The following is a 71,202-nucleotide window of genomic DNA, read 5'->3' as shown; positions in this document are numbered from 1 at the left end:
AATCCTGGGTAATATACCGTCATGCTGCACACCTGCTGTGATAAATCTCACCTGTAATGGCCTGACCCTGGGGACCCAGGGACGCCAGGGCAGCTGGCAGGGGCTGTCAGAGAGGACGGAGAGACACCTGTGATCCCTGAGGTCCTCCTGACTCATCTCTGGGTTTTGTATGCTGGGAGGGAACATAGCTAGAACCTCCAAATTCTTCAGTCCGCATCTCAGACTTACCACCCCAATCACCACCCCAGGACCCCAGTTTAGACCCTTCCTGTCTTACTCCCAGACTCTTCTCAGAGCACTGCACCCCCATCTCTGCAAAGGTAGCCTGACAATGCCCACAGAGACCTCTCTGAGGAGACAGTGAAATCTTCATTTTGGAATGGATGCGTCATTGGCCATCTATGGACTCACCAGAGCTTTTTCAAATGTCTCCCTCGCTAGATCTCAGATCAGGGACCATGATGACAGCCACTATAGGGCTCTGTCCTAGGTCACTCACAAGTCTGGCTTCACTTGTCACGAGCTGTTACATCCCTAGCGTGTGGTTTTGTTTTAGATAGAGGATCATCACAATTCAGAGCACAACTCTCCTTATGGGTCTTTATAAGGGCTGGGTCCTGCAGAGTCACCCTCCACCTTTCTAGGAGCTGGGCTTGACCGGATCTTTCTCAGCTCTGGCTCTTTGCCTCTTAGCTCATTCCCAGTTCCTGGGAGGCCCTACAGGGATGAGGTGCCTGTTGTATATTTGGTGACCCCCTGAGCCCCACCTACCCCTGACTCTGCTTCACAATCCCTTACTGTCCCTGAGCACATTCTGTGTGTACCATTATGTGGGAACACATAGAGGACACATTTGGGGACCTCTGGGTTGGTAATGGAATGGTTGTCATGGCTACCACGTGTCAAGCACTCCCTAAGTGTCAAGCACTGGTCACACCTGCCTCTGTCTTACCCCATTACAGTTCTAGGAGGGTGAGAACTCTCTTCTTTCTAGTTTATGTAAGCTTGAGGCAGAGCTAGAACTCAAGATCCTCTTGCCAGGAGCTGAGAGGATGAGATGACTCAGAGGTACACAGGCATGAGGACATGGAGTTCGGGTCTCCAGAACCGACAGAAATGCCGGGTGGGTGTGGCAACCTGCCTGTCAAAGTCCGGCAATGGGAAGTTGAGACCCAACGCAAGCTGGCTCACGAAACCACCTTATCAGTGGGCTCTGAGCTTCACAGATCCTACCTCAACGAATAAGACGGAGATGCAATGTTTCCTAATTTCAGCTCTAGGTTTTCAAGACCTCTTCCCATTTTCTCATATGTGCATGCATGTTTCCTCTCACACATGTGTGTGACCGCTGCATGCAAACATGCATGCACATATGAGAAAATGGGAAGAGAAAAATCCTTCTGCTTCCATCTCCTAAGCACAGCATCATGCTAAGTTTCACGCTGACTTCTGTGGTCAGCACAGGGCTGTGTGGGGGCTGCCTCCTCAGCTTCTCCTGTGCTGGGCAGCTTCTCCTCACCCCTGCCTCTGTAAGCATTTCTCATGCTCGCAGCTGGCCAGCTGTCTCCAGCATCTTTCCTCACACCCACCTGTTGCCAGGTCTGAGAGGTCCTCTGAGTTCTACATCTCTCACCGTGGATTCCTCCCTCTTGTTCCCTATTTCCCCCCAGAGACAGAAACCACAATGGTTGGATAAACCACCCATCCATTTACTTCATTCAGTCATGAATCTTGGGAGGGCAGACAGATGAGCTTACGCAGTAGTTTTAAAACCAGAACACATTTAAAATTATTTATTTTTATGTGTTGTGTGCTGTGTGTTGTGTGTGTGTGTGTTGTGTGCTGTGTGTTGTGTGTGTGAGCATGTGCTGTGTGAGGTGGCTGTATGTGTGTGTTTGTGCTGTGTGAGGTGGCTATGTGTATACCATGTCCATTCATGGACCCGTGGAGCAAAAGAGGCTGTTCAGACTCCTGGAACTGGATTACAGATGGTTGTGAGCCACCATGTGGTGCTGGAAACTGAATTGAAATCCTCTGCAAGAGCAGTAAGTGTTCTAAACCCCAGAGAACTAAAGTGTGTACATGTATGTGTACATGTGTGTGTACATGTGTGTACGTGTGTGTGTGTGTGTGATGTTCTGGAATAAGAAGAGCCACCTCGGGGGCTGGAGAGATGGCTCAGTGGTTAAGAGCACTGACTGCTCTTCCAGAGGTCCTGAGTTCAATTCCCAGCACCCACATGGTGGCTCACAACCATCTGTAATGGGATCTGATGCCCTCTTCTGGTGTGTCTGAAGATAGCTACAGTGTACTCACATATATAAAATAACTACATTTTAAAAATAAAAGATTGGGCAAGTCACCCTCATAAGCCCTACATGGGAATAACAAATCTCTGGGTTTGGGATTCCTATTGCCCAGACCTGAGTGAAGGGGTACACACAATATGCCTAGCATGGTGAAAGCAAGACAGGGCCATCAAAGCTCAAGGTTATCCTCGACTACATAGTGAATTTGATCCCAGCCTGGGCTACATGAGACCCTGCCCCATCCCTCCCTCTTACAAAAGAAAAAAAAATCCTACCCAAAACAGATTTCAAAATTCTACTCTCTTGAATCCTCTTGTCCTGGGCATGACTGGCTTGGCTGGGAGGTTCCTCTCCGGTTCCTCTTTTGCTGTTTCCAGGCAGAAGATGAAGTGGTCTTGTGTACGACTGACTGAGATGCTGGCCTGGCTTGGCTTCCTGTTTTCTGGGCATCCCCGAGGCCCTCTGCTCTCTTCATTGTCTTTAGGCACCGTAGCCTGTGTGACCTTGAGCAAGAAAAGGACAGGATCCTTTTGATCTTCCGCCTGTGTTCTCATCCATGACGGATAGAAGCAGCAGGGACGGAGGAACCAGTTCATCTGAAGAGTGCACGAGGCCCTGGTTTCCTCCTCTAACACTCCCTACACCACATGGGGTGGCTCATGAGTGCTCCTCAGGCAGAGCCACAAGGATCAGCAGGGTCATCCTCTGCTACTCAGTAAGTGTGTAGCCACAGGCTATTGGGGACCCTGTCTCAAGAAACTAACTAGCAAGAAACTAACTAGCTCGATAACTATCTTTCTTGGGCAGTAATCACAATGTAACTCCATGTAGCAAGTATCCTCATGTTACCTGGTGTCATTTTACTTCCTACTTTTATGTCAGGTAACTGGTGGGGACGGGGGTGGGGTGACTAGTGGCAAACACCCTTTGTACTCCTGATAATAAATAACACGGTTCTGGAGATAAAATAAACACAGGCAGGGAACAAACTCAAGGCATTGGGCAATCAGGGAGTCCAGGCGAAATGCTGATAGTGGGTCCTTGAGGAAGTTGGAGGGCAAGGAGCCTGGATGCGGGGGCAGGGGCCAGAGAATGGAGAGGGCGCCCTCAAGCAGCAGGGCATACAATGGTCAAAGCAGGGTCGGTCGCAGGAGAGGTTTCAGACCCTAACTCTGCCTGATTTCTGTGTTCCCAGTGAGTTGGCCTGTCTTTGCCTTGGTTTGTGTTCATAAGGCTCAAATAATGAAACGCAGAAAGGAGATGGCAAGACAGGCTATTGCAACACTGAAGGCTTGAACTGGGGATGTCGCCAACTATTGATGAGGAAGAAGGCAAGGGCAGGCGGGGAAGGTGGACATTTCTCCAGGATTTCCAGCATTTCAATGTATCATTGTCATGAACAAAATGTATTGCTTGGGAACAGTGCAATCGATCTATAGAAAGGAAAGAAAAAATAACCACAGCAAAAATCTCGCAGTGTTTTAAGTAAGTTTACGTGTTTTATTTTTTGTTTTTTGTTTTTTTGTTTTTTTGTTTTTGTTTTTTTTTTGTTTTTTGGTGGTTTTTTTTGTTTTTGTTTTTTTTTTTTTTTTGGAGCTGGGGACCAAACCCAGGGCCTTGCACTCTACCACTGAGCTAAATCCCCAACCCCAAGTTTACGGTTTTATATCAAGCTGTATACTTATTCAAAGCTGTCCTATGAACCACAGGGTAGCGTGCTTGAGGACCTGTAGAAGAACAGTGCCTTGGGTCCCTTCCACCTATCACAGTTGGCAGGGTCTGCCCTGGTTCCCTCTCTCTGGGGCAGGCTTGAAAGCCGTGTTCAGGGAGGAACAGAGAAAGCAAGCCAGGAAGGACGCAGCCTGCATCACCTAGGGAGTGGGCTGGAGTCCACGTGGTCTCTCCTGGGCCAGAAGAGCCAATTTTGGGAATTTGGCTGTGACCAAAGCAGGCTTCAGGCCCAGAGTGGCAGACTGGGAATAGGACACTAAAGCTTCCTACATCTGTGTGCATGCATACGTGTGTGTGTGTGTGTGTGTGTGTGTGTGTGTGTGTGTGTGTGTGAGAGAGAGAGAGAGAGAGAGAGAGAGAGAGAGAGAGAGAGAGAGAGAGGAGGGGGGATATGTGAGACAGAGCTTGCTGAATGAGTATGAATGTGTGAGTGTGTGTGAGTGTGCGTGTGTGTGACAGAGTCTGTGATGAAGAGGAAAGAGGGTGGACCATCTGTCTGTTTTCCCCAGGGAACGGCTGTCTCCTTGAGCATGTCAGCAAGAGAAAGGAACAAGATAAACGATTGGCTCGCACACAGTGGCCTGTGGGTGTCAAGTTTTCTTGGTTTTTCAATTTTGTTGCTCTCCTTGTCTCTCCATCTCTCACTCTCTCCCTCATCTTTTCCCTTAATTTCTCATCTCACCTTAATTCGGAATTGTTGATTTTACATATATGGGTGTTTGCTCTGCATGTATGCAGTGTACCATGGTCTGCATGTATGCAGTGTACTATGGTCTGCATGTATTAGTGTACCATGGTCTGCATGTATGCAGTGTACCATGGTCTGCATGTATGCAGTGTACCATGGTCTGCATGTATGCAGTGTACTATGGTCTGCATGTATGCAGTGTACCATGGTCTGCATGTATGCAGTGTACTATGGTCTGCATGTATGCAGTGTACTATGGTCTGCATGTATGCAGTGTACTATGGTCTGCATGTATGCAGTGTACTATGGTCTGCATGTATGTCAGTGTGCCCTGTGCTGCATGTATGCCGGTGTGCCCTGTGCTGCATGTATGCCGGTGTGCCCTGTGCTGCATGTATGCCAGTGTGCCCTGTGCTGCATGTATGCCAGTGTGCCCTGTGCTGCATGTATGCCAGTGTGCCATGCATGTCTAGCTCTGGCGGAGGCCTGAAGAGGGAGACAAATCCCTTGGGACTGGACGTATAGATGGTTGTGAGGTGCTCTGTGGGTGTTGGGATTTGAATCTTGGTCCTCTGGAAAAGCAGATGGTGATTTTGACTCCTGAACTCTCTCTCCAGCCTCCTCTGCCTTTCATCTTTCCTGAGACAGGCTGGCCTCTAACTAGTCTTCCTTCTGATTCAGCCTCACAAGCGTGGGATGACAGATGTGTGGTCATGTGTCTGGCTTTATGCTGTGTTTTTCTGTCTCCTCCAAATAGAAAACATAAAAACATATATATGTATATGTACATATTTGTATGTATAATTTATAGGTGTATATATAACATACATTAAAAAGAAGTATACAATATGAAATATGTGCATATGTTTATATATTCTTTAAAATAGATATGTACACATATTTGTTTATTTTGGTTTGTGTATATGAGCCTTTGCCTGCATGCCTGTGTGCGTGCCTCCCCTGCTTGCCATGCCCAGAGAGGTCAGAAGAGGGCATCGGATGTCCTGGAAATGGAGGTATGGATGGTGTGAACCATCATGTGGGTGTGGGAACTAAACCCAGGTCCTCTGTGAGAACAGAAAGTACTCTTAATGCTGAACTAACTCTCCAGCTCTAATATTCATTCATTCATTCATTCATTCATTCATTCATTCATTCTTCACTGTGTGTGTGGAGGCCAGAGGACAACCTTTGGGAGTCAGATTTATCCTTATGAAACAGCCACCAGCTAGTGTTCTGTGTGGGGCTTCTGGCATGGGGATACTCCCTCCCTGCCCCAGAAAGCCCTGAATCTATGGCCCCACTAGGAGATGGTTACAGACCAATTAGCTATCTATCCCCATTCAACCCTGGGTCCTACCCTTCCCAAATTCCCCCCTTTAATATATGCTTGGGCTGGTGGAGCTCAGTGGTAAGATGTTTATCTGCGTACACATGGCCCTGGCACCTATGGGTGGGTGTGGGGAAGCATCAGACACTTAAGTGTCAGTCATTGGTCTGGACCCAAGATCTAGGCTCTGTGATCCCCAAGTTCTCCTCATTGGTGCCCTTGCTTCTAAAGAGTTGGAAAGACAAGGAAACCCCTTTTCTTCAAGAGGCAAAAGAAGGCTGAGGAAGCACACCCCAGAGAGGTCTTCCTGCTCCCCTTCTCTGGGCTTCTGCCTCCCAGAGAAGATGCTCAGGGAAATCTGAACAGGAGAGAAACTAGTTCAAGTCATCTCCACTGCAGAGATGCTGAAGGCAGACCAGTCTATCTTCCTGGTTGAGATTCTGATGGTATCCACTGCTGGGTTGTTGGGACAAGTAATGGGGAAAATGATCTCCTGCCTAGTGAAATATTATCTCTCCTCTCTTCTTATCTCCTTTCTCCATCCATCCCCCTCTCCTCTCCTCTTCTTTCCTCTCTCTCTCTCTCTCTCTCTCTCTCTCTCTCCTTTTTCTTTTCCTCCTCTTTCCCCCTCTCTCTTCTGTCTCTCGTCTTTGGCCCTCTCTTTGTCTCTCCACTCTTTCTCCTCTCCTCTCTCCTCTCTCCATTTCTCCCATTTTTTCTCTTATCCTTTTTTCTATATTCATCTATGAATGACTTGCTAAGTGTCCCTGCTCTGGAGCCACAGGGAAGGAAAGGGACTGGAGCCCTGCCTGCTCCCTGTCTCCCCAGGGAATGAGCCAAAGCCTCCAATCCTGCTCCCTGGCCTCTGCTTTCTTCCGGACCCATCTTCTTATTTTGGGGAATTGGGAAGACACTGAAGACATCTAATCAGATGAGTGTCATGATTAGAACCTGTGATTTGAGGGCACTGTGTGTGTGTGTGTGTGTGTGTGTGTGTGTGTGTGAGAGAGAGAGAGAGAGAGAGAAACTGGGGCAGTGGAGTCTCTCTCTTCCTCCTTTCTTTTCCTTCACCTTCCCTCTCTGTCACCACAATACAGCGCGCTCTCTCTCTCTCTCTCTCTCTCTCTCTCTCTCTCTCTCTCTCTCCACCTCTTCCCTCTATCTTCCCTCAGCTCCCCCTGCGGCTTGCCAGCTGCCAGGAGATGACATCTCCTTTCATGTTTGGGGCTGAGCACGGCTTTGAATGTTCGTTTGATTCCGTTAAGATAATAGCTGGTTCACTGTCAGATGCAGACTGATCAGTTAAAACCTTAATCACTGCCTGTCTCCTCACACGGCACTTATTTTTTAAGAGATTAATCCCCTCAGCCCTGCTCCGGCTCACATTCAGCCTGGAAGAAAAAAAGGCAGCGTTTGTGTTAGCTGTGTTATTGTTATCATTGGCGCTCTCATTATTCCGTGGGTGACCTCCCTCCCTCCGTCCCTTCAGCTACTCGGGTCTCTTTTGCTTCTGTGCTCTCAGTCTTCCCCAGATGACTTGTGTGTTCTCTCTCTTCCTTGTACACACACATGCACTTGTACATGTGCACACACTGACACACACATGCGCATGTGCGCGCGCGCACACACACACACACACACACACACACACACTCAGATATGGCTTTCTATAGTGTGAGTTTTATCTCTCTGTGTATTTATGTGAGCCTGACATTCTCGTGTGCCATTACCTGTTCTCCACACCATATAGGACAGGACGTGGTTTCCAGCACACAGAAAGGAAGACAGCTCAGAGAGGTGGCTGTGTGTCTTGGACAGAGTCATTTTTCCAGTTGCTCATCTTGTCCCACCGGTCCTCAGATAACCACATCATGTGGCTTCAAGAGAAACCCCGCTTCTTTCATCACCACAGTGTCTTGAGAGGGTCTTGGACCCCTTCAGCGACTGAGGGGTCCATCTCCGTTGTCTATGCTGGCTCCAGCACCTGTGCTCTGGTGATCCCCTTACCCCTCCCCAGTAGCTGGGACTTCAGGAGCATGCCAATCCATAACTGGCTTCTTTGAGCTGTTTTACGACCATGTCTCTTCTTGTTTCCTCTTTTTTTTTTTCTTTTTTTCGGAGCTGGGGACCGAACCCAGGGCCTTGCGCTTGCTAGGCAAGTGCTCTACCACTGAGCTAAATCCCCAACCTCGTTTCCTCTTTTTTTTTTTTAAATTCTTTTTTAAAGATGTATTTATTTATTCCATATGCATGTGAGTATTCTGTAATTCCCTTCAGACACACCAGAAGAGAGCATCAGATCCCATTACGGATGGTTGTGAGCCACCATGTGGTTGCTGGGAATTGAACTCAGGACCTCTGGAAGAACAGTCAATGCTCTTAACTGCTGAGCCCTCTCTCCAGCCTTTGTTTCCTCTTTTAGTAGACAAACCCTAGCCAGGTTGGGAAAGGAGAGTACCTGAGGCTAACCCCCAAAAGGCCTGCTTTTGACATTTGTAACCGAACAGATTTACAGAGAAAAGGGCCTACAATCCACTTAGCCTAACCATTCAAAGTACCCAAAGAGAGGCAGGCTCACACAAGACAAGGCTGACTTGTCCCTAGTATCACAGCAAGTTGCAGTACTGCTGGAGTATAGTTGGCTCCACCTATGTCGCCCAACAAAGCACCGTGTACTGAGAACTCCAGTCCTAGGGGAGCCACACAGGGAGTTCCTGGGTAGCAAACACTGCCCTACTACAATGGTACTATATACCTAGGAAAGCTTTCAGGGGGTATGTGTGGAAGGGTGGGACTCGGAGTTGCAGGACCATAAAAAGAGAGCCAGAGGCAAACAGTTGGGAATCCCTGAGGATGTAGAGCCTTCTTCTGGGCTGCAGCATCAGGGCCAGGGGAGAAGCCTGTCTAGAGGTAAGGAGCTGTGTGGGCAGCCCATGTTCTGGAAAGGAACAGACACACGTGCACAATGGGGTTTGTAGTTGCTGGTGTTGGCATCAGGTAGAAGGAAAGGAAAGATTCTGCTTCTGAAGCAGGGGGGCAGGTGACTCAGAAGTCTACCTAGCATTCTCACTGGCAATGTTTGCCCCTTGCTTAACAGGGCCGAGTGGAGAGCTGGGGTGGTGTGTGTGTGTGTGTGTGTGTGTGTGTGTGTGTGTGTGTGTGTTGCGATCTGACTGCGTCGGCATCACTAGCAGGTTGGAAATCTTGGAGGATTCGCCATTCGGTCTGTCTAGGACTCATTCTCCTTCTCAAAAATAAGAGTGCCGAGCAGAGCAATGGCTGACACTTGTAATCCCAGCACTTGGGCAGCTGAGGCAAGACAGTTGCCACAAATCCAAGCCTAGGTTACGCACTCAGTGAGTTTGGGACAGCCTGAGCTACAGTGTGAGATCCTGTCTTAAGAAGTAGAAGAACTAGAGCTGGTTGTAGTGACTCACTCCTACAATCCTAGCACTTGGAAGGCTGAGTTGTATGTGTGTGTGTGTGTGTGTGTGTGTGTGTGTGTGTGTGTGTGTTAGTGTGAATTTTAGGTGAGTCTGGACAGTATAAGATCCTATTTTACAAAATGAAATGATAAAATAAAAAATAAAAAAGAATAAAAATTAATAAAATAAAATAGACCAGAGATTGCATGCTTAGTGCGTGGTGCCAGCCGAGCAGCAAGTGCTACATGTTAGTCATACCTGTTCAATACAGGCACGCTGGACATACGCATGTGTCTGTTCTGTACCGGGCGCATGGATACATAGTTGAGCAAGTCTCCTCTCACCTGAGTGCCTGCTCACCTGAGTGCATAGGCAGAGAAGCCAACCTGCACGTTGTGTGTGTGTGTGTGTGTGGGGTTATGCGTGCGTGCGTACGTGCGCACGTGAGCATCGAGGCCAGAGGTTAATGTCTGTCCGCATCAGGCTTTACAGGAGCAGAAGGAGGACAAGGGTCCTCTGGATCCAGGTTCCGATTGGAGCCCAGGACCTAGGGATCACGTGACGGACAGGAGTGTGGGAAAGGAGGGGAAGATGGGAATGGAGCTGAAGGATGAAGAAAAGGCTGAGATCTGGATGGTAGAACGGAGACACAGAGGTGCCTATGGCTTCTACTTCCAACCAGGAGCAGGGGCTGGAAGGGGTTGGAGGGGGCTGACACATCCTCTGGCTGTCTGTGCCAGCAGGAGGCGGCCCAGGGTTAATGGCATGACATCCCTGCGGCAGTCTGCCCGATGGGCTTCTGATGCCTTTTCTAATTTGGTAGCGCTGAAGATTAGAAGGCAGGGAGAAGAGAGTTTTCCTCTCGAAGGTTATTATCCTGCCGACTCCCCCGGCGCCCAAGGGAGGGAGTCAGCGTGTTCCAGGAGAAGAGGAAGCAGGGCCTGGCATTCTGGATCGGGTGCCCCTGGGGAGCCAGGAGAGAGCTGGGGCTGGAGCAAATAAAATTGATGCTATAAATGGATCCGGTGCTGGTTGAAATGGGAGCAGAGCCGTCTCAGCTGCAGAACTGGGAGGTGGTGGGGGAGGGGACTTCTTATCCGTAGACCTCACAGATGCTAAGAGCTGAAGGTCTCTCTACCTTGAAGGGTCCCCAGATTTACCTCCTTGTTCCCCCAAGCAGAGGGCAGTGCCACCAGGTTATCGAAAGTCTTTCCACCACGAAGACTCTTGGAAGCAGTGTCTGGCTGCGAGCTGACCTGGGCTCCCCGGGGAAAGTCGAGGGTCAGTGGATTGCAGATCACCTGGACCCTGTTCTGGAGGATTCCCTCCATATCTGGCCGTACTCTCAGCACACACTGGAGACGGAGAAGGAAGAAAGAGAGTAGCAAAACTGGGAAGGAAGTGGGGGGGGGTGTTAAAACACAAAGGGAAGAGGAAGAGAGAGATGGAGAGAAGGAACGATGGGATGGCTTGAATTCAGGGTGCCTAGCTACGCTGAATCGCAGGGGGTACAGGAAGCAATTAAGGGAGTTGGGACCCTGGGGTCTTACTACCTGTTGATGGCTGTATAAGATAACCAGTCGCATCGGGAAAGCCAAGGTGGGTGACACAACCCACCCTGTGTCAAACTAGGATTGACACAGCTGCATTGTCAGATGGACACCAGCCCGGGCTGTGTAGTGAGCCTCCGCTGAACGAGAGAGGCGTTAAGACAAGGTGCTTAGTGTACAGATCTTGATTTTGGTGAAGAGAGGGCTGGTACCCTCTTCTGAAGTGTCCTCTTGTAAAGCCACCAAACCCCCACTCCTCCCTGCCTGCTGCCTACCATCATCGTTCTGGATCTGTTCCTACTTCCCCTGGGAAGATGATCTACGACCCCCTCTCCCCCTCCCCCAGCTTATAGCAGAAATTCTGCTTCCATTCTAAAAACCTACAACTTTGTCTTCACGGCTTGCTTGCTTTCCCTTGGAGACAGTAATCTTGACTTACTTATTTCTGTATCTGCCTCTCTAGCACAAACCATATACACAGGAGGGGCGATGGTAGTACCTGTTTGATGGGTGAGTGGAATTTTTTCTTTAATGTCATTATAAGGGGCTTCAGGTAGGACGGAGTGTTCCAGGCCATCTTGGACTATACAAAGACGCTGTCTTTGTACACAGGAACAAACCAAACCAAAAACCAACCATCAGCTACTATGTACTGAGCTCCAGCAGACAGAGCTAGAGTGTGGCTAGGGTGGGGTAGGGTAAGGTGGCACTGCCTAGTCTGCTCTTCCAAGAGGCCATCTTCATTAGATTATGTTGCATGGTTTTGGAGGTCAGGAATGCTGACCCGAGAGCTAGTCAGATGTCCTTAGGTGGAGAACTGTCTCTGAGTCTCGATCTCTCTAAAATGCTTAGAAGCTGAACAGGGTGCTTCTGAGGTCCTGTTAAGAGATTGTGACCTCTGTTAAACACTAGGCCCAAGGTCGCACCTTGGTCACTCAGAGTGTTCCTTACCCTGGTGTAATTAAGACTCAACGTGACAGGAAAGGGTAGTTTGGGAAGAGGCACTGTGGAGGGATGGTCTAAAAGAGACCTGGCAGAGAAAGCGGGAGGATCAGTCCACTACCCGCTGGATGGTTTCATGGCCCCTGGGTGAAGGAAGCCTGAGATCTGGGCAGGGGTGGCCTCTGGAGCAGTCTGTACCCAGAATTCTCTTTCCAGGCCAGTAAGGTATCTAATGTATTAGATATCTCAAACGGGCCATTTTTAACAGTCCACCAAAGTAAAATGAAAATATAAACCAGATTATTAATATTGGTAGCCAGAAAGAAAAGGCTAGTTGTCTGTAATTGTATCAGTAAGCATTCAACCAGGCACTAAAGGACAAAAAAGCAAGGCAAAAGTGGGCCAGGAGTGGTGGTGCACACCTTTAATCTCAACACTTGGGAGGCAGAGGTTGCTGAGTCTCTGTGAGTTCAAGGCTAGCCTGCTTTACACAGGGAGTTCCGGGACAGCATGGGCTCCAGAATGAGACCCTGTCTCAAAACAAACAAAGCAAACAAACAATAAAAAGGAAAGAAAGAAAAGAGTAATTGGTATCCGAAAAAGCATGTTATCTTGGAAGTGGAGTGGGGTGGGGTGGAGCCGAGACCCCTGGAAGGAACTCTGAATGGTAAAGGCTTCATTTTAGAAGCTGAGAAGTGCAGAGATTGGCTTAGAGGCTTCCGGTCTGTTACTTTGACTCTGCAGATGTGTCACTGTGTATTTTTGACTCTGTTGTTTGCAGCCTGTGCAGTGGCAGAAAGAAGTTGACACAAGCTAACTGAAGCAGCTCTAAGGGCTGGGATCAGTTTTCTCTGAGAGTCTGGCTGGAGTCTGCCTGCTCTGGGAAGATGCGTGCATGAGAACCCTTCGGATGGGTTGGGGGAGTCATGTAGGGTACACTCCTTAGACAGGGACATGGAGCTCAAGTGCATGGACTGCTTCTTGGAACCCAATAGCAACTGCAGGAGAACAGAACATAAAAGAAAGTTTTATTTTCTTTATTTTATTTTATTTTTTTTAGTCAATGTAAAGTTGCGGCTGGAAAGATGGCTCAGCAGTTAAGGGTATCGCTGCTCTTTCGGAGGACCCAGGTCCAGTTCCTAGCATCCACAGGGCAGCTCACAACGGTCCATGACTCCACCCATACGTAACTTACATATATATCTGGGTAAAACATACACACATAAAAATAAAAATCTTTTAAAATGTAAAGTTTTTATTTCATTTTTCAGGGATCAACTTTGTCGCTGATCTAAGACTGCTGGTGGATGATATTAATAAAAAAGCAGATGGGCATTGGGTTGATTAATTAATTAATTTTAAGAAAAATTCTCACTACATAGCATTGGTCTTGTACTTGCTATGGTAGGCCAGGCTGGCCTCAAACTCACAGAGATTCACCTGGCTCTGTCTCCCCAGTGCTGAGATCAAGGGTGTGCACCACTAAGCATGACTGGTCGCCTTATTTTTTCAATTACAAATATATTTAAAATTAGGGGCATATGCGTCTTTGTGTGGCCGTGTGAATACGCGCACAGGGAGCGGCTGAGCCCAGAGAAGGGCACTGGGTATCCTGAAGCAGGAGTTATAGGAGGTTGTAAGCTGTCTTCTTTTGGATGCTGGGAACCAAACCCAGGTCATCCGCAGGAACAGCAAGCACTCTTAGTTGCCGAGCCATCCCTCCAGCCCCATCTTTCTTATTTTTGCTTGGGGCATATTTACCGCTGGGCTCTGTGGTAGAGCCACTGTCTTGCATGGCTCTTACAGGAGTGCCTTTGAGCCAGTAGCTCTGAGCTGTCTGCTTCCTCCCGAGGACACTTGGCAGTTCCTGGAGGTACTTTGGTATTTGCACCCAAGGGAGAACTGAACGCAGGGGATATTTAGCAGCTTCTGGGTAAAAGTCAGGGTGCTGTCAAATGTCCCCTGAGTCACGGGACTACCCTGCAGCGAAGACTCTGCCAACCGTGCTCTAGATGCCCAGAGTGACGGCTCTCTCTAAAGCTGTACGGCCTGATAGCATGTGTGGCTCTCCCCAAATGACCCACCTCCAAGGTGGTGGCTGGTGCACAGATGACCAATTCCCACCTGCTGCAGCCTCAAGGGGACCAGGTCATAGCTTTCCCATCTGGCTGTCTCTCACTGGATACCAGTTAGAATTGCACCCCACCCCCAAACTCATTTTTTAAAGAAAATTATTATCGGTAAAAGGAGGATTTAATAATACGGACTTCACCGGCTGCAGCCAAGATCAGCTGTGATAAGGCCCAGGAAGGTAATTGCGACCGTGAGTCTAATTATGGGGGAGATATGCGGGACCTGAGCCTGCTAGGTCTTTTCCTAAGATGAGGTTCAGTTGATGGGGGAAGGGCCTTCTGATGCCTCAGATCCCTCCTTTTCACAGGGAAAGGAATGGAGGAGCAGGAATTCCATGGTTTAGAACCCCACCTCCCACTCCCAAGGAAGAGCTACAGGAGCCATCCTACCAGGCCTGAATGCTACTCCCCAAGACAGTAGCAATTACAGCATTCAAATGGTTGACAGCAATTAGAGTACTGAGAGGCTACAGTGGCAGGGCTGCTGGCTTGGCTTTGTGTATCTTAAGGGACTGACAGACGGCTGACCCGCAGGCCCACTGGGTTTGCCAGCTCTCAGCTCTTCCTGTGGTACCAATTTCTAGAGCCAAATCACGGCCATGGCCTGGCTGCTTTGCACGTCAGTATTGTGTCCACTAGACAGAGCTATTTGTATCTTCTGGGCCCTGCACAGTTCTGCCTGGCAGAGCTCACAGAGAGTAAGGCTGCACTTCACGGTGTGTGTGTGTGTGTGTGTGTGTGTGTGTGTGTGTGTGTGTGTGTGTACACGCACGCTCTATCTAGGTTCTCCCATCTGGTGCAGGCAAACTCTGTGCACTGCAGCCTGGTTAAGTTTTCACGCTGTGTGCAGTGGGACTGTGTCATCCTTCGCTCCCCACACACCCCCAAGGGAGACATGATTAACAATGTATCTTTCAAGGGTGTGTTGGCAGGCTGGCCACAGCTCAATGATCCTGGCCAGAGAAAACTCCTGGAGACGCAGAGCCTGCATAGTGTCACAGTGTGTCTACACAGTTGTCAAGGGACCCAGTAGGTCAGGGATACACGGAACCTTGTTTTCCTGTTCTGTTTAGTTTCCTTCCCTTCCCCTCCTCTCCCCTCCCCTCCCCTTCCCTCCCCTCCTCTCCTTTCCCTTCCCCTCCTTTCCTTTCCCTTCCCCTCCTCTCCTTTCCCTTCCCCTCCCCTCCCTCCCTCCTTTTTATAACTAGGCAGGGTTTCTCTGTGTAGCCTTGGCTGTCCTAGAACTTACTCTGTTGTTCAGGCTGGCCTCAAACTCAGAGATCCACTTGCCTCTGCCTCCTGAGTGTTGGGGTTAAAGGTGTGTGCCACCACCACCCAGCTAGTTCTTCCACAAGTTAGCTCTTAGGTGCTGTAAGGCCTGTTCTCCTGCCCCGAGCTTTCTAGCAGCTGGCTTTCATATCTTCTCTTTGCCTCCTCTCCTTCTCTGATCCTTGTACCTGCCAGCTTACGAGCTGCGGCAGACTGTGCTGGGAGCCATAACCAGGGTGGCCCTGCTGTCCCCATCCCGGCCAGAGAAAGGGAACAGTCACTTTGAAAGAAGCTTTCTCAGACTGTGTTTTCTTTTCTCACTTTCTCTTTATTCATGTAATTAATACAGTTTTGAGACAGGGTCTTACTGTGTCAAATGCACAGAGTTCTACCCGCTTCTGTCTCCCGAGAACTAGAAGTAAAGTCATTTGGCCATCAGACCACACTTCTTACAGTGGCTTCCTGCCCAGAGCATAGCTCCCGAGAGTCCCTCCATCCCCTCCAGCCTGTCAACCTGACACCACCTCTTGATCGTGTCTCCATCCTGTTTTCCAGTATTGTGATAAATACTTGGGAGACTGCATGCTCCGTCTCCTCCCCCACCTGTGTGGGCCTCCTCACTGTACACACAGACTGTGTAGGTACAGGACAGGGCCCTGCAGAAGAGCTGGGACTGCAGCTGGGATTGGGTGGATGAAGTCCTCTTGGCATCCCCCCAAACTCAGATTTTCTGGACACCCACTCACTGCTTCTTGGGGGTGCCCATTCTCTGGCTACAAGGAGGGCAAAGATGACTAACTGTCTTACTTTCCAGATTTGGCCCGTTTAAGTCTCAGCCTTGCTCCAGGCCTGGATGTCTCCTCTGAAAGCCTAGCTTCTGCAGGGATTCCCAGTAGCCATTTCTGGCTGTGCCTCTTGTTAGCACTGACTCAGACCTCATGACTTGAGAACTCTGATTCCAAGCTTCCTCCTTCAAGACTCCAGATGTTGCTGCTGTGTGGTTAGGGGCTTGGTCTCGACAGGATCAGCAGTGCAGGCACCAAGTGCTTCTTCAGGCAGAAGCATGGCAGGAACTCCCTGCGTCCCAGGTTGGTCAAATGAGTCTGTCCATGCCTACGGGTGTAAGCTTGGGTGTAAGGTATAACCAGTGCTTGAGATTGTCCTGTCACGACGGTGAGTGTGAACAGAGAGGGAGTGGGACCCTGCGCAGGCCTGCCAGCCCCTGCCCTGTGCACCCTCCTCCCTCGATAAAGGAGAACCCAGGTCCTTATTGGCCCCCTGGACATCTCCAAAGCAGACAGAGTACAGGGTACAGGATGTCAGCAAGTGCACCAGTCCTAAAAGGCCAGAGTGGGGTTTCTGGGAGCTGAGCACCAGGCCCAGGGAACCCCACCCTCTCCTCTGCACTCTTCCCCAGTCTAGGAACAAGAAGCAACAAAATCTGTTGAAAATGCATCTCCCTGCTGCCCACCCCTCCCCTCCTGCTTTTACCGACTTAAAAGAAAAATAAAATACGTTCCAGGAACCAGAACGGCTGCAGAACAAACTCAAACCAGAAATGCTTAAAGATGTTTTAATGACTTAAACACAGGGGCTGGTTTGTGTCTAAAACTTTCCACATTAAAAAAAAAAAAAAAAAAGGAGAGAGAGAAGCAAATTCAATATTAAATATCCTCCTGGTCCCCCTTCCTCAGTGCCCCCGTCCCTGGAACTGCAGCCTTTTGGGCCCCGCAGCTCCCCGTTTTCCTCCCTACCTCTGCTTTCAGCTGTGGGTTATTAGCACCCGGTGTGAACAGAGACCAGGCCCCCCTATAAAGTTTATATTCACATTCCAAAAAGAGAAAAAACAAGGAAGAGGGAGAAAAACAACACCCTAGGTAGGGGCCCAGCAGCTTCTGCGGAGCCGAGGCCCCTCCGCAGCCCCGAAGCTCAGACTGCAGAAACTGTTAACTGGCAGCTGACAGATGGCTACAGCTGGAATTAGGCCCTCATTTGGGTCAGGATTAGTCCAAATCTTCCATCTCATTACTGCCCAGCCTTATGGGACACACCTCCCCCCTTCTAGGAACCGGAGAACTGTGTAGGTGTTTGGGGTCCTGGCCAGCCTCCCTCACTGTCACCGGGAATGAATGGAGCAAGGAGAACAGCCACAGAGAGCTGGTGAGACACCGGGTCTTGGACAGGGTTAGGAGAGGCTGGCGGGAGCCCAGCGCGCCCAGCGGGGATCTCTTTTCCTTTTCACTTTGAGATGGACTCGCACCTAACCAAGGATGTCCTAGAGCTTCTGAAGTCTTCACAGCTCCATCCTCTTGGCTCCACCTCTTAGGGCTTCGCAGGCGCAGGCGTGCACACCTGGTTTCCTGCAGCTCTTGGGGGTGGAACCCAGCTCGTCACGTGTTCTAGAAAAGCCGTCTACAGACTGAGCTACGTTCTCCTCCAGTGTTATGCCCAAGTGACAGGGACTCCAAAGACCACCGAGGAGCCAATTCTGATGCAACCACATCTTTATTACGAGCTTGAGCTCACTAACAAGGTCTCTCACCATCCCAGGTGTGGCGGGTCAGAGTGAGAGCCCTGAGTCTAGAGGTGCACGTTTTTAATTGTGGTTACAGCAAGCTTGGGGAATTTCCGTATGGGTCAGCAAGTTAATATTTAAAAACGGCATTTCTGGTGCAAGCTTCAAGAACTGAACATGGGGGCAAACCACCTGACAAACAGGCTGGCTAAGCTCTTTAGTCTCTGTAGGATATCTTGGGTTATCTCTATATACCTTGTTGGGAGTTTGATTCTAGTAGCCTTCCTGGTTTTCTTCCTGGAATTGGAGTTCAGACCCTGGTCTCGAACAAAATAGAGTTTCTTCGAAAGGGGAGTTGTTTGGGATTTACACCGGTATGAATTTCTTGAGGTGAGTGTCAGCCTGAGTGAAAGGTAACTCATGTTAGAGGTACAGGTGATCCTTCTGAGAGGGAAGTGTGGGCTCGGTCCAAGGAAGTCATTTTGGAATCATGGAACTACCTTCGCTGTGACGTTTTCCAAGCAGTTAGTCTGTGGATCCCCCATGTTGTAAATAAACTATTTATAAATTGCCAACTGAAAGCCTCGAGCCACCGACACCATTTCCAGGTGGTGCTCCCCTGGGAAGTCGACTGAGGATTTGCTAAGAGGTCTTCAGAGACTGACTCCACTTCTGGAGTGGAGAACGCCAGAGCCCAAGGCTGCCCAGACAGTTGCTGCCTAGGAACTGGATTCTGCAGAGATGCTTCTGGCTGCTCGAGGTCCTCCCCTCGATCCATGTACACACGGATGCACTTGTGTTTCTGTGCGCATCCTACAGAAGACAGAGGGCAATCTTAGGTGCTTTGTCCCGACGTCTGCTTTGTTTTTTGAGATGAGGTCTTTACTGGTCTGGAGTTCACCAACTTGGTGAGGCTGACTGGCCAGTGAACTTCAGGGACGTTTCTGTCTCTGCCTCCCTAGTGTACATTGTGTGGTGTGTGTGTGTGTGTGTGTGTGTGTGTGTGTGTGTGTGTGTGTGGTGTGTGTGTGTGTGGTGTGTGTGTGTAGTGTGTGGTGTGTCTGATGTGTAGTGTGTGTGTGTGGTATGTGGTGTGTGTGGTGTGTGTGTAGTGTGTGGTGTGTCTGATGTGTAGTGTGTGTGTGGTATGTGGTGTGTGTGGTGTGTGTGTGTAGTGTGTGGTGTGTCTGGTGTGTAGTGTGTGTGTGGTGTGTGTGTGTGTGTGTGTGGTGTGTGTGGTGTGTGGTGTGTGCGTGTGTGTGGTGTGTGTGTGTGTGGTGTGTGGTGTGTGTGTGTCTGGTGTGTGGTATGTGGTGTGTGTGGTGTGTGGTGTGTGGTGTGTGGTGTGTGGTGTGTGCGCATGTGTGTGTGGGGTGTGTGTGTGTGTGTGTGTGTGCCGATACCCCAGAGAGACCAAGGGTGTCAGACTCACTTCAAGCTGGTGTGACAGAAGGTTTTGAGTCCCACAGTGTGGGTGCTGGGAACCAGACTCAGGCCCTCTGAAAGAGTTGTTTGTATTCTTAACAGCTAAGCCAACTCTCTAGCCTGTATGCTCTGCTCTTACCCGTGTTCTGGTAAAGGAAAAGAGGCTTATGATGCCAATGCTTTCCCACTGATGTATCTCTTCACGCCCTGGGGCTTCTTGTCCCTTTAAGGTCAGCAGAGGTCAGTGTGTTGGAGGTCACGGTGGTTCAACATAAGGGGCACACGGCTTCTTTCCTAGTTCCAAAGCACTCTTCATGAACCGAGTCTTCTTGTGGACATGACAACGTCTAAAGGTCAACCTAGGGCAGGAAAGCGTTGGCGGATTCTGCAGCTCTTCAAAATCCTTTTTGCTTTAAGTAGATATTTGAAGACATTTTGAAGCACTTGGAATACTTAGACTTTAAGTACCCTTTGCAAAGTTAAATCACGTTGTCAGTTTAAGGGTGTGTGTGTGTGTGTGTGTGTGTGTGTGTGTGTGTGTGTGTGTTTTCTGTAAGATTCACTTTCCTGGGAAAAGCTTCATTTGGACGAGTTAGGAATCTGAGGCCACAGACGGGGGAAGCAAGTATTTGAGAGAGAAGCCCCAACCACCATGGCTAGCAAGGAGCCATAGTGCCTAATTAGTTTGTTTCATTTTCTGTGCTTTCTTCCTCCGGTGGTTAGCTTTGTGTGTAGCTCTGGAAGGAGGGTGTCAGGAGCTGCCCCATCTCAGAAAGGAGTGCCTTGGGAACAAAGCGAAGGGAAGAGACACCAAGACAGGCAGAGTCAGGGAGGGCTGAGGTGAGGTTTCCGAGGGGTTCAGAGGGAGGAGAGGCATGGCTTTGGGCAGAGGTCAGCCATGATCCTGTGACTGCCACGGCTCAGCAGTGGAGACTGAAGTGTCAGCATCTCCCTGTCTTCCTACTCCAAACTCCCGCTCTGACTACCCCTGACTCCTGGGAGCAGTTGTCTGAAAGTCTCCGAGCCTTCCTAAGCTCAGATCCTTTCAGCCAACACTGCTTAGAGCCTTCAGAAAATGAGCACGTTAGACCCAGGCTTTGCCCCTAGGGAGCCTGATGTAGGCCACACTAGAAGATGCCAACTGCTGCTTATTAGTGTTTCCTCCCCGGCGGCCTCTACGAGATCTGGTATTATATTGTGTCAGTTGATTTTTGGTAAGTCTTTTTTTTTTTTTTTGGTTTTTTTTTTTTTTTTTTTTTTCGGAGCTGGGGACCGAACCCAGGGCCTTGCGCTTCCTAGGTAAGCGCTCTACCACTGAGCTAAATCCCCAGCCCCGATTTTTGGTAAGTCTTAGAAGTCATATTTAGCATGTGTGTGTGTGTGTGTGTGAGTGTGCATGCATGTGTTTGTGCGTCTGTGTCTGTGTGTGTGTGGTGTGTGGTATATGGTAGGTAGTATATGTATATGTATGTGTACATGTGTGTGTTCATGTGTGTGGTAGGTGGTATGTGTCTGTGTGAGTGTGTGTGTGGTGTGTGGTAAGTAGGTAGTATGTGTGTGTGTGGTAGGTGGTGTGTATGCGTGCATGTGTGTGCATGTGTATATAGGGTGTGTATGTGGTGTGTGTATATGTATGTGTTTTTGTGGATGCATATGTTTGTACGTGTGTGCCTGTGTGTGGTATATGTGTATATGCATGTTTGTGTGTATGTGCATGCATGCACGTGTATTTGTGCATGTGTATGAGTGTGTACCGTGTGTGCATGTGTGTGTGTGCCTGTGTGTGTGTGCCTGTGTGTGTGTGTGTGAGAGAGAGAGAGAGAGAGATGTGGTGTATACTTGAATGCAGGTGCCCACAGACACACAATAGGGCATTGGACACTATGGAGCTGAAGTGGCAGACACTGAAGGCCTCTTGCAAGAATAGTGTATGCTCTTAACCACCTAGCTATCTCTCCAGCCCCTCAATGTGCATTCTTGTCAGAACTGGATAGAGGAGGGCTGGGTGATGACTTCATTGCTAACTTGCTTTCCCAGTAAGCATGAGGGCCTGAGTGTGTTTCCCAGAATACACATCTAAAAAACGGACTTACGGACTTAGCAGTACTCGCATACTTATAATTGCAGCACCAGGAATACAGAGACACAAAGATCCTTGGGGCTTGTGATCAGCCAGGCTAGACTAATCAGTGAGTTCCGTACCAGTGAGAGCCCTTGGCTCAAAGATAGGGGGATGGCTGCTGGTGTATGATGCCTGAGGCTGTCTCTGACTTCTACATGCATGTACACACATATGTATGCATATATAGACACATAGACTCAGACATACACAAAGACACAGGCACACACAGGCAGACACAAGCATAGACAGACATACACATACATGCACACATATAGACACACATTGATACCACATGCATGTGCACACAGACACACATACACAACCACATAAAGACACACACATACATACTCACATGCACACACAGGCACACAGATACCACATGCACATGCATGCAGACACAACACACACAGATACATACACACAGACACAACTCATACAGACACACGCAGACACATGTACAATCACATACAGACACATGCATACATGCACACACAAATGGACACACACAGGCACACACAGATACCACATGCACATGCACAGAGATACAACACACACATACACACACAGATACACACACAACCGCATACAGACACACACATACATGCATACACAAATGGACACACACAGGCACACACAGATACCACATGCACATGCACAGAGATACAACACACACATACACACACAGATACACACACAACTGCATACAGACACACACATACATGCACACACAAATGGACACACACAGGCACACACAGACACAACATACACACAGACACATACACAGGCACAACACACACATACAACCATATACACACACACACATATGTACACATACAGACACACAGAAAGAACACATATAGAGACAGACCAAAAGACACACACACACACACACACACACACACACACACACTTGTGAGGAGAGACGGTGGTGGTAGAATGAGCAGTTGGAAGTGAGAGGGGACATCTGTATCCTGGCTGGGGTTAGTGTGAGAACTGAAGAAACTGCTGGGCAGTGGGGATGAGTAATGATCTGAGTGGGAGGGGCACACACCCTTTTTCCTGTTTCTCAGGGAGACCAGGCTGGTCTACATAGTGGGATCCCAGGCATCCAGAGTTACATAGTGAGATCCCGTCTAAGAAAGAAAGAAAGAATGAAGGAAGAAGGAAGAAGAAAAAATTGAACTAGAAGAGGAAAATATTTTTTCCTTTCTTATTTTATAGGTCTGCTTATAGCCTACCTTGTTCTATTGCTGTTTTTCTTTTTTTTACTTTTCTTTTTTTCTTTTCTTTTTTTCGGAGCTGGGGACCGAACCCAGGGCCTTGCGCTTGCTAGGCAAGCGCTCTACCACTGAGCTAAATCCCCAACCTCCTATTGCAGGTTTTCTACTGGATCAGACTTGCCAAATTCTTCCCAGAGCTTTTGTCTGGCCCCTACCACTGGGTTGTGTGGTCCAGTTCACATGAGCCAATTCCTTCGCTGAAAATTAGCATAATTTCTTTGTTCCACCCCACCCCATCCTAAGACAGGGTTTCTCCATGTAGCCTCTCCTAGAACTTGCTCTGTAGATCTGGCTGGCCTCAAACTCATAGATTCTGCTGCCTTTGCCTCCCGAGTGCTGGGATTAAAAGCATATGTCAGTAGGCCCAGCTGCGTAATTCCTATCTTAAGTGGCCATGCCAGCTGGATTTGAGACTCAGCCCTGATGTCACTGACGTATCACCTATGATATAGCACATGCTTCTCCTCTCCCGAGTCCTGCATTATGACCAGGAAGAGCACAGGAGTCTGAGCACACATATCAGAGACCCTGGTCAAGGCTGCTGCGGTAGGAAGTGGATAAAGGTGCTTGTTGCCAACCAAACTTAATGACCCGAGTTCAGTCCCCAGAACCCGTGATAGAAGGAGTGAACCAACTCCCACAAATGCATGTGATACCCGCATACTTCCAAAATAAATTAAAGTGACAGAAATCCCATGGCTCAGAAGAGAACTCTGCTCACACAACATGATCTAGACGCTGCTGACTTATGGCTGTGCAGGGCTCTACCTAGAGCTGCGTCCATGCTCCACACTGTATCGACCTCAGAAGTTTCTGTAACCCCCAATAGACTCCTTTCCCTTTTGTGATCACAGATGCTCTGTTTCCCTTCTCACTCACTCGCAGGTGGACACCAATGTCTTCCCTTGAGCCTGGATTGGTCCTGATGAGAACGTGTGCCTGGAAGCTCTGGGGCTGAGACATACCAAGTCGAGAGCTTCTGACTTTGTCTTGATTGACATTTCATAATGCAGCAGCTTGATGAGGCACATTAGAATGCTTCCACATATGTGTCGTGTACTGATCAAATCGGGGAAACCATTTATGGGGTAATAAACATACATATTTACGTTACATACATAATTACATATTTGTTATCTCTTCGTGGTGAGATAATTAAAAATCATGTGTGTGTGAGTGTGTGTGTGTGTGTGTGTGTGTGTGTGTGTGGTAATTGTGTGCTCACATGCACGTGGAGGCCAGTGGTCAACCTTGGATGTTATTTCCTCGTATGTCTTCCATTTTTTTTTTCAAGACATTGTCTCTTACTGATCTGGAATTCTCCAACCTAGATAAGCTATCTGTCCAGAAAGCTTCAGGGATCCACTCATCTCTACCCATGCTGGAAAGCCTGCAGCACCACACCTGGGTGTCTTAGTTAGGGTTTTACTGCTGTGAACAGACACCATGACCAAGGTAACTCTTATAAGGACAACACTTAATTGCAGGAACATGGCAGCATCCAGGCAGGCATGGTGCAAGAGGAGCTGAGAGTTCTATCTCTTCATCTGAAGGTCACTAGAAGACTGGCTTCCAGGGAGCTAGGATAAGGGTCTTAAAGCCCATGCCCACAGTGACACACCTACTCCAACAAGGCCACACCCACTCCAACAAGGCCACGCCTACTCAACAAAGCCACACCTCCTAGTAGTGCTATTCCTTGGGCCAAGCATATTCAAAGCACCACACTGCCTGACTCCCTAAGTGGGTTCAGGGATTGAACTCAGGTCTCATGCTTGCACAGCAGGCACTGTACAAAACAAACTCCTTTTCCAGTTTGAAATATTGCTGTATAGGACACTGTTGTCTGCTTCAATCACTTTAGGAGGCACAAGAACTTATTTTTCCTATTTAACTGTGTGACCTTGGACCCATCAGCCATCTCTCCCTCCTGCTCCCTTCAACCTCTGATAATCAATAGTTGCTCTGAACTCATAATAGGTTAGTCTTTAAAAGGACGTTTAAATAATTAAAATCATCTGTATGTGTGTGCCTGTGTGTATGCTTGTACACATGTGTGTGCAGGTGCCAGAAGAGCGTGCCTGATCTCCTGTAGCTGGAGTCATAAGTGGTTGTGAGCCACCCAAAGTGCATGCTGGGAACTGAACCCTGGTCCTCGGGAAGAGCAGCAAGTGCTCTTAGTCGCTGCACCATCTCCACAATTGGCAAACACCAAACACAAGTCAAGAGCAGTGGCTCTATCTAGAAGAAACTCCTGTGGAAATGGCGAGAAGCAGCCAGAATACCACAAGAAGTTCTTTAGCTTGACTCTCTCTGCGAGGTCACGACAAGCGGAAAGCGGAGATCAGGGAAGACCAGCAAGGCGTTGCGAAGTGAAGCAATGCAAGTCGTTTACTGTCTGTTGGGTTCCACGTATACTCTTTCCGAACATCACACACCCTCTCAAGGGTCCGCCTCAGCGAAACATCCTCTCATAAGACAGCTTCCAGAAAAACATCACACCTCACAACTGAGTCTCCAAGGGACCCAGAAATTTCCACTTCAACCATGAGCTGCCATGTTGGGTCTATGGGCGGAATCTGGGTCCCCTGCAAGAGCAGCAAGTGCTCTTAACTGATGAGCCACCTCCCTGTCCTCATCTATTTAATTTATAGACCTACAAAGGTCTCAGAGACAGGAAAAGGTCCCAAGCAAGCTGACGATGAGCTCCACCCTTTTCCTAGTTCTCTCTGCCCTTGAGTCTCCAGGACACACAAGGTGGAGGGAGAGAACCAACTCTGTACGTTGTCCTCTGATGTCTACATGTGCACTGTGACATCCATGCACCACCCTTGTTCATGACAAAGAAACAAAAATGTAATAAAAAAAAATAAGGGGGCAGCAGAGGTGGCCCAGCGGTTAAGAACAGTGACTGCTCTTCCAGATGACCTGTTTGAGTCCCAGCACCCACATCCTGGATCACTGTAACTCCACTTCCAGGGGATCCGACACCCTCTTCTGACCTCCGAGGGCATCAAGAATGTACATGCGTGCAGACACACATGCAGGCGAAACAGCCATGCACAAAAATAAAATAAATAAATCTAATAAAATAAAATAAAAGCGTCTTAGTTGAGGAAGGATGGGAAGGACAGGCAACACTCGTGGTGGGAACGGAGAGATCTCCTCACTCCGTTGCAGATTCTCTGAAGTGGCTCCTCTCTGGACTCGCTGGAGAGGTGAGGATTCCAGTAAGGTTACCGGTTACCGTTTCCTTATGGCCTCCCTCCCTCCCTCCGCAGCTCCCGACCTGGGAACCAGTACAGGGCAAGATCACATCTTAAAGCTCTTCTGCAGCCCTAGTGGTTTCCAGTTTCACCTTATCAGATTATAATTCCTTCTCCGGCAGCTCTCCAGCCACCTTATAATCTCGCTTATCAAAGGGAGAGAGAACAGGGGGTAAAGCGTTGCTTAGCAACCCTTTGAGTTGTAACTTGAGCCACCAACATGGTATACATGGCTAATGTTGAGATAATTATGAATCTCCCCTGGGAAGTCCCCACACACGCTCTTGGTGCATTTTATTTTTTTTCTTGAGTCTTTCTAACTGTAATGAAATCTCAGCTCTGCTTCATGCTGTCTAGTCCTGAAATCCCTTTCTGCTTCGAAGCCACGAGTCCTGAGTTTGCTCGGAGTCTAAGTTCCTGAGAGATGTATGTCAGGTATCTTCCTCTGGCCACTCTCCACTTTATTGAGACTGGATCTGTAGTGGTTGGAATGAGAATGCTCTCTCCCACCCGCGGGCTCACATATCTGAAGGCCTGGTTCCCTATTGCTGGAACTGTTAGGGAACGATTAGGAGGAGTGGCCTTGTGAAGGGGTGTGTCACTGGGCGGGGCTTTCATGAAAAGCCCAACCCATTCCCAGTTAGCTCTCTCTGCTTTGTGCTTGTGGATCAAGATGTAAAGTTCTCAGCGACTGCTCCAGCACTCTGCCTGCCTGCCTGCTTCTATGCTCCCCGCCATGACAGTCATGAACTCTATCCCTCTGAAACTATGAAGTTTTTTTTTTTTTTTTTTTGGTTCTTTTTTTCGGAGCTGGGGACCGAACCCAGGGCCTTGCGCTTCCTAGGTAAGCACTCTAACCACTGAGCTAAATCCCCAGCCCCAAAACTATGAAGTTTTATAAGTTGCTAGGTACAATGCTTTTTTTCCTGAAAGGAAACAAATGGTTCTGAATATCGGGAGTGCGGGTGGGATGGGGGCCTAGTTCCTAGGCCTGGACTGTGAGGATTCTTGTGAGTTTGGAGAGAGGCACAACCCCCTAAAGGTCATAGACTTGGAGCCGAGTGTAGAGGCTAAGAATGACTTCCTTTGACTCTGAAGAGCGACCCTGGCCACTGTGGAAGAGACATCTTATTGGGTACTGGGTCTATTTCTTCACCACAGGCAACAGATAGGCTGCTAACTGTTACGCTCCCCTCTCCTCGGAGTATAGCCATTTGGATAGTCTCCTCAGTGAAGTCCGAGTGGAACTGAGGTGTATGAGAAGCCAGCCAGGAAAAAGGGTGCTGTGGGGGGGGGGGGGCGTCAGGCAGGACTAAAGCACAAGAACTTTCTGCCCTTCTCAAACCTTGTTGAGACGCAGTGTCTTGGGAACTGAAACATTTCATCCTGGAGGGGTCAGATGAGACTCAGGGAATTAAGGAATGTAGAGACTTAGTAAGAAAATAAGTCTCGCAAGTTGCAGAAAACATCCTGAAAATTAGAAGATCCTCCAGGCGCCTCACCAAGGTTGTATGAGCTTTAGAAATTGATGGGAAGGAGAGATCCAGCCTCGCTGCCTCAGTTGTCTGGGGAGCTCCTGCCTCAGTTGTCTGGGGAGCTCCGGAGACCCAGCTTTCCTGAGTTTGCATTTGCTCTTGCCCTTGTCCGTGCTCCTGGGGATAAGCTCAATTAACCACTGCTGTGCTAGAACGCACTTGAGTAGAATCACCTGATTTGGCAGCCCCCTACCCTGGGCAAACAGGTGAGTTTGGTCACGTGTCACCAGGAAATGTCCCACCACACGTCTCCTGGCTTGCTCTCCCTGCACCAAGGCTTTGGGACAAATGTCCCAAACTGAGTTCACACACTCTTAAGCTGGAGAGACTGTGGGATTGACTGCAGAAATACAGCCTTGTTTTCCTGGGCCTTGACCAGGAATCTAGCATTTCTTTCCCTGCGGAATGTGGACAACCAACCGGCTGCAGAGACATTAGCGTGGCGGGAGACATTGTTGGCAGCAGGAATCATGTGTATTTCCGTATCACGCTCCGTTGTTGCAGATATCTCAAAATATCATTACATTCATCACTACTTGGAAATTACAGCAGTTATTAGACCTGCCACTGGATTGCACATAATTGTAGTCTTCTGTTGACAGACAGCCACGTAATGCAACTGGCCCAGGCTGAGCCCAGGAGGCATGCAGCTCGGAGAGCGGGAGTCGCATGGGCTGACACTAGTGAGGCAGACACCCACGTTGCTTTCCTGTGGGCCTGGCCTTGCTTGTTGACCAATGAGTGTGATTGACTTCCATTCTGTGTCCAGGTTTCCAGTGCGGGTGAATCCTTCCCATTAGGTTGGCAGAATTCCTCTGGGACAGCACTATGAGCTGGCACTTTAACACCCATGTCTACCCACAGTGCAAGACAGTCAAGCAGACTGACAGACAGAGGCAGTCCCTGGACCATGCCTTTGGGGGACACTCCTGGGTAAGCGTCGGGAAGACCCTTTATCTTGGCGATGGAGGTTTCTTCATTGGGCCCCGGGTGTTTTGTCTAGGAAAACACCACTCATTTTCCCTGGCCCCTGCTTGGCCTTCTGGGAAATGTTCTAGGTTAGCTTTCCTTCTCTGCTATGGGTTTATTCTGAAGTGCACTCACGAGCATACTGGACTTTTAAAGCTTTGCACAACTATGATTCCGAGATGCATTTTCTGTATACATGGTTTCATGTAGCCCAGGCTGGCCTCTGGTTTGATATGAAGCCAAGGATGGCCTTGCACTACTGATTCTTCTGTCTTGACCTCTTGAGGGCTGGGATTATAGGTGCTCCCCACTATACCCAGCAAGAATTCTTAATTTTCCTTAATATCAAGAGGCTCATAGGCCCACAGTACAGTAGCACAGTCAGTCTGACACTGGTATATCTTCAAAAATTAATGTAACTTTAATTCACTTTTATTTATATATTTCAATTTATTTTATGGGTATGGGTGCCCCCATGGGCCGGAAGAGGTGTTGAATCCTTCGGAACTGAAGTTACAGGTAGTTGTGAGCCAACCTATGGGGCTAGGAATTGAAGCCAGGTCCTTTGCAAGAGCAGCTGAGGAATTTCTTCAGGCCCTTATTTATTTGATTGTTTGTTTTTGAGATAAAGTTTCTCTGTATAAAAACCTTGTCTGGCCTGGAACTTACTCTATAGACCAGACTGGGCTCAAACTCAGAGATCCACATGCCTCTGCTTCCCAAATGCTTGGATCAAAGGTGTGTGCCACCACTCTCTGACCCTTTATTTTTTAAAAACACTTATGATTGATTAACTTTTTGATTGATTATATGTGAGATAGATAGGTAGATAGATATATAGGTAGGTAGGTAGATAGTTAGATAGTTAAAGGACAGACTTGTGGGAGTTGGTTCTCTCCATCCACTCTAAGGACCTCAGGGATTGATCTCGGTCATCAAGTTTATCAACAATACCTTTTGCCTGCCAACCCCATCCCACTGGCCCTCCCTTCTCCCACCAAATGCTGTGAACACAGCCATAGAAACCTTCGAAGATTCAGGATAAGAGAAATAGACTCCATCTCTTTTATTTGTTTGGTTTGGCTTATTGTTTGTTTTTGAAACAGTTTTTTTGCTGTGTAATCCTGGCTATCCTAGAACTTAGTACACCAGGCTGGTCTTGAACCTACAGAGATCTGCCTGCCTCTGCTTCCTGAGTGCTGGGATTAAAGGCATGTGCCACCACCACCACCTGGCTTAAGTTGTTTATTTTGTGATGGGGCAGGGCACACTGCCACAGCACATATGTGGAGATCAGGAGGCAGCTTATGGGAGTTGACTCTCTTCTTATCATGTGGGCCCTAGCGATTGAATGCAGGTCATCACATGCAGGTGGCATGTGCTTTTACCTGTGGGCCACCTCACTGCAGATGCCACTTCTTAATGATGAAATGACTAAATTCTAGATAAGTAGGTGTCTTACGACACCATGTGCGTGTCTGGGCCCTGCAGAGGCAAGAAGAGGGTGCTGGATTCATATGGTTGCTGGGGATTGAACTCAGGTACCCTGAACAAACAGCAGCCAGTTCTCTTAATTACTGAGCTATCTCTCTAGCCCATTATCAGAAGAGTCTGATGGGAGGGAAGAAGCATAGGACTGAGAGTCCAGCAGAACGCACACACTCTGGGCATGAGAGTTGAGGGGCGGAGAAGCAGGAGAGAAGAGGACTTAGAGTCAAGGGATGTCTAGATGGGTTTTGAAGCCACGAAGCCCAGTGACATCACTGTCTTGGATCGAGTAGTGATGTCTCCTCCAGAACTTCGGCTTCCCAGGAACCTGTGGATGTGAGTTGATTGGGAAGTAGGTGCTGTCCCAGATGTAATCAAGGTGAAATCTTAGATTAGGAAGTGCTCTAATCCAATTGGAGTCTTTATAAGAAGAGTGAATCAGGGCTAAAAACCTGCCTCCGTGCTTGAGTTGTTCTTTCGGAGGATCAGAATTTGACTCATGTTGAACGGTTCACAACCCCTGTCCCTCCAGCTCCAGGGGACCTGGTACTCGCGTCTGACCTCTGTGTGCAACTGTGCCCAAGTGCACACACTCAGACACACACACACACACACACACACACACACACACACACACTTAAACATAATATAAAGCTTGTTTATTATGATAATAAATTTTATTTATTGTTTGTTTATAAATAAAGATATGGTGGCCTATTCCAGCACTTGGGAGGCAGAGACAAGCAGATCTCTGAGTTTGTGGCCAGCTTAGTCTAGTCTACATAGGGAATTCCAGGACAGCCAGGGTTAAATAGACTTTCTTTCAAAACAAAACAAAAATAGAGGAGGTAGGGGGAGCAGAAGAGAACGAACGAACGAACGAACGAACGAATGAATGAATGAATATGGACACACAGAGGGAAGAAAGCCATGTAGACAGAGGAAGGGGGAGGACCAAGCTGACAAAGACTAGAGAACAGCAAGCCGGCAGCTACCAGCAGCTAGAGGAGTAAGTCAGGAAGCCTCCCTAAAGTCCCACAAGGGACGCGGAACTATGATCTTCTGACTTCTGGCTTCCAGATGTGAGGGGAGAAGTAAATAAATCATTATAAATAAAATAAATCCCTTCTTTTCAGCCACTGGATTGGTTGCTGCAGAAAATGAACATACTCACTGAAGGTGGCCTGTGGAGAGGCAGCCCCGGGGAGGCTATCCTTCCAAGGTCAGGAAGGAGAGGAACCTTTACAGCTGGAAGGTCCAGCCAAGGAGGCTGGAGGAGCAGGATGCTCAGGGACATCGGGAAGGAAACAACCTGAGGTGCTTGGGAGGTTGGCATGGGAGGAGGTGAGTTTGATTAGGCCAGCTTGGGTGGAACAACTGGCGAAGGTTAGAGTGAATGGCCGAGAGATGGCTCAGAGGTTATGAGCTCTGACTGCTCTTCCAGAAGTCCTGAGTTCAATTCCCAGCAACCACATGGTAGCTCACAAGCATCTGTAATGGGATCAGATGCCCTCTTCTGGTGTGTCTGAAGACAGCTACAGTGTACTCGTACAATAAGTAAGTAATGCGTTTAAATAAATAAATATTAAAAAATTAAAGAGTGAGGGGAACTGGCATGAGAGTGTGTAATCTAGTTTGTAGTTCAGCACTCAGGAGTAGGAGTCAGGAGGATCAGGAGTTCAGCCCTGACCGAGTAGTGGACTGTAGACCAGTCTGTACTATACGACACCCTGTCTCAACAGAAAGAAATAAGAGCAGAAAAGGAACTGGGTGGTGGTGGTGCACGCCTTTAATCCCAGCGGTCAGGAGGCAGAGACAGGTGGATCTCTGAGTTCAATGCCGGCCTGGTCTACAGAGCTAGTTTTAGACAGCCAGGGCTATACAGAGAAACCCTGTCTTGAAAAAAATTAAAAAAAGAGAAAGAAATGAGAGTGAGTGACAAATGCCACAGTCAGTGTCGATGTTCACATGTAATCCCAGCGCTTGGGAGGTGGAGGCAGGAGGATTAGGAATTCAGACCATCCTGGGCTACATAGAAAGTTCCAGGCTATCCTAGGCTACATGAGATCCTGTCACAAAAATAAACAAAACCAAAACATGAAGTCTGTGTTCTTTCCAGAATTCCAAATGGCAGATAGTCTGAATAAATGCTTTAAACAGAGTGACCTTGCCAGGATGCCAGGCAACAAGTCCACTTAATAAGGCCTTTACCAGGCCTGGTTCATTGTTTCATGGATGCTCCAATCGTCTGGAACTGCTAATGTGGGCAGGCTGCCAGTGGCAGGGTGGGTGCGGAAGGTGTTGGATTATGTGAGAATTTATTGCACTTTTGGTCAACATTGTAAAACCCAAAACAACTCTAAAAACATAGTTGACTAGGATTGGGGGGATGGCTTAGTGGGTAAAGTGCTTGCTGTGCAAGCCTCAGGCCCTGAGTTTGGGTCCCCAGCATCCACTCCCACACACAAATGTGTGTAACATGCACACACATCCATTTACAAACTTGTGTAACATGCACATGCACACATCCATTCACATACATAAACATGTGTGTAACATGCACACACATCCTTAACACATAAACATGTGTGTAACATGCACACACATCCATTCACACACACAAACATGTATGAAACATGCACACACATCCTTCACACACAAACATGTATGTAACACGCACACACACATCCATTCACACACATAAACATGTGTGAAACATGCACACACACATCCTTCACACACATAAACATGTGTGAAACACGCACACACACATCCTTCACACACACAAACACGTGTGTAACATGCACACACATCCATTCACACATACAAACATGTGTGCAATATGCACACACATCCATTCACACATACAAACATGTGTGTAATGTGCACACACACACAGGTATGCATAATTAAGCATAGATTAAAAAAGATAAGCTGGTGAAATTAAAACGCCTTCAAAGTTGGCTCTGTGTGGTTAGGGTCAGTGTGTGGATTCAGATGTGACCCCATCATGTTTCCGTTTCCAGGAGATGGGTCCATTCTTTATGTATGGGCTCCCAACAGAGAGAGATTCCCGGAGTTCCCCCATGTATAGGGAGACACTCCTCCTCTTCATGGTCTTTGCCCATGTCTTGTCCATTCCAGTCTGCTGGCTGCTTTCAGGACATATAGCTGCTGGTACTCTGATACATTTTCATGGTATTGGTGTCTCAATCATCTTGGGAGGTGGCCTACAAGGTCCATAAGCAGTGGTTTCTATGGCCTTGGCCAAAGATCTGAGGGGGTGGGGAATAATGGCTGGGCTCACGTTTTTTTTTTTCTCTACGTGGTTGATCACAGCTCTCTCCACATAAACAACTTTCCACAGCTCTCCCTCCCATTTCTGTGGTGGATTCTTCACACTATGAAGGTCTGGGATTGTGTTCAGCTTTCTAGGTTTGCAATCTCTCCAGGTTTGCCTGTCCATATCTTCATAAATAGTTCCTTTCCCTTAAATTCATGTCACTCAGAACCTCAGAATGAAAACTTGGAGAGTTTTGGCAGATGTTATTACCCGAGCAAAGACAAGATTGTAGTGATTTCTGCTAGTCCTAATTCCAATTAATGGCTAGAAAGCCTAGTGGAAGAGCATTTAAGCACCATATGGTGGTGGGGGCAAAGAGTAGAGTAAAGCCCTGTCTTAGTTTCTTTTCCTCTTGCTATGATAAAATATCCTGACAACACTTAAGGGGGAAAGATTTAGCTCACAGTTAAGTCAAAAAGGTGGGTACTTGAAGCAGCTAGTCCATTACATCTGGAGTTAAGAGCAGAGTGCCAAGAATTAATGCATACATGGTGTGACAAAGTTGGCTCTTTCCAATTCTTATATACTTCAGAAATACCTTACTAGGGAATGGTGCCACCCACAGTGGGTGAGTCTTCCCAGCTCAATAAAACACAGTTCAGAAAACCCTCATTAACATGGCCGGAAACCTGCCTCCAAGGCAATTCTGGATTGTGTCACATTAGTAATGAAAATTAACCATCATGGACTAGAGACACAGCTCAGTGGCTAAGTGCACTTGCTGCTGTTCCAAAAGAACAGAATGTGGTTCCCAGACCCGCATCAGACAGACCTATAACTCCAACTCCAAGATCCGATGCCCTCTTCCAGCCTGCGCCCTGGGTACTTGCATATATGTAACATACATCCGCACAAGCACACACATGTAAAATAAAAACAGAACTAATAACCACAGAGCACCAGCCAGAGAGTCCAGTATCCTTGGTTACCCACGGCAACAAGGAATAGAAAAGGTTTGCCTCAGAGCCTCAGGAGGGAGCCAATCCTGCCAATAATCTTGACCATGGACCTCTGGCTTCCTGAGCCATGAGAGGAACAGGTTATTTAGGGTTAAAGCCATTTGTTTGGGGCTGGAGATGGCTCAGCGGTTAAGAGCACCCGACTGCTCTTCCAGAGGTCCTGAGTTCAATTCCCAGCAACCACATGGTGGCTCACAACCATCTGTAAAGAGATCCAATGCCCTCTTCTGGTGTATCTGAAGACAGCTACAGTGTACTTATATATAATAAAATGAATAAACCTTTAAAAAAAAAAGCCATTTGTTTGTGGTGATTCTGAGGTTACATCAGCCCTGTGCAATGAGTACACCTTACGCTCTGTGCTTCGTAGCCAAATGCTGTTATGGTACTACCAGGAGAAGCAGGACCTTGTGGACTCCAGAGAGAGAAGTTAGGGAATTCAGCAACGTAACGCAGGGGCCCTATGAACACGCCCATCTGTGACATCACCTGTGACATCACAGAAGGGGAGGGGCCCTTCACAACTTGTCCCGCTTGGACTTTCAAGGACTCAGAAAGCTAGTGCTAGAGGTAGGGAACTTGAAGTGTCCAGTCTGTCCCTTGTGCCACTTCTCCTCTCGCCCTCAGTCACATGTCAGTTCCCATCGAAGACTGTATGCACGAGTGAGTCTGACTGGCTCTCCCACTTGAGGTGTTGGAAGACATGTTGGAGGTACTCTACCCTCCAATCGAGGGAATAGGATGTCTCTGTCCCAGCATCCTTCCTTCCTTCTCCGGAAACCCATCAGGACCGCTGCTGTTATGAATCATCCACTCTCTCCAACAAGCCTCCAACCTCTTCTCTCTGTAGAGGAAACCGAGCCATATACCTTGTTGTAGAATCCGCCTCTCTATTTTCATTGCAGAAAGAAGAGCATGTCCTTGGGAAAAATGGAGGATGATTTCGAAGTCAGGTTGGGATGTCTCATTTTGGGGGATCTTTTTGTCTTTCTCCCAGGACTTTTTTCAATTCTGTCTTATTTATCATCTATATCTATCTATCTATCTATCTATCTATCTATCTATCTATCATCTATCTATCTCCATCCATCTCATCTACCTATCTCATTCATTCATTCATTCCTTTGTTCGTTCATTTTGAAAGGAAAGCCCGACTTTACAAGGGGTTGAGGTGGAAGACCCAGACCCAGGACGTCCAGCACTCCCACTCACCTGGGAATGAGCTCTGCCCCTCCACGGAACACGCTTCAAAGGTCTGCCTGTGTGGGTGCAGCTTGCGGACAAAAGTGGTCCTCCATCCCAGGCCGGACCCACTTCCGGCCCCTCGGGTGCCTCCCAGCTTACCATCGGAGAGGAAGACACTGGTTTCCAGGGATACAGTTTTTCCCGTTCAGCTCTCGAATGACTCATTGAAGGAAAAAGCTGAGGGTAAGCCCCAGCTGTTACCTTGGCGTGACCCGGTACCTCTGCGCCAGCTGGTGCCCATGAGCGTGTGGCCCAAGGGCTTTATTGACCCGCTCCCCAAGCTTTTGCCAGAGAAAGCTTTGAGCACCCTTATCCATATTGAAGGGATTCACATCCCCAGGGCAGTATCCCCCGTGATGGCACTGGGGAAAGATACCAAATCCTCTCTGCCACCTTTACTGAAATGAGCGTGTCCACTCAATTAATCACTAATTTTCTGTATCTACTGTAAACATATGAAGCTATTTTAATGGAGAATATATTTATATTCTCATTATGACCCCAGTGGGGACTTCCAGAACACTGTATCCCAATGTATCTTTCAAAATACATTTCTATATATCTTTGTGTGTGAGCCTGATTGTGAGTGTACTACATGGGTGGACGTGCCAGTGGAGGCACGAGAGGGTTCCAGATCCTCTAGAACTGGGTGGAGTTCAAGGCCATTGTGAGTTGCTGGGAATTGAACCGGAGTCCTTTTCCAGAGCAGCAACCACTCCTAACCACAGAGTCACCTCTCCGGCCCCTGCACCCTTGAGTTAGGGCCTCATGTAGCCCAGGCTGACCTGGCATTTGGTATATAGCTGAGGCTAGCCATGAACTATTGATCCGTCTGCTCTTATTTCCTAATTGCTGGGAATCCAGGCATGGACCAGCATTCCTGGGAATGACCCACAGCTTAATTCTTCCCGTGGCTGCCCACTAGGTACACAGTGGGTCATTTTCCTGTAGTGTCGAGGTCCCAGTAGGACATGGTTACTTCTCATACACTTCCTGGGATTTTGCTGGGAATTGTGCTGAGTCTGTGGCTGTACACAGAGAATTGACTTGATGATGTGAGTTACCCTACCCCTCCCATGGTGTGACTCCCTTCCTGAGAGGAGACCTTTGTTAACTAAAATAGCAAATTGGGATTGATGTACTCGGATCTTTTGATGTCCTTACTGTTTTATCATTCTAGTGTAAAAGTTTTAAATGTTCATTTCCCCTCCTTCCTTCTGCCTCTTTTCCTCCTTCCTCCCTCCCTTCCCTCCTTTTTTTCCTTTCCTTTCCTCCTCCTCTTACTTTTCTTCTTTTGTTTTGAGACAGGGCTTAATGTCCAGGCAGGCCTTGAGCTTGTTATGTAGCTGAGGATGACCGAGCACTCTCTCTCTCTCTCTCTCTCTCTCTCTCATATGTGTGTGTGTGTGTGTGTGTGTGTGTGTGTATGAATGAATGTACAGACACCTCCCACACACATGCAGAGAGAGAGAGAGAGAGAGAGAGAGAGAGAGAGAGAGAGAGAGAGAGATTATGCATATGATAGAAAACACAGCATATTTGTCTTTTGAGCCTGGGTCATTTTTCCTAATACAATTGCAAAAGTCCGGTTCCATTGGACACTCTCAATGCTTTCTTCTTAGGTTTGATGAGCTCTGCTGCTATTGTAAAACTGTATTCTGCACATGCACCGCCATGCCTCATTTTCATGTGCATTGAGATCAGGGGACAACCTTGGGTGTCAGTTCCATGTTGAGACAAGATCTCTTGTTCACCACCATGAACCCCAGGCTGGACCCTGAGCTTCTAGAGATTATGTCTGGTTTTATGTGGGTCCTGGGGATCTGAACTCAAGTTCTCATATCTGCAGTGAGTCATACCCTAGTCCTAAACACTGTGTTTTGTGTGGAATTTTCAAAACACTGGTTATGGGTTACATAGGGAGGACCTCAGCTCCATCTGCCCTTTAAATTTTGTATTATTATTATTATTAATTACTAAAATAATAAATGTGTGTGTGTGTGTGTGTGTGTGTGTGTGTGTGTGTGTGTGTTTAGCCAGCAGGCATGTCTGTTCATATGTATTCAGTACCCACAGAGATCAGAAGAGGACAGAGGATCCTCTGGAACTGGAGTTATAGAAAGTTGTGAGTCTCTGTGTAGATGTTGGGAATCAATCCCTGGTATTTTGGGAGAGTAGCCAGTGCTCTCACCCATTGAGCCATCTCTCTTGCCCCACAGTTCACCCTTTCAAAATTAAGCTGAGATTTACATCCGTACTTTTTCCTTTCCTTAAAGTCTACAGTTCTAGAGTATTCACAGGTATTTGTAACCATGATCATAATGCTATAACTTTCACCCCCTCATCTTAAATACCCTTTCACGGGGGCACTGGAGAGATGGCTCAGTGGTTAAGCACACTTTCTGGAAACTGAAGGATGCTGCAGGTTGGGCCGCGTGTCTGGTTTCTCTAAGGCGCCCCAGCAGTGGGCCACTTTTGCTTGAATGTGGTATCTCTTGAATGGCAAAATGCAGCCCCCCTGGCAAACTTGCGGCCGTAGCATCCAATAAATGGAAAGGGTTACACAAACCAGTGTGCCATCAGCTGGGTGATTGTGGGGACCACATTGTCATAATAAGCACAAGACACATTGCGTTTTCTGGAAACAAATGGGAAGGAAAAGTGTGCTCTTCACATCCTGGCTACCCAGGGGGCTTCAGACAGGCGGCAGCTGCCCAGCGTCACCTGAAGGACCCAGTGGCGATGGTGAAGTTAGCGACTTGTGACACGCTGCCTGAAATCCTGCACAGAAGGACAAGGATGCAAAGGCTGCATCTTTTTCCAGATGAGGATATCCCAGAAGAGATTCTGAAAGATCTAGTGGAAGAGCTCCCTCAACCACGGAGAGTGCCTAAGGGCTGGACAAGTACACTCAAGAAGAAACAGAGGTTTTCCCCGAGAGTGTGGGCTCCACCTGAGAATGGAAAAGGTCGAAAATTACAGCAAGAAGCTGAATGCTGTGTGAAGTAGTCCCGTGACCCAGGGCAGAGAGAAAACACGTGAGCTCACTGTGGAGAACTTTCGGGAAGGCCAGGCCTCCGCGGGGAAAGTTCAGTAGAGCACACTGTTTTACAGAATTGTCTTGTATAACATGGCACTGGTTTAAATGCTATAAATGTTAATAAAATGTTTATTTGGTTATCTAAAAAAGAATGAAAAAGAAAAAGAACACTTTCTGCTTTTGCAAGAGGACCCTGGTTCAGTTCCCAGCATCCTCGAAGCGGTTCCCGAGTCTCTGTAACTCCAGGTCCAGGGGATCCAATGCCTCCTCCTGGTCTCCTCAGGCACCAGGATTGCACACAGCACACAGACACATAAGTAAAACACTTGTAAACATAAAGTAAATCTTTAAAAAAAATCAGTTCTTGTTTCTACCTCATTCACTTGCTATCGTTCAATATTTGGGCCTCTCACCCTGATTCACAGTTGAAATGTTTGGTTTTGGAGACATGGTCTCAATAAATAGTCCAGCCTGGCCTTGAACTTGAAATCCCTCTGCTCTTATTACATATGTGCTGGGATTGCAAGCATGTGTCGCAGTGGCTGACCTACATTTTGAAATATTTATAAAAGGTTTTGATTTTAATTATGTGTATGAGTATGAGCAATGTGGGTGTATGGGTGGGATATGTGTGTGCCTGTGTGTGTGCGTGGTATGTGTGTGGTATGTGTGTGTATGTGTGTGTGTATATGTGTGTGTGCCTGTGTGTGTGGTATGTGTGTGTATGTGTGTGTGTATATGTGTGTGTGCCTGTGTGTGTGCATGGTATGTGTGGTGTGTGTATGTGTGTGTATATGTGTGTATGTGTGTGTATGTGTGTGTATATGTGTGTGTGTCTGTGTGTGTGCGTGTGTGTGTATAGTAATGTGCTAGGTGTAGAAAGGGATTGGATTCTCTGGAGCTGGAGTTACAGATAGCCGTGAGCCACCCAGACAAGGGTGCTTGGAGGTAAACTCAGGTTCTCTGGAGAAACAGCAAGCAGTCTAACTGCCGAGCCTTCTCTCCAGTCAAACCAGAGGTTTCTTTTATCTTTAAACTTCTCGTGAAAACTATTTGTGAAGAGCATGTGGCCAGTGCTCAGCATCTGGGACTATTGTGTATTGTTCTAAATTTGCAAATGGTTTTCAATTTTATTATGTGCACATGTGTGTGCATGCTTCTATACATGTGCAACACGTTCCTGCAGGTGCCAGCAGAGGGCAGAAGAGATAGCAGAGCCCCTGGAGCTGGAGTTAAAGGCAGTCGCCAGCTGCCTGCCTGATGTGGGTGCTGGGAACTGAATGTGGGTCCTTGGCAAGAGCAGCAGTAGGCGTTGACTGTGGAGTCATTTCTCCAGGGTTAGTTCCATGTCTTCTATGTTTAGAGTATGTGTCTGTGTGCATGTGTGTGTGCACCACAGTCAGAAGACTTGTGGGAGTTGGTTTTTTGCTTTCACCACTAGGTCAGGGGATGCTTGTCAGTCTCAGCAGTGAGCAAGCACACAGAATGGGGCATCTTGTGGCCCTGTTATTATTGTCTTCTCTGGCATTTAGGGGCATCGGCAGCATTTATTTTGCCTCAGTTCCCCCCTTTTCCATTTATAGCAGTTACCTGGTTAACTAATGCAGCATCCCCTTTTGAAAACACTGTGGCTCTGAACCTTGTCTCGGGGATGGAGATTGTATGTGCCTTACAGAATGACATGGTCAAGTTTGGGTATGTTTTAAAACTTTCCCACAGAATTGTTTTCCCTGCTTAGGTAATTTAAACCCACAGGCAGTCCCTTCTCCCCTACTCTGCTGAACACCAAGAGTAGAGCTCCCAGGCAAGGCCAGATCCAGTCAGTCCAGGCTGGAAGAGAGTCAGACTCTACCACTCTACCACGCTAGGAGTTGTTTCTTGCTGTATGTAGATCCATAGTTAAGAGTGCTGGCTTCGGGCTGGAGAGATGGTTCAGTGGTTAGGAGCACTGACTGCTCCTCCAGAGGTCCTGAGTTCAATTCCCAGCAACCACATGGTGGCTCACAACCATCTGTAATGAGATCTGATGCTCTCTTCTGGTGTGTCTATTTGACATAAATAAAATAAATATTAAAAAAAAAAAAGAGTGCTGGCTTCTCTTCCTGAAGAGAAGGGTTCAATTCCCAGCACCCACATGACAGCTCACAACTACCTGTAGTTCTAATCCAGGGTATCCAACATTCTTTGGCCTCCTCAGCCACTGCACAAATGAGTATATACACATATATACATACATATATACATATGTGTACACACACACACACACACACACACACACACACACACACACACCTGTGAATGTGTGTATCTGGAAGCTTTTAAGGCCACATTTGGTGACTACTTCCCCCTCCTTCTGAAGAGACAGGAAGAGAGGATTGATTCTCTCTCTAGACTCTTCCAGATGATCATGCCTAACCCATGAACTTTCATTACAGGAAAATGCTGTCAGATTAAGGAAAGCATCTTGAGCCTTTCATCTGCACAAGAGAGATGGGGAGGTTCAGAGACCAGGGAGGCTACTCAAAGGCAAGGCAGGCCAGGCCCTTCTCCTAGAGAAAATGGTCCCGTGCCATTTGGAGCTGGTCTGGGATGCCAGCCCTGTGAAGCAGTTACTGGGTGTGGAGTGGAGGTAAGGCTGGAGGCTCTCTTGCCCCCCAAGTTTTTCCTTGAGTCTGGGTTGCAGCCAAGGAAAACTTGAGCCTGGTCCCCCCACCCCCCTCGCCCCAGCAGAAGACAAAACTGGGGCTTTACAATTACCGTCTGGAAAAATCTTCCACCTCACATCCTCCTGTAGGCCCCCAGTCCAAGGAGGGGAGGGCCACTCTGTTGGCAGTAGGGACAGGGGTTCCAGGGTCTGGAAACAAGATGGGCTTCTTCCCTCAAGGGGCTCACAATCTTTGGTAAAACCAGACAGACCTTGGGCGTAACGGGAAAACTCCTTTATTGCACGCTGAAATTCCATCCACAGGGAAACTGGCTGGAGCTAGAGAGAGGGGGCCAGGCTCCAGAGGAAACAGCCAAGCCCAGGCGAACCCCACTCCAGCCTTAGTCCTCTGCTGGTGCCCTAAATCCCACACCTATCTGGCCAGCCACCTGTGCCTGATCTTTGTCCTGCCCTCTAGGTCCCGCCCCTACCGAAAATTCCAATCCATTTTGCAAAGAAATGATTGGTGCTGGCGCTGTGTGATATAGAAGACATTCTCCTGTCTGCGCAGTTTCTCTTATCTCTCTGCTCACTGTCCTCTCCCTGGGCCCAGATGTCCCCGCCCTGGAGACTAGATCTAGGCAAGGATGTATGACGGGTTGCTCTTCTGGGCGACCCCCTCGTCCCTCCCCACTCAGCTGCCTTTCTGCTCTGGCTCCCACACCGGGCTGGGGCGCCAACTAAATCTGATGAAAATGCAATTGCCAAGTCGTTAAGGTATTTGAATTTAAAAAAAAAAAAACTCCTGAGAAAGAAAGTATTTGATGGCTAATAATCTCATTTCAATATAATGGGACCTTCTTCTACAGAGAGCAAGACAGGTTAAGAGATATAATTATGACTTCGCAAACTCCCAAGCGCGGGAGACACGCTGACAGGTCTGTGCTAGGCTGCGCCCGGTTTCTCTTGCTCCGAGGATAGACGCTTTGTCTGCAAGGCCCGTTAAAGACACGCGGTCCCTTTTCAGCCCCCAGCCCGGTCTACATTGCAATTTAACTGTCAGCCGCGTCCTCGCTCCGAGATTGAGCGAGAGGGCAGGGGGTTGGGTGACAGAAAGGGAAGCCGGACTTAGAGGAAAGGCATCGAAGGTCTGACCGGTCAAACGCTGCTGGACCCAGAACCCTAAGGTGGAGTTTAAAAATCCGATCCCACCAGGGGCTCTTTTTAGGGGCGTCTACACCGCAGGGTCCAGGAGGAGCAGCGGCCCGCAGGACAGGGGCACAGATTTATTGCCCACGTCCAAAGTGGTGCTTTTGATCCCAAATGAATAGATTCTTTCTGGTGGAACTGCTTGGCGCGTCAGGCGAGGAAAGGAACCGACTTAGGAAGCTAGAGAGATCCCGGACTCTGTAAGAGATATTTACATACATACATACATACATACATACATACACACACACACACATACACACACACACACACACACACACACACACACACACACACACACACACCTCTTTCATAACACCGGTAGAGCTCCCATTTGAAGCCTAGGTAAAGAGATTTCTTCTGGACTCACGTCTGTTTCTTTAACCAAAGTGCAAGGAAGGGAACCCCTAAAGCGCCGGGCACGTATGTGCGGGGAAAGGTGCGTGACCGCAAACCAGTGGCCCGCGTGCTTGACCGGTTCTGGTTGTACTGTACAGTTCCGGAGACTACGGAAAAGTCAGGCTTGGGACTGCCGTAGAGTCTGATTCCCGGCAGCCAGCGAGAGCCACTCCGTAACCTAACGCAGGTGCACGGACCACCAGGGAGCGAGCCCAGAAACGTGCAGGAATGAGTGTGCGTGCCTGTGCGCGCAACATCCAGGGAAAGCACTTGGTCCGCAACTTAGACAAGGAGCTGGGGGGGGGGGGGAGGAGAAAGCCCCCCGCTGGGAGACAGTACTTAGGATAGGTGGTCAGATACCGGGTAACAGAATCTGGGGAGTGAAAGTGACCCACGGCCGGCAGGAGCTTCACACCCAAGCTTTTTCTCGAAGCGATCAGCTCGGATCACTTTCCCCGAAAAGAAATTCGAATTATGCGGGCGCACCGCCGACCCTCCCCCATCCTCTAGGCCTTGAGGTTCGGCAGAACTCCATCGGTAGCCCTTAAGGGAGTGAGGGTGTGGGGGATCCCACGATGCCTCTGAGACAGACAGGCGAGGTCGCCGCGTCCACGCAGCGCAGCATCTCCTGGATTAGGGGACTCTATCCTGCCAAGATTCCAGGTTCTCAACTCTTTTTCACAGCGCTCACGCACGTGCAACCAACCACTGGTCTCTTTAGAACCATTCCAACAGCAATACAAGCGAGGGTGGCGCTGTCCGATCCTTGGTGATTTGTCTCACCCCCCTCCCCCCAGAGTAACGAGCGGCCCGGGACATCCTCCCCCTGGTGGCCCGAGCCGCGTGTTTTTGAAGATCTTGAAAAAAACTTCCCTCAAAGCGAGCTTGGCTGCAGGCCTGGTTCATCCTTGGTTGAATACTCTGGGTTATATGCTAACCCTGGTCCGACCCATGGTGGCCAGGCTGTGCCAGGCGGAGCCTTTTTCCGTGCCCCCACCCCCGTGTCCCTCTCCATTGCAGGGTATGTATAGAAGTGGTCCCCAACCTTGTTAGGCTTCCTGTCACCTCCCCTTCTCTCTTTGGCATTTAATGACCTTAGCACTGAGATCCGACGCGCGGTCACAGCAGGAGAGTGTTGCTGATGGGAGCCAGGTGACAAAAGGCTGGGTCTCCCCGGGGTGACCCACAGTGTTGGGGGTTCCCACATGCTGAACGCGCGCTGGGGGAAGGGGGCAACTTCGGGCGCCTGACTGTGCTGGCCAGGGTCCCGTCCGGGTTGGGGACGCCGTGGAGGGCGGGAGCGTCGACGGCGGGGTCAGGGGCGAAGGGGCAGTTGGAGGGCAGCGCGCGGGGAGCCGGCGCGGAGGCTCAGGTTACCCTGCTCAGCCCTCCCACCCGCAGCTTGCTCGCGGGGGCCGGGGCAAGCTCCGGCCGCCCCCACCCCTGCTGTTTGCATTTCTCTGGCAGCCGGTGGGGCTCGGCTTGAAAGAAATGGCCTTAGTTTGGAACGGTGTTTATTTTTCTAAACTAGCCAGTGCACACAGACGACCCCGTGAGCAAGGCGAAAGGACCAGGCGGATCCTGCGCTTGGGAAAGGGGTCAGGAGAAGGGGCCAGCCGGGCGACCAGGGAGAACTGGGAATGGGCTTTGGTCCCCCCACCCACAGCGGCCAGGCTGGGGGAGGGGTCGTGGCTGGCTTGAGGATGACTTTGTTTCTTGAAGGCAAACAGACTTTCTGCCGCGGTTGCCTTAGGTTTGACCTTGCACGAGGTCGGGCAGCCAAGTGGCGAGGCCTTTTGGCTTCGACATCCTGTTTTCTTGGATTTTAAGTTCATCGTTCCTGATATTTAGTTCTAACACCTGGCGGACAAAGCACCTTTGTTAACTCAGTTTCCTCCTCCTTCAAAGGGCTCTCACGTAGTACTTTGTTCAGTGGATGCTGTAAGTTTAGAATAACATTCTTAGGACAGAGCCTGGAACTTGCCGAGACGTCTGGGGATCAGCCCCTTTGGTAGGGACTGTGGCCACCCGAGGATGGCAGGTGTGGAGGATAGGACAGCAAGGGTGGGGCCCCAGGAAACCTGCTTGAGACTCGCTAGCTGAAAGAAAAAAACTGAGGGCTGAGGAAGTGTTCGAAGCGTTTTGACAGGAGATGAATAAAATGCAAATGATATTCAAAGCAAGATGCTAATGAGGTTCTATTCTTTGAGCGGCCGCAGCCCTTGCAGGGTCCGTAATGACGTTAGAGTTGGAATGAACTTGAGGCCTGGGCAGGGTCCAGCAGTCCCAGTCTTCGGTGTGCGCCACGATTGGAAGTGTGGGTGTGTGAGTGTGGCTCGCGCTTCTTCCTTCTCCGGAATGTGCGGTGCGGGCTCCGGGTGTGCTCGCACCGACTTGAAAATGAGGTCAGGGAAGGTCGTTCCACTCTGCAGCATAAATCAAAGAGGAAAGGAGAGTGAATGTGAGAGACAGTCCCTGGAGACGCGAGAGAGAGAGAGAGAGAGAGAGAGAGAGAGAGAGAGAGAGAGAGAGAGAGAGAGAGAGAGAGAGGCTGGGAGGAAGACAGGGAGAGGGAGAGGGAAGGAGGGAAGGAGGAAGAGGTGCAGAGCGAGTAAAAGAGGGGGGAGGGAGAGAGGGAGGGAGAAAACAAAAGTTCGGTGTAGACTCTGCAAGAAGCAGGGTTAAGGCTCTTCCATCCCCCGCATCCCGCCCCCACCCTTAACATGGACTCTGTCTGTCTGTCCGTCTGCAATCCCGTCTCCTTTTTCATTGTCTTACTGTGTAGCCCTGGGTGTTCTGGAACTTACTATGTAGATCAGGCTAGCCTCCAACTCACAGATATCCGCCTGCTTCTACCTCCTACCCCCAACCCCAAGTGTTGGTGAGTGGATGGCCTTTTCCCAACTTTAATCTTCCTGTCTAAACACTCCGTAACTAGTGAAACTCCTGCACCCAACCTCCTTCCCCGCCCTTGTGCGCTCTCAGCTCTGGTAACTTGTAACTGCTCACTTGTTACTCTGGGGGCACAAAGCCGGGGCTAGGAGTGGGGGTGGGGCAGCTCCCTGGTCTCAATGAATCCATTGGGAGGCTGCTGCCTTCTGGCATTCCTCTGCCTCATGACCCTGTTGCCCTGTGAAAGTCGGCCTCCTCATCTCCCCAGTAACTTGGCTTATGTGTCCCCAGGTCCCCTCTATTCCTCTCTCTGTGGGTCATCACAGAACATGTCATTCCTCCTCCGGACACCCAGGTGGGTGATCCCAGTGGGTGATCTCGGGAACCCTCTTGCTCTCTGGAAGCCAGGGGAAGGTGGTTGTGAATGTAGCTCCCTCCCTCCTACATCTGGGAGATATACACCCAGAAAAATGAATGGGTGGAAGGGTCACCCCTTCGGGGAAGCACCTCCGTGGTGAACTGGCTTGCACGGTGTCCACTGGCCACCAGAGAAGGGGAGAAGACTGTATAGGGCTGGATGGCCTTTCCCTTCCACCTGTTCCTGGGTCTGTCCATCTATGACGGTCTCTTGACTCCTGATAATAAATCACAATGCTGAAATCCCACACAGTGGGTCCAGCCAAGCACACCACAATACATACTAAATTAAAGGACAAAGGACAGATACCAGCAGAATCCTCCTTATGAGCCCACATTTGTTAGGTCATGCATTCGCTCAACAGACATTTAGTGATTGTCTTTCAAACGGCGGCTCACAATGAAAAGATAAGGTCCTGGGCCTTGGGGTGCTCACACTTTCTCAAGACAACACAAGAACAATAAGCTGCATGTGCTATCAGCCAGGGTAAGTTCTCGCTGTGAAAGAGAGAAAGCTTGACTGGGAGAATGTAGGGGAGGAGGGCCAGCCCGCTGTGAAATAAGGGACAGGCCGTGCAGACTTCTGGGGAAACATCACTGTAGGTGGCCAGAGAGGACCTCAAACGCAGGGTCACGCGTGGGAGTGAGTGTATGACGGGGAGCCTGAGGAGAGAGTTGGGTCAGGTGGAGAGGAGAGGTCAATTGAAGGTCAGGTGGGGCCAGAGGATGGTGTGGTGTTTTGCACGCTCTGCTGGGAGGTCTTGGCCTGACTCAGGTAGAAGGAATGATGGAATCTAATTTATATTCCTTAAAAGTGATCCACAAAGATGGAGGGGATTTAACTAAGTTATCTTGGGTTTTCAGGCTTATGAGTTTCAAATTGTCCTGGTTCAGTGTGTAGAATATTGAACATCTAGGCCAGGAGATGTCCTGCACTACTTCACACGATACATTTTGAAAAATAATCTGGAGCTGGACACCAGGGAGAGTCTCAAAAGCTGTGGAGACAGCTGTGTGTGTGTCTGTGTGTACGTATGCTTGCAACAGAGAGAGAGAGAGAGAGAGAGAGAGAGAGAGAGAGAGAGAGAGAGAGAGAGAGAGAGAGAGAGAGAGAGAGAGAGAGATGACATCCAGGCTGTTGTGCTGCTCCAGCTTTGCCACTTTCAGAGGACTGGATGCTCCTAGCAGGTGGTCCCACACCGTCCCCTAGTGGCCACGAGGAACATGGCACCAGGACCTTGTACCAGATGCAGAGCTGTGCCAAGGCGGCAGGGGGCGCAGAAACAGGCTTAAGGTTTCCCGCCAGGTGCCAGGTGTTTGGCATCTGTGCAACTCAGGAGATTCAGGCTTCCCGGAGAACCTCATTCCTGAAGTTCTGACGAGCAAGATGCTTGCTGAAAGGATGGGCAGGGGCTCTTCTACAACCTCGAAGACTGTGAGCGGACGGAACAATCTCCCCAAGGTTTTCTTTAATTGCAGGGTCCAGAGATCCCTGCTTGGTGTCATCTCCAGCGCAGAACTGGGAACCATTCTTCGTCCTCTGCCGCCTCCCAGTGGGCACGAACGACATTGCTACTGCCAGGCTCCTTCCCAGCTGCCCAAACAGGTGTCCCAGGAAAGAAATGAGAAAATTCCGCGAAGAAGATCTGGATCCAGATCATCCAACGACTATGTCTACCTAACACCAAGGTCATTACCTCCAATAAGCATTTTAAAGATAGGTCTCTCTGTGTAGCCCTGGCTGACCTGGAAATTCATATGTAGACCAAGCTGACTGGATTTCTGGAGGATCCGCCTGTTTCTGCTTCCGGAACTCCTGGCTTCTCCTACCCCAACAAGTACTCGCTGATGCACTCAACCACGGGCTATTAGAGGAGTCAAAAAGCTCTGCCGTCTGATCCAGAGCACCAGAGTTATGTTTTAACAGTGATGAACCCAAAAGTTCCTTGACGTTGTTCAAGTGTCTCCCAGAAAATAAAAATTAGTGTTCATATGAAAATCCCTAACTAATGGTTCATAGCAGCCATTTTTCTAACAGTCCAAAAGAAACAACCCCGATGCCTCCAATTCCACCTATAAACTCCATTTAAAAAAAAAAACTGTAGGGCTGGCGAGATGGCTCAGCGGTTAAGAGCACCCGACTACTCTTCCAGAGGTCCTGAGTTCAATTCCCAGCAACCACATGGTGGCTCACAACCATCTGTAAAGAGATCTGATGCCCTCTTCTGGTGTGTCCGAAGACAGCTACAGTGTACTTATATAAAATAAATGAATAAATCTTTAAAAAAATAAAAAAATAAAAAACTGTAACATTTGTGTATTGATGCACACATACACACACACACGCACACATGCCACAACATGCAAGTGGAGGTCAGAGGACAATTGGTGGGACTCAGTTCTCTTTTTCCACCAGGTGGGTCCTGGGGGTTAAATTTAGGTTGTCAGTTTGGTGGTGAGCACCGCTTCTTACTCAGCCATCTTGGCAGCCCTCTCCTTTGACCTTTCAATAGTTATGAGCTCAGAGGAAGTCCAAAGTGCACAGCGCTGCCAGGTTCTCTTCACCCATGTGTACATACACGGATATTTTACTGTCAGAGAGATCATCTTACTGCTTTCTTTTGTTTTTATTTTGCTTCTTGAGACAGAGTTTTGCTACCTACGTTATGGCTATTCTGGAAATTGATATGTAGACCAGGCGGGCCTTAAACTCACAGAGGTCTGCCTCCCTCTGCCCTCCAGTTCTGAGATTAAAGGCACATACCACCACGATTGCCCTGGTGCTGAGATTAAAGGCATGCACCACCACAGCTGCCTTTATAGATATTTTTCACAGCCGCACTCACTCCCCTTTCTCCAGACAATGGTGCCCAGGCTTTTGTGAGACTTGCGTATAGCATGGTTGCTGGGTTGGTATGGTGAGGGACAAGTCACAGGTGGGACCCAGAGTAGGTTAGGTTAAGCTTGGGTTTGAGATCAAAACACACATGAGCTTAAAATAGTAAGGAGCTAATGAAGACTCAACACACAGAAGCTACTCCTCCTGAAATAACCTGTGACAGGAGCCTTGGCCAGGACAGCACACATCCCCTTCTGTGCTGCCCAGGGGTATGGCCACCACCTCTTCCGACATCCATGTTTCCCATGGTTTAAGCTACACTAAAAGCATTTCTGCTTTCCTCTTTGTCTGTCTTGGTATTTGGAGATGGCTCACCATGCAACTCAGGTTGGCTTCAAGTTTGTCATCCTCTTGCCTCAGCCTGCCGTGTCCTGCTGTGACGTGCATGTTGCAATGGCTTGCTTGCCTTTTCTTTTTGTAAACCTATGTTAGCTTTCTATCGCTACGACAAATTATCTCAGCTATGTAACTTAAAAGAGGAGAGGTTTATTTTGGATTTTGGTTCAGAGATTTCAGTCCATGGTAACTTGGTCCTGTTGCTCTGGGCCTGTCTTCCCAAGAGTTAATTTGGATGAGGAGTCCTGGTTGCCTAGAGACAGCTGGAAAATGCACATGCACATGGGTGTGTGTATACTCCTCTCTCTCTCTCTCTCTTTCACACACACACACACACACACACACACACACACACACACACACACACAGAGGCAGGAATGTCATCATGGACCACAGACATGGGTATCACAGATGCTACTCCATCTCACAACAGAGCATGTCCTTCTTGGTCTTACTTGGGTCTCACCCTTCGTGGCCTCCTGAGGTGATTCTTAGACACATTTGTGATAACCTAGCTTCACTGTCAGCTTTACTGGATTTAGAATCATCTAGAACTCAGCACACACATGCAGAACATTTACAGAAAAACTTAACAGAGGAGGGGAAGACCCACTGTGAATGTGGGTGGCACCGCCCAAAGACCTGGAGCCCTGGCCTGCAGTAAAGGAGAACTGGAACCCCGCCCCCTCCCCCATACCAATCACAGTGTGATTGACAGCCATCCACGATGATGGTGACAGCTGCCCCACACCCTTGGGGTCATGCTGCCCCCACCATGGTGGAACAGACCGTTCAAATGTGAATCAAAACAAACCCTCTTCCTTTAAAAGTTACTTTTGTCAGGTATTTTGTTACAGCAATGAGAGGGGCAACCGATGCATTGTTGCCTGTTCGTACTCCTCGGTGTCTGCAGACATAGCAGGTATCTTTTTTCTTTCTGAGTCAGGGTATCACTGTGTAACTCTGGCTGTGCTGGAACTCAATATACAGACCAGGCTGGCCTAGAACTCACAGGGACCTACCTGCTTCTGCTTCCTGAATGCTGGGGTTAAAGGCCGGGGCCACCATACCTGCCTTTTCTCTCCATCCTAACAGGCATACATTATGTTCCCGGAGCCTAGAGCCCTGACCACAGCAACTCACTCTCATTCTTAGGCTCAGCTGTCTCCTCAGGCCTCAGGGCTGCGGATCACAGTGGAATAACCTGCTGGGACTTTGCCATATCGCACTCTCTCCTGCTCTGTCCTCCTTTGTCCTGCCTGTCTTTCTCTTCAGCCTGTTTTTCATCTGTTCTTCAGTGCCCACACAGGCCAGAAGAAACAACAGGAGAGGGGTTCTCCCACTAGGCAGCCCCTCTCCTTGAGTGAGGGGCTAAGGAAGCGATACCATCCCGGGAGTTGGGCCTGGCTCTTCAGGGCTTCTGAGCTTGTCTAAGGTGGAGGAATTGAGACAGGCTCAAGGCCTTGTTGGAGAAAGTGGGTGGCCTGGCTGGGAATGTTCTCTGAAGAAACAGGTAAAGGTGAGGCAAGGTTAGGAGGCCTTTCCCTCCAGCTGCATGGAGCACCGTTGGGCCCTGAGATGTCTCAGCTCTCACTCTCAGCAGCCTCAGGAAATGCCTAGGTTTTCTGTCACCTCTTTGCCTAGCTTCCTCTCTCAGCCCCCGAGCAAGTTTGTGGAAGGGAGTTGTGGTCCACTCAAATTCCGCTGCCCTTTCATGGGCTCTAGTTTTGTCCATCTGCCCTAGAAAGACAGACAGGCTGACAGAAGGACAGATGTGTGAACACTGTCACAAATTCCGTAGCACACTTGGTAATACCTGACAGGCCCCGGGCTGGAAAGGAAGGGGGAGAGGAGAAGGAAGGAGAAGGTACATAGGAGGTTGAGATCCAGCTACATCCAGGATCACATGCAGGCAAGGACTGGGCATGGGTGGCAGAAAGAAACCCAGAAGTAAAGAGCAAAGATAGAGCTGGGGTGAGGGGCCTGGGATGGAAGTGATGGAGTTAGTTCAGTGGGAAAGCCTTATTCAGGAACCTTGGCTGGATCTCTAGCTCCCTTGGCCTTCCTTGAGAAGAAGCAGAAGAAGCAGCAGCAGAAGAAGAAGAGGGGGAGGAGGAGGAAGAGGAGGAGGAGGAGGAGGAGGAAGAGGAGGAAGAAGAGGAAGGGGAGGAGGAGGTGAGAGAATCAAACATATCTTTCCCTTATTAATATTCATGCATAATTTGCCAAAAAGAAGAGATCAAAAACCCCCTAGGAAATCCTGTGGGAGATGTTTACCATGTCAGAGGTCTGCCGAGCAGTGAAAGTTCAGGGCAGCATGAGACACGGCTGCATCACTAGGCTTTGGAGGGGAAACAGTCCCTGTGTAGGAGCCCAGGAGCTCCTCAGCTGTGCTGTTCCTCAGGGCTACCCAGGAGGCTGAAGTGGAGCTGGACCACTCATGTCCGGTGGTGACACAGCCTTTTAATCCTAGCACTGGGGAAGCAGAGGCAGACAGCCATCTGTGAATTTGGGGAGTTAGCCTGATCTACCTAGAGAGTTCTGAGTCTGCTAGGACTACAAGTGAGAGAGAGAGAGAGAGAGAGAGAGAGAGAGAGACAGACAGAGAGAGAGACAGAGAGAGAGAGACAGAGAGAGAGACAGAGAGACAGAGAGAGAGAGAGACAGAGAGAGAGAGAGACAGAGAGAGAGAGAGAGAGAGAGAGATATGCTGTGAGGGAGCGGGGGAGGTATGGGGCACTTTTCTGTGATATGCACTGGGGCAGGTCATCTGTCTAATTAGCATCGAGGAGCAGGATGCTTGGGTTTTGTCTCCTGAGCTCAGGGACCAGGTGCTCCTCTCACTTCTGTATTTTTAACTTCTTGGATTTTTTTTTTGAAAAATGCAGAAGTATTTAAAATAAATCACAGCCGATATCCTGACATTTCGTCCTTAAATAATTCATTAGACATCTCTAAAGAGCTCCTCGCTGCATGGCAAAGAGGTGTGACCAGATTATATGTAATATACACATGCATATACATGTCTCAAGTCTTGTTCCTCAGCCCGGGCTCCCAGTTATGCCGCATCAATGCCCAAGGACCACGTGCAGGGAACAGAGGCCTGTCCCAGCCACTGAGCCACTGTGTACCTGGACGTGGTCACCACTGTCTATTTGGGTTGTCGATGTGATAGAGTGGATGAGGAGACACCATGCTCAAATATGCAGGCTGGGAGCTGGGACTTCGAATAGAGGGTGGGGAGTGGAGGTGTGGAGAGGGCTGAACCTCTGCTATAGCAACCTCTAGGGGCATCTGTCCTCTACCCAGAGTGTCATGACTGAAGAGATCACTGTCTCAGAAGAGGCCATGAGAGGTGTAGATCCTGACATAGGCTCTCCTCTGCTGTAAGCCCAGCCACCTTTCCCAGCATTCCCACGAAGTGCTACCCCTGCTCCACCAAGTAGGAACATAATCTCCCCGTGTCAGGGCCATTTGTTTGCCTTTCCTAACACAATAACTTGTGACCCTAAACATCTTTTCTTGTGCTAACTTTTTTTCCTTCTTGGGGACTGAATCCAGGTCATTATGAAAGTCAGACAAGCAGTCTTTCTAGGGAGCCATGTTTCCAGTTGTTACCAGAAACTTCAACAGAAGCAGAGAGGGGCCCAGGGGTTGAGAGTATGTACTGTAGAGTGTCTCTGATGTTGGATCATTGAGTTGAAGGGAAAAGACAGAAGTGTGAGGTGGCAGGACCTAAGAGGGCATGAGTCCCCATGGGGTTCAAGACACACTTGCAGGTAGTTAAGGGGATCCAATCAGAAAGGCTGGTGGCGGCCTGGATGGGCATGAAGTGGGGTGTTACTCATTCTGACCTTCTGAATTGGGGGGATGGGGCAGGAAGATGACAGAAGAAAGAGATAAGGAATGGAGGGCCAGGGGCTGGGGACGATGGTGCACAAGTCTACACAGACCCAAGGATTGTGGGAAGGAGCAGCAAGAGGACAGAGTTCAAGGCCTACAAGAATGAGCAAGGAGGGCCTAGAAGGCACTGGGGTGGCAATGACATTGTTGCCACTTATGCTGGAGTCTGATTACAGAAGTCACCTTGAGTGCAAAGGGCAGATAGGGAGGGGCAATGAGGTGTCTTGCCATTCTGGTGGCCCTAGGTGAGGGAGATGGTTCAGTTGGTGAAGTGCTGGCCTTGCAAGCATGCCACCTGAGTTTGATCCCCAGAACCCCCACACAATAAAACTGTGTGTCATGGCATGCTTACCATCCCAGCACCGGGCAGAGGAGATGGGTGGACCCTTGGGCTTCTGGACAACCAGCCTAGCCTAATCAGCAAGCTCCAGACCCACAAGAGCTTCCGTCCCACAAACCAAGCTGGATGGTACTTGGGAATGATAGCCAAGGCTGTCTTCTGGTCTTCACGCGCACACACATGCACATATATCCACACTTCCAAGTGTACTTGCACACACACAAGCACGCATGCATGCGTGCCTACACGTACACAACAGAGCAGGCCAACAACAAAACATCACAAGAGGAAGCAATGTCCTCCCAGGAGATGCCAGTCTGTGCAAATGGGACGGTTGAGTTCAGAGAACAGGGAGGGCTGTGGCTTGTACCGAGGACTGCGTGCTTAAATGACACAGTTGATGGTTTAGGGGTAGAATAGTTGGAGGATTTTATGTAGACGTGGCACAGGCTATCGTTACCAGAGAGGAGGGAGCCTCAGTTGAGAAAATGCTTGTATAAAATAGGACTGTACACAGACCTAAAGGATCTTTTCTTAAATAGGAGTAGGTGTGGGTGGGGCCGCCCCAGCTGGCGGTCTTGGGTTCCATAAGAAAGCAGGCTGAGCAAGCCACAAGGAGCAAGCGGAGGCCCCAGGTGCCTCCAAAAGTCAGCAAAGACATGGAGGCTGACGTCAGAGGACAGGCCTCAGGCTGCTTCACAAATAAGCCGGGTTTCCGGATTCCACCTTCCTGAGACATCAGTAGTAGCCTGTATTCTGTCTCTCTTCTCTCACTACCTCCCTTCAGAAAATTTGAGGTGAGTCTCTCAGAAGAATCCCCTGAGAGGCAGCTCCCTCAACGCTCCAGAGGAAGAGCACTCCAGAGGAAGAGCAGTCAAGGCAGTGTGAGGACAGACCCTAGGCAGGAGACCCCTCTCCTAGTCTCCCTAGAAGCCTGAATCTGGCTTATTTCTCAAGGACCTTGTGTGTATGTGTCTGTATTTGTGTGTGTGTGCGTGCGTGTGTGTGTGTGTGTGTGTGTGTCTGTCTGTCTGTCTCTCTCTCTGTGTGTCTATCTGTCTGACTCTGTCTGTCTGTCTGTCTCTATGTATGTGTGTGTATGTCTCTCTCTCTCTCTCTCTCTCTCTCTCTCTCTCTCTCTGTGTGTGTGTGTGTGTGTGTGTGTGTAAACTGAGCTGTCACAGAGAAAGAACGGAGCCATCTTCTGCCTGGACAATCTAGATCCCAACACACACACACACACACACACACACACACACACACACACACACACACGGATGGAGCTTTCCCCTTCACTTTGTGAACTGTTGAGACTCTGAAATTTCCAGAAGAAAACCTCTGCTCCGAAGAAAAGCAGAGGTAGATGAGAAGAGAAAAGAAAACGGGCAGGCAGAGGAGAAAGGATATGCACGAAGTTTAAAAACCAGCTCAAAGGCTAACACATTAGACCCAGGTCTGGAGCACAGGTTGTCACCTCAAGGTCAAGGTCAAAATTGCCTTTGTAGGGAGTTCAGGTCTAGTCTGAGCAACATGAAACCCTGCCTCAAAAACAAAACAAAACAAAACAAAACCCAAGCAAAAGAGTTAAGGTTTTAATGTTGCCAAAGAAAATATGCTGTATTTTCTAAACCAAGCAGGCATGCTGTGAAAAGGAACCATCTGAGAAATGAAAGGCAGACAGCAGATGTAGTAAACACTGGTGTAGGAAAGCTCGAGTGGGGTTTGAAGCCTTGTTTCAGAAAGGATCGATGAAGGCTTAGCATGGATCTGGTCTATGGTCCCAACTGAGGCAGGATGATCAGGAATTCAAGAGAGACCTCATTTACATAGCAAGTTTAAAGCCAGCCTGGGCTACACGAGACCCCCATCTCATGAACACAGTGGGGTCAGAGAGACAGCTCAGTGCTTGAGAGCAGTTGCTGCTCTTGCCTAGGACTGGGGTTTGGTTTCCAGCATTCCTGTGGTGGCTCACAATTCCAGCTCCAGAGGATCTGATGCCCTCTTCTGGCCTCAGCAGGTACTGCACTCATGGGCCCCCAAACAGGACAAGCCTCTGAGATGAATGAAAAAAAGAGTGACAATCAGGGAGCAGGAGAGAAAAGATGACAAGGTCAGAGGCTTAAAGGTCTAATACAGAGACCACATGTGTTGGAGAGAAAAAGATAGAATAGCCTCATAGGAGTGCAGAACTGGGCAGGACCCCTGGGAGTGGGCTGCTGTGCTAAGACACCAGAGAAAGGATTCTTCCTGTGGCTACCACCTCCTCATTCAGAACTTAGGATGTAGCTACAGGCACTCCTGGACTTGTGTGTTCCTGAAGAGGTGGGCAGTGTGTGTGTGTGTGTGCGTGCGTATGTGTGTGTGTGTGTGTGTGTGTGTTGTCACTTTCTGGTTGTGGGGGGGGTGGGTAGAAGTGTGGAGGAAACACCTGCCCACAGGTCTGTTCTCAAAGACTGAGGCAGATATGTGGTCTGCAGGAGGATGCCTCGGACTTGAAAGGCAATCTCTATCTATCTATCTATCTATCTATCTATCTATCTATCTATCTTTTATTTATTTATTTATTTTGGCTGTCCTGGAATTCACTAGACTAGGCTGGCCTCAAACTCAGAGATCTGTCTACTTCTGCCTCCCAAGTGCTGAAATTAAAGGCCTGCTCCACTGGCTAAAACTTTCTTAAAAATTTATTTATGCATTTTTTAAATAAAGGAGTGCCCTGTCTGCATGTGCACTTACATGCCAGAAGAGGCAGACAGAGATCTGAGATTCCTCAGATCCCCTTAGGAATGGTTGTGAACCACCATGCGGTTGCTGGGAACTGAACTCAGGACTTCTGAAGAGTAGCCGGTGTCCTTAACCACTGAGCCATCTTACCAGTCCATGGCTATCAATATATTTTTTTTCTTACCTCTGATCTCCAGCTGATTTCTGCTCTGAGCCTCTGTGACAGAAGCTGCTGTCTGCACCATTTGCTCCAAGACTAACGCCTTCCATGCATCTGGGGAGCAAGGCTAACAGCACCAGGATCTTGGTGACCAGGGTGCTGAGGACTGCAGGGTCAGACTCCAGGGTAGAGTTCTGCAGACTGGGAGGACAAAGGGTCAAGACAGGGAAGAGTGGTAGTCTTGTCTGCCATCCCCCACGGCAGGCTTGGGTGGGCCAGGTCCTGTTTAGACCTCACTCTGCAGAGGTGGTGACAGTAGTCGGAGCCACAGGAACTGAACTGGTTCCTCCATTCTGGGGTACAAAGCTCTGGGTCTGTGAGAAGACAAGGTTGTGGGGAACCCAGGTTGCCTGTGAGGAGGCTACCAGGAAAGGATTTGGTCACTGGTAGGAGAGTGGGATGAGAGCCAGACTGAGTGTAGAACGCACTGATTCAGAGTTGGAAAACAAGGTTGGAACTCAGGACTGGTCTTGTGAAGTTACTGTGCCCATGAAGCCACACAGAACATTTTTGTGGGCTACGAACATTGACTATACAGTTCAGACTTCTTGATTCCTACCCAGAATTCCTTTATACCTTAGGCTGTTAGATGCTCATCTCTGACTTCTGTCCCATCCACATAGCCCTGGACTATCTAAGGAAGTCATCCCTTGTGGAAATCTAAAGGCGGTGTGGTGGTTTGAGTGAGCTCATAGATTTGAATGTCTGGTCCCTAGAGGTGGAACTGTTTGGGAAGGATTAGAAGGTGTGGCCTTGTTGGAGGAGGTGTGTCACTAGGGGTGGGCCTGAGATAGTCTACCCATTCCCAGTTAGCTCTCCGTGTGACTCATCAGACGGAGCTCTCAGCTGTACTGCTCCGGCATAATAGCTGTGTGCCTTGCTGCTATGATCCTGGCCATGATGGTCATGGACTTACCCTCTGAAACCATGAGCCCCAGTAAACCATTTCTTATACATACTGCCTTGGTCATGATGTCTCCACAGCAATAGAAAGAGACTAAGACAGTCAGCCTTCACACTCTGTTCCTCCTGGTTCTGCGTAGCCCTGGGGACTCTGGGGCCTGTACAGGTCACAGGCTCTTCTGATGCTGGCTGGGACTGTAAGGAGCCTGCCCCTCATCCTATAGAGGCCCTGTAAGTCCCACACCTCCTTTTGTGTTCAGACCCCTAGGTGGAGGGGGGTGGGTGTGGGTGTGAACGGGTCTGGCGATAGGTCAGTTGGCAGTTGGCGAAGCGCTTGCCTTCTAAGCACGAGAAGACCTGAGTTCGATTCCCAGAACCCATGTGTCTTTTGCTCTATTGCTATGACGAGGCACCACAACCACAGCAGCTCTTAGGAAGGAAAACATTTCACTGGCTTACAGTTCAGAGGTTTAGTCCATTGTCCTCATGGTGAGAAGCATGGGGGTATTGAGGCAGACATGGTGCTGGAGAAGGACCTGAGAGAGGGTCTTACATCTGGATTGACAGCAGTGGGGGGGGGTTGGGGAGGGAAGAAAGAGAGAGAGGATCTGATTGAGCATTTGAAACCTCAAAGCTCACCACCAGGAACACATTTCCTCAAATGAGGCCACACCCACTCCAAGGCCACACCCACTCTAATGAGGCCACACCCACACCAACAAGGCCACACCCACTCTGATGAGGCCACACCCACTCCAACAAGGCCACACCCACTCTAATGAGGCCACACCTATTTCAACAAGGCCACAAGTCCTCATCCTAATTTTTTCAAATAGTGCCACTCACCTGTGTGCTTATGGGGACCATTTTCATTCAAACCACCACACCATGTTACAACAACAACAACAACAACAACAGCAACAACAACAAACTACAAACCTTTCTTGACAGGTGCTAGTAATCCTAAGGCTGGAGACGTAGAGGCAAATGGGCCCCTGGGTCTCATAGGTCAGTTGGCGTAAGCTACTTGCCAAGTCCCAGGCCAGTGAAAGATATTGGAGGGGAAAAGGTGGCTATCACCTGAGGGAACCGTACACAAAACCAAGGTTATCTTTCGGATGTCATACACATGCATACATGTATACCTGTGTACCTGGAGATGGGTGAAAGACGGACAGACAGACAGATGGGTGGCGGGCAGGCGGGCACACACACACATGCGCGCGCACACACACACACACACACACACACACACACACACACACACACACACGAGGACCTGACTTGGATCCCCAGCACCTATGTCAAAACTCAGTGTGAGAGCCTGCACTTGCAATTCCTGCACTGAGGAGGCGCAGCCTGGAGGAGCCCCGGTGCTCACGGGTCAGCAGCTCTGCTTAACCCCAGGTCCCAGGGGGATACCTCATCTCAGAAAACAACGTGGATGGCTTGTGAGAGACGACCCCCGAGGATGCTCTCTGGCTTCCACAAACACGGACATGTATGTGCAGCCAGGTGCACGTGAGCACCCGCACACCCCCCTGCGCAAAAATAAGAAAATACATGAATATTGAAGCCACTGTCTTGTGCATTCGTGGAGAAATGAGCCATCAACGCCTGCTCTTGCGCACCAGGACCAAGTGCCAACGTTCCTTCTGTTCTGCTCAGCAGCTGATGCGTCTGTAAATGGGCGGACGGCTCTGCACTGCCCCGGAGAAGATTCACCACAACCTCTACTTGTAGTTTTGCCATTTTTTTTTTTTTAAAGACAGGATCTTACTATGTACTCTGTATATCCTAGAACTCACTTTGCAGGCTGGCCTCGAACTCACAGAGATCTGCCTGTCTTTGCTACTGAATGCCAGGCTGGGCTGCATTCATGTTTTGATGCGAGGAAGGAATGAGGCTTGCTTTCCACGCTGAATCAAAGTAAAGTTATGAGTGGGAAAAGCTTGGAACAGTTTCAGAGAGTCGTTATGACATGGTCTTGACGACTGACAACTCTTAACAGAGTGCATGCTGGACTAGACGCTGTGTCTGGGCAGAAGTGACTCCCACAATCAGTCATAATTTGGTAGGGCATTTTGAAAATCCATTTTACCAAAATATGATAACTCAGAATCTATTTTTCTACACAAGTAAATTAAATTTAGCTATAGCTTTTTAATTTTTTAACAGGTGTTTTTATTTCTTGTGTGTGTGTGTGTGTGTGTGTGTATGCGTGTGTGTGTGAATTATGTGCATGTGTGCATGATATGTATGCAGTACCCACAGAGTCAGAAAATGGAGTCAATTCCTCTGGAACTGAAGTCACAGATGGTTGTGAGCTCCAAGCAGAGGTGGTGATGTGACTGCTGGGTCCTCTGCAGCAACAGCAAGGCTTGTAACTGCTGACCCATCTCTTCAGCCTCTAAATTGTTCCTCACAGGGATAAAAGTAAAGGCAGTTTATTAAAGAAAGAGAAAAACACTCCAGAGAGTGGGAGAGGGCATAATTCAAAAGTGCATGTGCGTGTATACATGTGTCTATACACACACACAAACACATTATTGTTGGTGGTGAGGAACCGAGGACCTTGTGCATATGAGGCTGACACAGCCCACCTGTGGGGTACAGTTCCAGACACTGATTTATGAAACAAGATTTCATTTAGTTCAGGCTAGCTTACATTCACTGTGTAGCCTACCCAGGTGTAGAATTCAAAATCTTTCTGCCTTCCTCATCTGAGAACTGAGAGAATAGATCTGCAGCACTGTATCTGTCACGCCCACCTTGGCCGGCAAGGAAGACGCAATACGGTTGGATTCTTCTCAACAGCCTTTATTGCAGGACACCTTCATTGTTGACACGGGGACCTCCAGCGGCAAAAGCGCTCGCCTTATATACACAACAGTATGCTAATAATCCTTCAGGGATTGGCGGGGCACGGGTCACCCCACTATCACCCCACTGTCACCCCACTACTTGTCCTCCAGGGATTGGCGGAGAATAAATCACCTTACTAGCATGGTACCACCCCCTCATTAGCATATTACCGGCCAACTGACACCAGGTGCAAAACCCGCGCATGCACAGTACTATTGTTCACCACAGGAGGGCGCCGGATCATACAGCTGCCCTGAGGAGGTGACAAGCCTGTGAATGCGCAGTAAGTTGTTTACATTCAGACCGGGCTGGCTGTCGGCGCCATCTTTGTTTTGCCGCGCCACTCCCTACATGTATCTTTCTAAAAGATAAAACAATTTAGAAGGTAATCAAAGGTATATTTTGAAGATACACCAAATACCTCTGTATGTTTAGTCAAAATTAAAAACATGAAGCTTTGAAATTGTTTAAACGTTTTCTATCAACCTATCTATATATTTCCTGACTGCTGGGATTACAGGCATGTGTTAGCACATCTGGTCTCTGCTATTTCTCCGTGTGTGTGTGTGTGTGTGTGTGTGTGTGTGTGAACTCTGTGTGTAACTGTGTGTGTGAAAAGAATCATAGTGTATGCATATAAGCATATGTTTTTCACAGCCTACTTTGTTAATAAGGGTTCAACCTCCCCTCTAGCCCACCACCCACCAGAGGTAATGGAAAAGAAAGGCTATTAGGGTATGGGGGAAGTGTACCTGTTTAGAAATAGTTCTTTGGGGTGATTTCAGTCTTTGTTGTTCTCAGTCCAGTCCACTAGCAAACACCAAACAGGAACCAGCAGCTGCAGCCCAGTCCACTTGGCAGACATGGCACACAAATCAGCAAGGGCAGTTCAATCCAGAACAAGCCACGTGGCCCAGCAAGTGACACAAGTCTGTGGAAATAGCAAAATACTTCCAGCACACCATCAGCAATTATTTGGTGTGTTTTCTCTATGAAGTCTTGAAGAATGATCAGCAAAGAGTGGCAAGGCAAACCAATACCACACAGTGTCATCAGAGAAAACCGGCATCAGCAAAGCCCAACAGAGACCAGCAAAGAGTGACCAGTATTGTCACTGTCTGTTGTGTTATATTTATACCCTTTCCAAACTTCATGTGTTCTCTCAAGCGTACGTTCTAGCAAAATATTATATCCCCCTTTCCAGGCAGCTTCCAGAAAAACATTACATGTCTGTTTTTAGCAAAACATCCTCTCATAAGACAGTTTCCAACCAACCAACCAACCAACCTACCAACCTACCAACCAACCAACCAACAAACCAACCAACCTACCGACCTACCAACCAACCAACCAACCAACCAACCTACCAAACAACCATCCAACCAACCATCCAACCAACCATCCAACCAACTAACCTACCAACCAACCATCCAAGCAACCAACCTACCAACCAACCAACCATCCAACCAACCTACCAACCAACCATCCAACCAACCAACCTACCAACCAACCAACCTACCAACCAACGAACCAACCAACCAACCAACTAACCAACCAACCAACCATCCAACCTACCAAACAACCAACAAACCAACCAACCTACCAACCAACTAACCAACCTACCAACCAACCAACCAACCACCAACTAACCAACCAACCAACTAACCAACCTACTAACCAACCAACATACCAACCAACCAGCCAGCCAATAAACCCGAAACATCACAGGACACAACTGAGTCGCCAAAGAAACCAGAAATTTCCACTTCAATTTTCTCCTTGATTTTCCCCCCCTAATCACAAGACCCTCTGACTTTGGGGTCTCTTGTTTACTGACTACCATCTAGGTAAGGAGGACTTTGGAGGCTCTCTCTGAATGACTGTCATCTGGTCCAGGAAGAACAGACAGCCCCAGTAAGCTTACACCACCACGGGATGTTCTAGATAAGAGTTTCTTAGAAGCCTGGGAATGCATATTTGCTGAGGATCTGCTATGTGCGCAATGCATGGAAGAAGCCTGGGCTCTATGTGGCCAGTTACTATAGGCTGAGACTGCTCAGCACGTCCGGATGGTATGTCTGAGCATCTCTGAAAAGCCACTGGCTGCATGCTTGTAAGTCATGGATAGTTGAAGTGGCTGAGTGTGTACATCTACTTGGTCCCCAAAGTCCTGTTCTCAGCAGCCTTTCCAGGAGGATATGACAGGACAACCTCCAAAGTAAGCAGAGAACCTTCCCTGCAGGGCAGGGAAAGGGGCTCGCTCACCTGGAGACGCTAACAGGTGGAATTTGGAGGTCACCTGACAGAGCTGCTGGAACCATGGTATATGGCTCATTAGTAGTGCTTAGAGTCCTCCTCTATCACACTGTCCATGGTTATGGTAAAGAAGAAGCCAACACTGGGGTCATCCCAGATTGAGAATCGAGATGCTAGTGACTAGGGGCTGGAGTTCCAGGGTTAACCTGATGCATAAAAAAGCTGGTCTTATCCAGCACCAACTTCCTTCCTGTAGGCCCTACTCATGGATGGGTACAGGCACTTCACAGAGAGGGTCAGCCCCACCCCTATTTGAACCACTGGCACCTTTGAGTGTGCGCATGAATCTGGAGAACAAGGTCCAGCGTATGCATAGAATTGGCCCCACCCCAGGCCTGTGGTCACAGTGCTACCCCCCACAACAGTTCCCACCACTCCCTTCTCCCCTCCTCACCTGGGAACACAACAGCAGCAGAGGTACGAGTGGGGACCTGCAGGCCACGGGGCCCTTTCCCTGCAGCTGCTGGGATAGGCAGAGGGACAGGTGGAGAGGACATTGGAGGTGGATGGGGAGGCTTGGGTTTGGTGCCTCTTTCAGCGCCTCTGTAATAAGAATAGATGAGGGGTTGGGGATTTAGGTCAGTGGTAGAGCGCTTGCCTAGCAAGGGCAAGGCCCTGGGTTTGGTCCTCAGCTCCGAAAAAAAAAAAAAAAAAGACAAAATAAGAATAGATGAGAAAGATCCTGGCCGGGTGCACGTTCGACTCTACCACCTGTGCACGCTAGAGATATAAACCTAAACAGAAGAAAGAGTGAGTCTTATTCATTATTGATTCAAGTTTTAAAAGGAATGTAATCTGCAGAGGTGGGGAAGGTGTAATTTCCTGTTGAGCCACAAGGGGCGCTGCCACTCTATCTGTTAGTGGGTGGAGACCAGCTCAGAGTTGGTAATTGGACCTTGTCAAAGGCTTGCCTCTAAGTTCAGGGCAGTGTCCTGCTCCTTGCAGTGTGGCTGACAGAGAAAGGGCAAAGGAATGGACAAAAAGAGGTCATAGCAGGGATGTCGGGGAAAGCCCGACTAGGCTTTTAGAAGGAGGAGTCTACTTGAGACACTCAGATGGAGAAATGATGTCGACCATTACTGGATTGGTTAGGATTATTTTTACAGTTTATTTTTACTAAGAGTGTGTGTGTGTGTGTGTGTGTGTGTGTGTGTGTGTGTGTGTGTGTGTCTGTGTCTGTGTCTGTGTGTGTGTTTGGCTGTATGGGTATGTGCATGTGACTGTAGGTGCCCATGGAGGCTAAAATGGTGCCAGATTCCCCGAGCCAGGGTTACAGGTTAGTGAGCCACCTGGCCATACCCATCTGTCTAAATGAAACGGTACCTTTAGATCAACACTTGGAGTGTTTGTCTGAAGTACTGTTATGCACGTACTTGGGAATTACCTGTATAATAAATATAGCGTTTTGAATATATTAAACAACGTTTTAAATGGTCAGGGAGGTGAAGTGAGGAAAAAAAATGGGCCAAAAAACAAACAGTGAGTGGCTTTGGGGCCTGGGGAATTGTAGGTATGGCAGCCACAGGACAGGGTGTGGTCTTCCTGTGCTCTGAAGAGGTGAGAGGCTTCCCTGAGAGGTGGTGAGTGTGAGATCCAAGGAAGTCTGTGAGAGATGACTCGGGGAGAGAGTTGAACACATGTGGCCCAGGACATGACGTTAGGATAAAGGCAGTGGGTATCCAGTAGAGAATCTGGAAAGGGTGCTGTTGAAGGGGTTGCTGGCTGCCATGGTCCAACCATTGGGGCTGGAGACAAGTCAACAGACAGGCTCCTGCTAAGGAGAAGAAAGACGTGGGCCAGGCTCTGCCAAGACTCTCAGAGGATACCTGGTGTCAGTCTAGGCTGGCCCTGCAGGCTTCAGTGGTGTCTTATGTTTTCAAATACCCAGAGAAGAAGAGAGACGCCCCGTGAATGTTGTTTCTAGGACCCTCCAGGCATCTTGAGGACTTCAGGGCAAGCATATACAGTGGTTTGAACGTGACACATCCCCTTTCCGGAGTGCGTTTGCACACTTGATCCATAGAGGGCAGTGCAGTTTGGGAAGGCTGTGGAACCTTTAGGGGTGGAGTCTCTCTGGAGAAATCAGGTCACTGGGGTCAGACTTTGGAGTTCTATAGCTGGGTACCATTTGTGTTCCTTCTCTGCCTCCTGAGTGCACACACAATGTGACCAGCCAGCCTCCAGCCAGTAGCTGATGTGACTTGCTCCTTCCCAGCTAAGGGAGGCCGACGTGTCTTCCCTGCTAGGATGATTGTACTCTTCAGGAACTCTAAGCCAAAATGAACCCCTTCTTTAAATTTCTTGTGTTAGCATCTTTTATCAGAGAAACAGGAAAACAAAACAAAACAAAATAAAACAACCACCAAACCTAAGATGCCATTCTAGTGTGGCTCAAATCATCTTGACTCAGCCCAGACGGGCCAATGTAATGAAAGACATAAGAAGCACACCTGGGATCACACCTGGGATCACACCTGGGATCACACCTGGGATCACACCTGGGATCACACCTGGAATCACACCTGGGATCACACCTGAGAGCACAACTGTTGAGCACACCTGTTGAGCACACCTGTGAGCACACCTGTTGAGCACACCTGTGAGCACACCTGTTGAGCACATCTGTTGAGCACATCTGTGAGCAATCAGGCCCACTGAGTTGCACTCTGTCACGTGCAAAACTGCTTATAGAAACAGCACCTACCTTGCAAGGTCATTGTGAGAATTCATGAGGTATTGTATGTAAAAGTTTGGTGCTCAGTGAACATTTTTTAAATGCAAAATCATAATGGAGGCATAGATCACTTGGTAGTCTGCTTACCTAGCATGCCCCAAACCTCCAGGACATATAAACTAGGCGTGGTGGCGCACCCTTGTAATTGTAGCATACAGGAGGAGGTGGTAGGAGAATCATAAGTTCAAAATCATTCTTGGCTATATGAGAATTCTAGTTGAAGTAGCACGTCTTTAGTTTAGTTTAGTTTTTTTCGAAGACAGGGCTTCTCTGTGTAGCTCTGGCTGCCCGCGTCTTGGAGAACTGGCCCAGATGTTAAGAGAGCATACTGCTCTTACAGAGGACCCAAGTTCAGCTCCATCACCCGTGTCTGTAACCCCAGCTCCAGGGATCCAATGCCCTTTTCTAGATTCTTCCACTCTTGCACACTGGCATGTGCACACACACCTGCCTTCTGTGTGGACACAATTGAAAGTAAAATAAATAACAACAGAACAATAAACAAGGACTGGGGTGCCCCTAGTGGTGGAGCATTTACCTAGCGTGTACAGCACCCCAGCTTGTTGGCTACCCGACAGCATGAGGGGAAAAAAGGAGATCACTTTACCAGGCTAGAGAGTTGGCTCAGTGGTTAAGCGCACTTGTTGCTCTTGCAGAGGACCTGAGTTGGTTCCCAGCACCCACTTGGTGGCTGGCGATTGTCTGTAACTCCAGTTCCAGGGCTCCAAATCCTTTTGTTGTAGCATCTTTAAAGGCACTGGGCATGTGCACAGTGCAACACATATTCATAATGAAATAAATAAATCTACAAAATGTTTTAAGGAAAAGGGGGATGTGAGACAAGAGGAGGGGAAGGAAAGGGAAGGGAAAGCCATTACATTTTCTTGATCCCTGTGCTGGTTGTTTTTGTCGACTTGACATAAACCGAGACATATCTGGGAATAGGGAAACTCAATTGAGGAATTGTCTACATTATATTGACTCATGGGCAAATCTATGGTGCATTTTCTTGATTAATAATTGATGTGGGACAGCCCAGTGCATTGTGGGTAGTGTCACTCCTGGACAGGTTAAGCTGGTGGTCTACTAGATAGCTATAACCCTAGCTCTAGAACCTCTGATTATTAGGACTAACAACCATACAGGAAGAAATGGCAGCTCACACTTTACAAGGATGAAGAGTTAGATATTACTAAAAAATATGACGCATATGTTTTTTAAACATCACAAGTAGTATTAAAACTTCCTTCCCTATTTGCAAGATTAAAGGTTATTAGACCTCATGTAAAAAACAGGTTTTTTTTTTAAAGAAACACAATACTGTGAACATTTGAGTAGAAATAGGAGATATGGCTGCAGGAAAGCAGTTTCCCCTGGAAGGAATTTACGTTAGCAACATTAATAAGATGTATTCAAGATGAAAATTATTAAAATAAATGCAAAGATACTTCTTCTCTTTAGCATGATGGAAATGGAAATGATGGAAAGATACTAATAGAGGCATAGAAGGTTTTAGGTCAAAGATAATTGCATGTGCTACTGCGTAAAACAAATCGATTCCACCTTCCAGAAAGAGCGTGGTGAGATGAATCACAGTCCATTTTGAGAAGCTAGGGAAAGTGGCCTGCCTACCATGCATACACAGTCCTGGGTTAAACCCACAAAACTCTTTAAAATGACAATGGTGGTCTAGCTTTATGATCGCAGTACTCAAGAGGGTGGAAGCAGGAGATCAGAAGTTCAAGGTGAGGCTAGGAAGGTGGCTCAGAAGGTAAAGGTACTTGCCACCAAGACTGGCACCTTAATTCAATGCCAGGACCCACATGGTGGAGAGAACTAACTCCTGATATCCACACATACACCATGGCATGCTCAAGAGCGCGCGTGCACATACACATACACACACACACACACAAAAGATAAGATAAATAAACTTAAAAAGTCCAAGGTCACTCTCAGCTATGTAGAAGTTTGAGGCCAGCCCTAGGTACAGAGATTGTCTAAAACCAAAACCAAAACGGACCACTGAGACTGCTCTTTGGAGAAGGGCCTCTCTTACTAAGCACAATGACTTGATTTCAATCCCATAGACTCACAGGGTAGGAAGAGACGTGATTCCTATTCATGATAGAATGTTGACTGACTCAATCTTGCCCAGGTTTCATTCAGGCAACCACAGCTCCTGAGTTTAGAAATGCAAAGGTCCTGCTCTACCCAAGAGACACTGCTTTGCTTCTGATATCTGGATCTTACAATCTTTTCACTCTTTCTTCTATGATGATTCCTGAGCTGCCCTGTCCTGCAGGGCTGTCATCGGAGGAGGTTGGGGACCACCTAGGAGAGAATGGGGGACAAGAGACTTGAAGAAGGATGCCAAGACAAAAGTCTGATCAAGGTGACAACTTTTATTTTTTTCCCAAGGCTGAATTTATACCATAGCAGGGGTAACAGAGGGAGGGGGGAATCGGGAAACATCTATGAAAGCCAAGGACACAGTGCTCTTGTGGTCAGCTGATGTCAACAGGATGTTGGTTTCTCAGAAAGGTCACAAGTTTGTCATATCATTAGGCATTCTGACCACCAGATTTATATTCGCTTTCTGCTGCTGGCTGGGGATTTTCTGTTGTCCTGACCTCTTAATGAACCCAGTCATACTTTAATTATAATTTTAACATCAATAATGGAGGGTTTTAAGGGCATTGCTCCCAACACTGAGCCATGGGTAAGGACATATAATATACCATAAATGTCTACAGACATTTATTCTCTGCAAAGTTTCTCTGATGAGGACTGAGACCTACCCTGGCCAGTGTGATACTATCTCCATTTAACAATGCAATAACAGCAGAGTCACCCCTAGAGCTTATGAGCTCCCCAGACATGAGGCTTTGGTCATGTTTATTTTTTATTTTTTTTTAAAGATTTATTTATTTATTTATTATATATAAGTACACTGTAGCTGTCTTCAGATACACCAGATACATCTCTTTACAGATGGTTGTGAGCCACCATGTGGTTGCTGGGAATTGAACTCATGACCTCTGGAAGAGCAGTCGGGTGCTCTTAACCGCTGAGCCATCTCTCCAGCCCTGGTCATGTTTATAGTACCATGCATGAATTTCCTTCAGTGGAGTGAACCTTAAATCCAGTCAGAAAGGGCTTGGTTACCTTCACAACATCCGTACCCCAATAGTGCTTATGGGTCTGACTTGCCAGGACAATTGTTATTGTAGTTTGCAGGATTCACAGCGGGGGGGGGGGGTAGAACTGCTAGTGAATGCTCCCTCCCTCTCCCCTAGCACAAGAGAGTACTTTCCAGGACAAAGGCAGCTAGTTCACAAGGAGGAAGCTTCTAGGTAAGCACTATCTTGATTTCTCCAAGTCTTGTACAAAAGTATGTGCTATTTTCAGTACCAGGACCTTATTGTCAGGTTGAGTGGGCACTCGAGAGCAACGGCAAAAGCCTGCTATCACTGTTCTGGGATCTCCCCCAACCCACAACTTGAGTACTGTATCCCACATCTGGAACTGAGATTTTTTATTTTGTATTCTATGACCTGTGGGAGAAGCATTAACCCCCATGTAGGGTAACTCCATTTACATTTGTGTGTGTGTGTGTGTGTGTGTGTGTGTGTGTGTGTGTGTGAAGTGTGTATGTGTGGTGTGTGGTTTATGTGTTGTATGTGTGTGTGTATATGTCTGTGTGTTGTATGTGTGTGTGTGGTGTGTGTGTATGTGTGTGTGTGTGTGGTGTGTGTGTGGTGTGTGTGTGGTGTGTGTGGTGTATGGGTGTGTGTGTGTGGTGTGTGTGGTATATGTGTGTGTGTATGTGGTGTGTGTGGTATATGTGTGTGTGTATGTGGTGTGTGTGGTATATGTGTGTGTGGGGTGTGTGTGTATATGCATGTGTACAATTTTATAAAATTGTAGGCTTTGATTTTTCTGCTTCTATTTTAATAAGTGTTCTTAACCTATACACCAGAGATAGGGAAGAAAGAAGGTTTGTAGGATGGGGGGTGGCAGGGGAGGGGTGATTTGTGGATCCGTTTAGAAGTAGTTCACTGAGGCAATTCTAATTTTTGTTGTCAGGATCCTAGCAGTCCACTCTAACAGCAAACACCAAAAATGAATTCTTAGCAGAGGCGTGACCTAACAGAAACAGAAGTCTCTGCCAAATCGGCATGAGCCAGCAGAGTCGTCCAGAATCAGCCAGAATACCATGAGAAGTCCTTTGCTGAGTTTCTCTCTAAAAAGGGAAGACCAATAAGGACCAGTGAAGACCAGCAAAGACCAGTGACGACCAGCGAAGCGTTGCACGGTGTAGCGGTGCAAGAGCAGCCTCTCATTACCCGTGGGGTTCTACTTATACTCTTTGTAAACATCACACACTCTCTCAAGGGTCTGCTCTCAGCAAAACATCAAGTGCCCTCTCACAAGACAGCTTCCAGAAACACATTGCATGACACAACTGAGTTTTATAGAAACCAGAAACTTCCACTTCACAAAATAGTGGGTTTCAATATGGCTCTCAGATAACTCAGTGTTGGTTACCGTTTCCTCTTTGTTACCCTATTCCCCTCCTCACCTAAGCCTCCCCTTACTTTCTTTATAACCTGTGTCCTTCCATCCCCTCTTCCATAATCTCTCTCCCTTTCCCGCTGCTCTTTTACTTCCTGTCTCCCACAGAAACTCCAAGTTAAACTCAGAGTTCTAAAGATTTGACAGTGGAACTCACCTATGAGAGAGAACATGCTGTGTTTGTCTCTCTGGGCCTGGTCTACCTCATGTGGTATAATTTTTCCCAGTTCTACCCATTTATCTGAACTTTTCATAACTGGATTTTTCTCTACAACTGAATGGAATTCCGTTGTATAGAGATACCATCATTTGTTATACAGCCATTAGTTGATGGACATCTAGGCCATTTCTCTGTCCTAGTTATTGTGAATAGAGCAGCAGTGGACATGAATGAGCCCCTGTCTCCCTCATATAACAGAGTCCATTAGGTATATGCCAGGAAGGGCAGAGTTGGGCCACCTGGCAAGTGCATTTCTAGCTTCTTGAGGAGCCATGCCAATTCCCATAGTGACTACAGCAGTTGGCACTCCCAATAGTGAGTGAATGCTTTCCCCACATCCTCCCCAAACGCTTGTTTTCCTAGTCTTAGCTATTCTGATTGGGTCAAGAAGACAGCTCAAGACAGGTTTAGTTTGTATTTCTCTGATAGCTAGTGACTTTGAACACTAATGTTTTGTAGTGGGCTGGAGAGGTGGCGAACGACAGTGATGAAAACATTTACTGTTCTTACAGAGGACTGAGTTCTCTTTCCAGCACCCACACTGGGTAGCTCACAGATGCCTGGAACTCTAGCTCTGGGGATCCAATGCTCTCTTCTGGTCTCCATGGATACTTCACCCATGTGTACATACCCACACACAGATCACACACACACACACACACACAGAGAGAGAGAGAGAACACACACATACTGTTGAAAATAGAAACAAAATCTTAGAACCCTCCATTCTTTAGCCATTTACACTTCTCTGAGAACTCTCTGTTTAGTTTTACTTCCATTTTTAAATTGGGTTGATATAGTTGTGAGCTTTAGTTCTTGGTATATTCTGGACAGCAATCCTGTCAGATGCCCGGCTGGAAATAACTGCTTCCCATTCAGTAGGCTGTCTGCCTCTTCAGATGCTTAAGTTTCCTTTGCAATGAATGAGGTTTTTTTTAACTTCATAAGGTCCCACAGGTTGGCTGTTGGAACCATTTCCTGCGTGAACACGGTCCTATCCAGAAAGTTCTTACCTCGGCCTGTATCCCATAGTGTACACC

The 71,202-nt window shown here is 48.4% G+C and overlaps 1 protein-coding gene and 2 long non-coding RNA genes across 6 annotated transcripts in view; 2 read left to right on the top strand and 1 right to left on the bottom strand.

Moving 5' to 3' along the window:
• The first annotated feature begins 34,798 nt into the window (after positions 1-34,798).
• 1700067P10Rikl (RIKEN cDNA 1700067P10 gene like) lies at positions 34,799-36,097 on the top strand. Of its 3 annotated transcripts, none has more exons than NR_176810.1 (3): positions 34,799-34,848; positions 35,184-35,231; positions 35,423-36,097. It is a non-coding gene; the product is annotated as an RIKEN cDNA 1700067P10 gene like (long non-coding RNA). The 3 variants fall into 3 exon arrangements; NR_176811.1 differs by having other exon boundaries at positions 34,799-34,941; NR_176812.1 differs by having other exon boundaries at positions 34,799-34,990.
• Positions 36,098-44,988: 8,891 nt separating this feature from the next.
• On the bottom strand, positions 44,989-57,769 carry RGD1565959. Of its 2 annotated transcripts, XM_063266845.1 has the most exons (4): positions 57,506-57,769; positions 56,511-56,680; positions 46,215-46,342; positions 44,989-45,241 (listed from the first exon to the last, which is right to left on the bottom strand). In XM_063266845.1, the coding sequence occupies exons 1-4, from the start codon at positions 57,515-57,517 to the stop codon at positions 45,222-45,224; spliced, it is 330 nt and encodes a 109-aa protein (XP_063122915.1). In that variant the 5' UTR covers positions 57,518-57,769; the 3' UTR covers positions 44,989-45,221. The 2 variants fall into 2 exon arrangements, with proteins under 2 accessions (XP_063122915.1, NP_001100356.1); NM_001106886.1 differs by lacking the exon at positions 46,215-46,342 and having other exon boundaries at positions 45,025-45,241; positions 57,506-57,694.
• Positions 57,770-66,851: 9,082 nt separating this feature from the next.
• The window catches only part of LOC120094839 (uncharacterized), a 5,133-nt gene continuing 782 nt past the window's right edge, over positions 66,852-71,202 (top strand). Inside the window, exons 1-3 of the long non-coding RNA XR_005489531.2 lie at positions 66,852-67,759; positions 68,664-68,720; positions 69,454-71,202. The exon at positions 69,454-71,202 is cut by the window's right edge and continues 782 nt beyond it. This is a non-coding gene — a long non-coding RNA (uncharacterized LOC120094839). The remainder of the gene's footprint in view (positions 67,760-68,663; positions 68,721-69,453) is intronic.

Source organism: Rattus norvegicus, chromosome 9, assembly GCF_036323735.1.
Source record: "Rattus norvegicus strain BN/NHsdMcwi chromosome 9, GRCr8, whole genome shotgun sequence".
NCBI lineage: Eukaryota > Metazoa > Chordata > Mammalia > Rodentia > Muridae > Rattus > Rattus norvegicus.
This window is presented reverse-complemented; position numbering and strand designations above follow the sequence as displayed.

Excerpts from the sequence above, each read along its gene's own strand:
- RGD1565959 (NM_001106886.1), bottom strand. Across the intron at positions 45,242-56,510 it reads AAATCAGCTGGAGATCAGAG|AGTGGAACGACCTTCCCTGA; the intron begins GTAAGAAAAAAA and ends TTTATGCTGCAG.